Genomic DNA, 72,089 nt, shown 5'->3' with positions numbered 1-72,089 from the left:
GATCATTTTGAAGTGGTTTGGCCAAAGGTTGGATGATTAAAGCTCAACAGTCAAGTTGAAATTCATCTGAAACCCTAGGAAGTCAACCAAAGTCAACTGTCAATGCAATCATGGATTTGAAGGTGGGAGATGGTTAGAGAGGTCTCGTTCATGTCCATACAAGTCTCATTTGACATTTCAAACATCAACAATGAAGAATTTGAGGTCAGATGAAAAGTTTCCAAAAATAGTAAGTGACCTGTAATTTGAAATTGCCAAAAATGGAAAGGTTTTCTCCTCAAGATTACATGACCAAGCAAGATTCAAATGAAATTTTGTCCAACATGAAAGTTGAAGATCTTGCTCTCACCTTTCCAAAAAGTCCAAGAACATGAATTTCACATGCATGGTTGAAAAGATATGGATCAATCATGGTCAAAGGAATTTGAACTTCAAGAAGGCATAACTTTCACACCATAAGGCCAATTGGAGTGGTTCTTTTTGTAACATTTCTCTCTTGACATGCATTATCCAAAACATGCATCATAGGCCATGCATTTCCATCACAAAAATATGTGCATTTTCATTTGAATTTTGGAGGGAACTTTTAAATTCAAAAATTATGCATTGTCCATACTTCTAACACATGCATTTGGCTCCAAATTGGGTTTTTAAGTGCATTTCCAAGCAAATTCGAGCACTGTTGCATTGCTTTACATACATGAGGGTGAATTGGACAATTTGCATAAACACTTGGTTTTAGCTTAATCCACTTGCATCTTGTTCCTCATCATGTCTAGTATTTTATGACTATTTTATCAGAAATTGTGCACGCATGAAAAATGTTTTGGCTTAGGGTTTGTGTATGCATGTGTTTTCTTGACCTACCTTGCCAAATGCTTTGTGAAATGATGAATTTTAATCCAATGCCTTTGAAACTTTGCATGCTTAAACTAGGCATCCTTAGGAACCTTTTGATGTTGAGTTTGCATTTTTAGCATTTCTGGTTGTTGAGATATGGTCTGGTTAATGTAGGTGTGACAATGTGTGTCACACCATTGCTTGTTCAACTTGTTGATTTTCTTTGCCATGCCAAATAAATGCCAAATGATATGATTTTTTGCATGATGCTTCTTCTGGATGTTAGGATTGATCATGAATATTTGTGGAAATTTGGATTCATTTCTGATTTGTTTGGGATTTTTCTTGCTGGATGACCATTTGTGGACTTTTGAATAGTCATGAACTCCAATGATTTGTGAAATGCTTATGCTTTATCATATGAACTTGAAATTTTGCACATTGTTTCTAGACACTTTGAAGTTTATTGTGGCTTTGGTTTGAGACATTTATCATTTGTCAATTCTGTTTTAGGCTTGTGTGAAGTTGATGTAGCATTTTGTGCCCTAATTGAGCTTGTTTGTGCTTACCTTGCCTTATGGAATTTGATTGCCATGCTTAAAATTGTCCAAATGCCTTGATTTTTGGTTTGTTTATCATGTTATATGTGCTGTTTAACCATGATTTTTCTTGAGATTTATTGAATCATTTTTCAATTAATGTGGATTTGTTCATTCTGTTGCTTCAATGAGCTTCCAACTTGCATGCTTTGCCTTATTTGGCTTGTGAAATGATTTTGGTGCATGATATGGATGTGGAACTTTTTGGATGATGTTCTTATTAGATTGAAGTTGATTCATGTCAATTTTCATGTTCTGTTTTGAATTATTTATCCCTCTTTGACCCTAGGCCTTGTCCTAGTGGTTGGTGCTTATGTTTGAGCTTTGTTTTCAGGATAAGAAGCATATGGCCATGAGGATTGATTCACATTGCTTGAGTTGGATTATTTGAGCTTTGTTGACTAATCTTGACTCGTTTTGTAGGTTGCTTTAGCTCATTTGAGTTGAGCTTGTGCTTTGCACATTGTTGCCTTGCTTGTTTGACTATGTACAGTTAACTGTTGAATATTAACTGTCTGTTTGACTTTGTGAGTTGTGTACTGATTGAGTTAGATTGTTTTCAGGTACATTAGTTGCTTAAGTTCTTTGAACTTGCTTTTGCTGTTTCCTGGTTGCTTAACCATTTGAGGTATAACCCACTGACTTCATGTAGTCTGGAAGACCTGTCCTGTTACTTGGGCAGGCACCTGTCTGAAGCCCTCCTTAAGAGGCAATGCTTGTGTTTGTTTATCTTTGTGCCAAGCAGGAAAAGACCTCTATGAGGCAATTGGCAGATAAAAGAGATGTGTAATCCATCTCCTGCTATTCAGTTGAGTCATCCCTTTATTCATACACCTTGTGTTGATGCATTGTGGATATTAACCCAAGATCTTTGTTGAGTCAGTCATATGTGGAGAAGAGTTCCTACTTTCTGAACTCCCACTTTCATTTGTCTGAAGCTCTCCCAGGCCAGGGATAAGAGCTGTGAAGTCTTATCTTCACTTCCCATTTCATCTGCTTCACCCTAACTCTCAATGCTAGGGTTAAGAGCTAACATCACCCGATTCCAGTTGGCTTGTGTTTCACAGCCTAACCTTGTGTGAGCCCGCTTTGTTTGTATATAGTGTGTGCTATTTGTGTGATTGATTGCTTTGCCTGTGCTGTTTAGGATAGCTTGCTCCCTGTGCAAGTTAGATAGCAACCTTAACTTAGGGATGATATGCATGACAACATCTAGGCTCGAGTCGTAGTCTCCCTAGTAGTTTGTGTCTCCCTTTGTATCTGGTTAGGCTAGTCCTTTGTCCCTGCGTAGGGGAACTACGTCGTCCTGATCCTCTTACCAGATGAGGTACGTAGGCAGGAGATGAGCAGATCTCTCTGGGCGCCCTTTTCTTTTTCAACCTCTTTGTGTGTGTTTGGAGTCCGATTTAAGTCCAGCGATTGGTATTTGGTTTCCAGGGTGGGTTTGCTTGGTTCGGAGTCTGATGTAAGTCCAGCGATTGGCATTCGGTTTCCATGTTTGCCTGTTTGTGTGGAGTCTGACATAAGTCCAGCGATTGGCAGTCGGTTTCCTGTGTGGTTTTGTTTGGCGTGCGTTAGCCGAGCTACGAGTGCTCTGATTCTTCTTTAGTCCGAGAAGATATGTATGCATAGGATGCGACATCCTAGCGAGCACGTTTCCCCTGTCCCGAACTACGTCGACTCTGATGTCTGTGCCTGACAGACTACGTAGGCCCAGGATGCGATATCCTGCCGAGTTAGTTTCTCTTGTCTTTCTGTGTCTCCTTTCAGCCTGTGTGTGCAGTTTATTTGTGAGCAGTTTCTAGCAACCTTATCCTTCCTTTTGTGCGTGGATCCCGTCGAGTACGACGGATGCTTAGGGGTGCTAATACCTTCCCTTTGCATAACCGACTCCCGATCCCATCTCTCTTTGGTCGCGAGACCATGTCTTTTCCAGGTTTACTTCGAGCGTTTCCTTTCCCTCTTTTGGGATAAATAACGCACGGTGGTGGCTCTGTTGTGTCTTTCTCCCGCCGGTTTTTCGCATAATGCGACAGCTGGCGACTCTGCTAGGGACTATAGAGAAGTTGACCTCTTGCTGGTCCATCTTCCCTAAGCGAGTCTCTCCTAGCGCTCTCTAGGTTAGGGTTTGGTTGCTTTTGCTGTTTCATTTATTGCATTCATTTATTTATTGTTTGCATTTATGTTTGCCTTTATGTTTGCATTCATTCATATTCATCTGTTCATCTGGCTGTGCTGTGTTGTCTCTCTGTTGGGGTGGGAGTTACATGAGGTAAAAGGCCCAATACCCAGGCTATGAGTGAAATCTAGGAAACCTAGGAATAGAGTGATTCATGGGAAGCGGGTGGTATGGCGCCACTTAGCGGAACATTGATATCACGAGCAGTTCAGACTCTGATGGGGTATTATCGGTGCATACATCGGGTGTGCACAGGATGATATTCTTGAAAGGGTTGTTTATCCTGCGTTTCTCTCGACCTTACCTTGGCCTAGATGACACCCGTGAGTGGGGAGGGAATGATCATTATTGCAGGTATAGTTGGTGACTTGTCGGTGACTTGTTGGTGACTTGTGGTCCTGTTGGTGACTCTTGGTTCTTCAGATGACTGTTGATTCCATGAGGGATCTTAGGGACAAAATTGGGGTCTTACGGATGCCCCTATTTAAGGTCATTCTAGCCGGAGAAGTGAAGTTTAGAAATCTTCCTCTCGACGCGGTAGAATGGGCTTAAATAACAGTAATGAGACAAATTTTGGTCCCTAAGAGACCTCATGATACAAATGTATGCATGCAAAAGAAACAAAACTCTGTGGGGGATATGGGTCCACAAAGAAGGAAAGACGATCCATCGGAGTAATACACTCACCAGGAACAGAGATTCTAACAAGACTCTCATGGGGATAAGAAAAGAGAAAAGGAATGTGTGAGCAGGACACGACTCTGAATTAGGGGACAAACTGACACAGCGCGAACAGGACACGACTGGACTGGAGACATCACTGGGGAGTGAAGGACTCAAACAGGGAAAAGAAGAATTCCAAAGGAGGACACATCCATTGGAAAGACTCAAGCTGACTCAATTTATCCACAAAGGATACTTCAGATAAAAATACGGACTCGGACTGGGGAAAAGATTCACAAAGAACCTCCCTGCCGGGGAAAAATTGCATATATTGGGGAACGCCAATACAGCAAAAAGGGCAAAATCACAACGGAAACTCCACTGGAGAAGGTCTAACAAAAAGACTCTCTTGGGGAAGCAACAAAGAAATGAGGTGTTACCGGTATAAGTGTAACAGGCTCAGGAAGAAAGAATATCTAAGACCGGTATAAGGGTGAGAGATATCAATCAACCAAACATCTGAGAAAGACCTGAAAAAGGTACATCAACTCAGGGAAATCTGACTCCACAGGGGACCAAGGTCATAATAGGGAGTAGAAAGGAAGGAACACCAGGGATACCGGTTACTGGGTATATAATAGGTGACCGACCAAAGCGTGAATTGGTATATATGCCAAAACACTCATCATCCGAAAGGAGGGCTTGAAAAAGCAAATCGACTTACAGGATGGACATTCAACTCTGCAACGGGAAAACGAATCTTACTCAGCTAGGGAAACAAACCCAAAGAGTGCATGAGATATAATATCCATTACCATCAGAACGTGGATAGTATACTCATGAGATATATTATCTATTACAGTCAGAACGTAGATAATACACTCGCATGGAAGGAAACACCAGGGATACCAGTTACTGGGTATATAATAGGTGACCTACCGAAAACGTGAATTGGTTTATATGCCAAAACACTCATCATTCTGAAGGAGCAAAACGCAAACTTATCAAAGGATGGATATTCGATTCTGCAAAGAATACGAATCTTACTCCGCTGGGGAAAATCAACAAAGGATTCCAACCAAAGAGTGAAAGAGATATATTGTTCATTACCGTCAGAACATGAATAATATACTCGAAAAGGAAGGAGACACCAGAGATACCGTTTATTGGGTATATAATAGGTGACCAACCAAAAGAGAGACGATCATTACCACAACAACAGGGTAAACGAAAGACAACTCACAGGGGATAAATTGCAAGCATCCGGCAATTATCCAAGAAACAAAGAATATTCGATTCCGCAAAATGGAACACGAATCTTACTCGACTGGGGAAACACAACAGGCTTCGACTGAAGAGTGCATGAGATATATTATCCATTACCGTCAGAACGTGGATATTTTACTCGCATGGAAGATTATCCACAACCGGTTACTGGGTTAATAAAGGATAAATCAACCGAAAAGAAAGGCATCGGGATACCAAAACTAGGTATATAAAGATGACCGATCAAAGGGAGCAACAATCATTACCAAGAAAAAGGGTAAATGAAAGAAGACTCACAAGGGATGCATTGATAAACATCAATGATCCGGGGAACAAATCACTGGCAAATGGTGAAAGAACCCACTGAGGATAAAATTGCTAGCATCCGGCAATTATCCACAAAAAGACTTGCTGGAAACATAATTGCTAGCATACGGAAATTATCCAGAAGCAAGGAGGGAATATCAACATCGAGTATTGAATGAAGATAAACACAACGAGTAACCATCATCGGTTAGGATGAACAGCAAGGTTAACTCTGCAAAGGGGAGAAATTAGGGTTTACAACTACCGAATACGGGGTAGAAGACCACAAACTCTGGCTGAGGATAAAATTGCTAGCAAACGGCAATTATCCACAAAAAAGCACAGACTCTGTTGGGAATAAAACCACAACAACGTAGGATTTACAACTACCGAATACGGGGTAGAAGACCACAAAATCCACCATCAACCAGAATGAACCACAAAGGTTACCTCTACTAGGGGAAAAGAGATAGGACTTACAACTACCGAATACTGAGTAGTAGCCAACAAACTTTGATGAGGATACAAAGATAGGGTTTATATCTACCGAATACGGGGTAGAAAACCAAAACGTCCGCGTGGGAATGAAAGAATCACAATTCCGCACGGGAAATAACATAGGGTTTATAACAAACCACCAACTGCTGAGGAGCAAGCAAAAACTAGGATTTACGACTACCGACTACTGGGTAGAAAACCAACGACTCTTGTCGAGGAATAAAGGGTATATAACCACAAATTCCGCCAAGAGGCAAGGGGAAATAGGACTTATAACTACCGGTATAAGGGTAGAGGCCCAAAAGATTCCGCTGGGGATAAAAGAATTGTTTTGCCGGTTACTGGGCAATTCATTCATTTATTCCACAGGGAAGCACAAGAGACAGTTGAAAAATGCCAATTCAGGATCAAACCAAAAAGGCAAACTGAAACAAGACTCATCCTATGAGGATATAACTCAATAGGAAAATCCATCCCAATATATGTGTTGGGAGGAAACGGAAAAAACCGTCATCCACGAGGATATATCTCAGTGGGGAATTGCAGAAGGAAAGACAGACACTTTCTGCTTATGGGGCTGACTCTATATTGAGAGATTAGACACCCGACATCTGCTTGGGAAGATCTATTGGAGAGATCTATATCACCCATAGCAAGGAACAACAAACAAGAGATATATGGCAAAAATGCAATCATGAATATCTGAATGTTGAAAGTATGCATGAATATGCGTGATTTATGTTTGATGAATGCTGACAAAACAGACATTTCTAACACAAACAGGCCCAGGAATCAAACGCCCGGTACTACACTTCCAGAGGGAAAAACGAACCGGAGAGCCAATCTGCTGGAGATCTACATGCTGAAAAGCAAAGATCTGCGGGGAGGCAAGAGGTCAGAGATATCAAAGAAATCACAAAATCTCTGAGTGATGGATCATCAATCAACCCAACTGGGGAACAAAAGTTCACAACAGGCAGGAACTGCCACAAAAGCAAATCTGTTGGGGAAATGGAGAAATCCCGAGATTTCTGCAGGGGGATCCTCAGTATCAACTGGGAACAAGAGTTCATTGCACACGCAAGAACTGCTGAAGAGAATAGAACACACAAGTAGAATCTAACCGCACAAGCAACTCTACTGGGAATACTGTCAGTCGCTCCATTGGGGAATAAACCCACTGAGGAAAGATAGATCACACAAAAGTAGATTCTGCAACAAGCCACTCTACTAGGGATCAAAAGAATCAGGGACTCCACCAAATCTATGGATGATAGATCACCAACCGACCCTACTGGGGAAACAGATATTTTCAACAGGCAAAAACTGCCATAAAAGCAACTCTGTTGAGGGTACCTGTAACACCCTTCTAAAATACCCCAATAATTAATTAAAATAACAAAATATAAATCAGAGTAGATATGCAATTAAGGGTGTCACACTTGACACTTCACACATTTCACCAAAATAGTTTGTCATGCTCATTCATTAATCAGAATAAAATATTGCACAATTCGCAGCGGATGTAAATCTAACAACATGCAAATCCATGTAACACATTACATGTAAACTTGTTCAACAACCAACAATGAAAACAAGTAAAACATCCCGTCCCGATGTTACATATACCAGAGCATGACCCACTAAGGAACTACACTAGACTCCAAGCACTAGCTTCTACTCAATCACTGCTCGTTACCTGAAACATAGTTGTAAGGGTGAGTTCCTCAATCGATATAATAAGCATTATAAAATATCATGTAATGCTAAGTAAATTAACACATTTCATCACCCTAGTCAGATCACACATTCAGTAACGGCAACACCAACTCATAATCACAATCATACTCAACACAAACACAAAACACACGTATAATATTGGAATACATCCATTCATATTATACGCCATACATACATTATGCAATGAGACTCCATGCATGCGGTACCGACTATTCGTGAACACATAGTTCAACCTCACCGATCAAACCCAGATACGGCTACCAAGCTCACTAGTCCCACTCATTTGAGACCTAGTGACTCACTCACTAATTCCCCACCATGGGAATTAGCTACCGCCCTAAAGGCTATGCTATGCACGCTAAATCACCTAGCATGCAAACATCAACAACAATCCACAATGGACATATGCTCACACTCTAAGCCATAAACAGTCCATCATAAGTCATACATACATAACACTCCAATCCACAATAGATATATTCACAGCATTATGCATACCATCATACATCATCAGCATATTTATCACAGAAGCATATCATGTCATGCCAATTAATAAATCACAGTATTAGCACACTCTACTACTAATACCTATACTGCTCAAAACAACGGGAAATGATCCCTACTATATCATACACCAATATAGGCCAATCCTCAATTGTACACAATAATTAAATATCACTTTTTCACTTTTCAAACAGTGTTAACCGGTTAATGCCCTGGGTTAACCGGTTAACGCAACACAGAACACGCTTCCTGGCACATTTTAACAGTGTTAACCAGTTAACGCCCTGGGTTAACTGGTTAACGCAAGACAGACAGCAATTTTCATAATTCATAACAGTGTTAACCGGTTAACACCCTGGGTTAACCGGTTAACGCAAGACAGAAAGCTGTTCCTGCGCTAACACGAACAGAATGCAGAATTCTCCGCATTTTTCACCGTTGGAGGACTTCCGGACCTCCGATTCCAATTCCGTAAAAAGCTACACGTTCGGAAAATCACAAGTCACCCAAATATAGATTCAATTACAGCTCTAACATAACTTATTCATCACAATTTTTCAGCACTCATCATCCCAATTAGGGTCAATTCAATGGCTTATTACTACCCATTACATGTTAACCCATAATACCCATTAAACGACGATAAACCCCCTTACCTGAGTTAATCCGGCAATTGATTCTTTGACCTTCAACAATCGTGAATTCTCCTCTTGAGCCCTAGCCTCTTCTTCTCCCTTTCTCAGTTTCTTCTCTTTTCTCCCAATTGTTACGTGTTCTCTGCTTTCACGTGTAAACAACCTTTTTACCAAATGGGACTTTTTACTGATTCCAACTTTATATTCCAATAATATTCCAATTATTTAATTAAATTAATAAATATACTATTAACTTAAATTAAATAATTATCATATTTTATCGGGGTGTTATAGTACCAACTCTGGCGGGGATTCTGTAAGGAAACATCACAGATACAGTCCATCAAACCACAAGTTTACTGGCGGTTCCACTGTGGATGAGGAGGAGAGCTGGGGATCAACCACCAAATGCTGAACCATCCAAGAAGAAATCAACAACCGCTGAGGAGGAAAATAATCACTGCTCTGCTGAAGGAATAAGAGGTAAAAACCTCAACAAACGCTCTGATGGGGAGACATAGCACAAATGAAGCGTATCGTATCAACAAATCTGCTAACGACTGTGCTGAGGAAAGTGATGAAGTATCGGGATGTCAACCCACCAATCACTGAATCTTCCAAAGGAAAGCAACCATGCTGAGGAGAGAATACTGTTAGAGAGGACTGTGAAGTCCTAACAAACACTCTGCTTAGGGAACAACCCCAACAAAAGCTCTGCTTGGGGAACAACCCCAACCAACAAAACTGGAGAAAGAGGATACAACCATGCCAGGAATATGAACGAATGTCTTACCCTGTTGGAAATCATGCCACCCTTGGGAGAGCACTGAGAAATTCTTGAGTATCCTTTCATCATTGTGAATGTTCATTTTGTTTAAAACAACAATTTAAAAGATTTATTTGTTTAAACAATGACATTTTATCAATTAAAACATGCAAAACATTTGTTGAATTGAAACAAATAAGAGTGCAAAGAATTGGATAAAAGCTCAAATTGATTTGATGGAATGGTAGTCTGCAAATGGCAAGACTCCATAGATCTGTACAAATTTGAAATCAATGATATATATTGGAAGAGGGCTACATTGAACATAATGATCCTTTCTCTACCAATTTGAATCTCGATGTATTCGAAGCTTCAGTCGACGACGAATCGAGAATCTCTGACAAACAGACAGCTGTGGAACAGAAAGTCTTGTCAGGATGCAGTTACTTGCCATATCCCTAATTTTTGCCTAGATTGCCCCAGGGTGAGATACTCAATCTAGCGGGATGCAAATATTCTTTTTTCATGTCTCTAATTTTTGCCTGGATTGCCCTTGCGGGTTCTCCACCGAGACGCTCATTTTTTCCTAAGCCGCCCTTTCGGGTTTTCAACTTAGCGAACTATTCTGTTTTTCTTTATATACTCTTTCTTTTTAGGCAAAGTATTTCTTGACTGCATCTGAATTCACAGGACGAGTGAAATCCTCCCCATCCATTGTTGTAAGTATCAAAGCACCGCCTGAAAAGGCTCTCTTAACAACATATGGACCCTCATAGTTTGGAGTCCACTTGCCCCTGGAATCGGGCGCGAAAGACAATACTTTCTTGAGAACGAGGTCACCTTCTCGGAACACACGAGGCTTGACCTTCTTATCGAATGCTTTCTTCATTCTCTGCTGATATAACTGACCATGGCACATGGCAGTCAATCGCTTTTCTTCAATCAAATTCAGCTGGTCATAACGACTCTGAATTCATTCAGCTTCAGTCAACTTGGCTTCCATCAAGACTCTCATTGATGGGATCTCCACCTCTACTGGGAGAACAGCCTCCATGCCGTAAACAAGAGAGAAAGGGGTTGCCCCTATTGAAGTGCAGACAGATGTACGATAACCATGCAAAGCAAATGGCAGCATCTCATGCCAATCTTTGTACGTAACTGTCATCTTCTAGATAATCTTTTTGATATTCTTGTTAGCAGCTTCAACAGCCCCATTCATCTTTGGTCTGTAGGGAGAGGAATTATGGTGTGCAATCTTGAACTCAGCGCATAACTCTTCCATCATCTTATTATTCAGATTAGATCCATTATCAGTAATGATCTTATCTGGCACACCATAACGGCAAATCAGCTGGTTCTTGATAAACTTCACAACCACCTGCCTGGTCACATTCGCATACGATGCGGCTTCAACCCATTTGGTGAAGTAGTCAATTGCTACGAGAATAAACCTGTGTCCGTTGGACGCCTTCGGTTCAATCATGTCGATCATGTCGATTCCCCACATAGAGAAAGGCCATGGTGATGAAATCACATTCAGAAGTGTCGGAGGAATATGAATCTTATCCGCATAAATCTGACACTTGTGGCATTTCTTCACATACTTGCAGCAGTCAAACTCCATTGTCAGCCAATAGTAGCCTGCTCTCAATATCTTTCTAGCCATGGCATGTCCATTGGAATGAGTACCAAATGAACCCTCATGGACCTCAGTCATTAACATGTTTGCTTCGTGTCTATCCACGCATCTGAGCAAAACCATGTCAAAATTTCTCTTATACAGCATTTCACCACTGAGGTAAAAACTTCCTGACAACCTTCTCAAAGTTTTCCTATCTTTCACAGATGCCCCAGGCGGGTAGACCTGGTTCTGAAGGAAATTCTTGATATCAAAATACCAAGGCTTATCATCATGTACTTCTTCCACTGCAAACACGTGAGCTGGTCTATCCAAGCGCATCACGGTAATATTGGGGACTTCATTCCAATACCTCACCACAATCATCGAAGCAAGCGTAGCAAGCGCATCTGCCATCCGATTATCCTTCGAGGAATATGATGAAAGTCAACTTCTGTGAAGGACGTTGAAATCCTCCTCGCATAATCTCTATACGGAATGAGACCTGGATGATTCGTCTCCCATTCACCCTTGATCTGATTGACAACTAGGGCTGAATCACCATACACATCAAGATGTTTGATTCTCAAATCAATACATTCTTCCAGTCCCATAATACAGGCCTCATACTCAGCCATATTATTCGTGCATTTGAAAGTTAGCCTTGCTGTAAACGGAATATGCGTGCCATGAGGAGTAATGATTACTGCCCCAATTCCATTTCCATATTGATTTACAGTGCCATCAAACACCATCGTCCATCTGGAACCAGGTTCCGGACCTTCATCAAGTGTAGGCTCATCACAATCTTTCATTTTCAAATACAGAATCTCTTCGTCTGGGAAGTCGTACTGAACAGACTGATGATCTTCAATCGGCTGGTGCGCTAAATGGTAAGCCAAGATACTACCTTTGATAGCTTTCTGAGCTCGATACTCGATATCATACTCAGATAACAACATCTGCCAACGGGCAATCCTCCCAGTTAAAGCAGGCTTCTCGAAAATATACTTGATTGGATCCATTCTGGATATCAACCAAGTTGTATGATTTATCATGTACTGGCGCAAACGCTTAGCAGCCCAAGCCAAAGCACAGCACGTCTTCTCAAGCATTGAGTATCGAGACTCACAATCAGTAAACTTCTTACTGAGGTAGTAGATAGCAGATTCTTTCTTCCCTGATTCGTCTTGTTGACCGAGTACACAACCCATCGAGTCTTCAAGAACAGTCAAATACATGATCAGAGGTCTTCCTTCTACAGGCGGAGACAAGATCGGAGGTTCAGACAGATATTCTTTGATACTGTCGAAAGCTTTCTGGCAATCCTCGGTTCAATCATAGGATTGATCTTTCCGGAGGAGCTTGAATATCGGCGCACATGTGGCAGTCATGTGGGATATAAATCTGGAAATATAGTTCAAGCGACCAAGAAAACCTCGGACTTGCTTCTCAGTTTTGGGTGCAGGCATCTCTTGTATTGCTTTGACCTTTGCAGGATCAACCTCAATACCTCTCTCGCTGACAACAAAACCCAATAACTTGCCAGAACGGACTCCAAATGTACATTTGTTCGGATTCAGACGAAGCCTGAACTTCCTCAGACGCTGAAAAAGCTTCAACAAATGCTCAACATGTTCAACTTCCGTTCGGGACTTAGCAATCATATCATCAACATAGACCTCTATCTCCTTGTGCATCATATCATGAAACAAGGTAGTCATAGCACGTTGATATGTGGCTCCGGCGTTCTTCAGACCGAAGGGCATCACTCGATAACAGAATGTTCCCCAAGGTGTGATGAATGTTGTCTTCTCCATATCTTCGGGTGCCATTTTGATTTGGTTATAACCGGAAAATCCGTCCATAAACGAAAAGACTTTGAATTTAGCTGTATTGTCTACCAACATATCAATGTGTGGTAGAGGAAAATCATCTTTAGGACTAGCCTTATTCAAACCTCTGTAATCAACACACATACGGACTTTTCCGTCTTTCTTAGGCACAGGCACAATATTAGCCACCCATTGAGGATATGTGGAAGTCACCAGAAACCCCGCATCAATTTGCTTCTGAACTTCCTCTTTGATCTTCACTGCCATATCTGGATGAGTTCTTCTGAGCTTCTGCTTCACAGGCACGCACTCAGGCTTCAAAGGCAGGAAATGTTGCACAATATCTGTATCTAGACCCGGCATGTCTTCATACGACCAAGCAAAGATATCTGAATATTCTCGTAGCAAACTGATCAACCCCTTCTTGACAGACTCTTTAAGAAGTGCCCCAATCTTCACCATACGAACACAAACTTCAGACCCCAAGTTGACTGTTTCCAGATCTTCAAGGTGCGGCTGAATGATCTTCTTCTCGTGCTCAAGGAGACGGGTAATCTCATCAGGAATCCCTTCAACATCATCTTCCTCTGCCTCGAATATAGGGAATTCAAAATTGGGAGATGGCGTTGGATCATTATGTTCAATGGGTTTTAGAATCAACCTGCATAATGATTTTGGTTAATAAAAACTTTAGAATTTAAACAAGCAAATCATTATGCAGATGAAAAAGATTGCTTTTATTCTTGTTTTTTAGGGTTTTTTGTGATCACTGATTTCATGCAAAAGCAAAAAGTGAAAACAAATGGAAAAACAAATGTTTAACAATGCATTAATTGAATGAAATATCATTGTATAAATGCTGCCAACAATGTCATCACTTCTCCTTTTGGCATGGGAGAAGGGTTTTGAACAAAGTGAACAAATTACGCTGACTTATGAATGACCGTAGGAACATCCACAGCGACCCAATTATGGCAGACACCACCAGGGATAACAAAGTTGCTCAAATCCTCTGCATCCTCTTCCAGAATAGCAGCAGCTTCCTCAGCTTGATCAGCATGGATGAAACCTCCACTCTTGAATAGCCCTTGCTTGTTGAACGCCTCAGAAGAATAGTCAATGCCAGCCCGGGATTTGTTGTCTTCAAGCTCAATCATCTTCCCCAAACCAGCAACTGCACCACATTCAATGGCCAGTTTCGCATCACGATAGGAAGCAAATGAAGGAGACTTCTTCTCAATCGGCTCAGCAATAGACAAAGCTTGGAAAGGAGTTCCAACTTCATCCTCAACATAAATATATGAGAAAGAAGACAAGTGGCTAACCAGGAGAGCCTTTTCTCCCCCTACCACAACCAGTTTCTTATTCTTGACGAATTTCAGCTTCTGGTGTAGGGTGGATGTCACGGCGCCAGCCTCGTGAATCCATGGTCTACCAAGGAGACAGCTATAAGATGGGTGGATATCCATAACTTGGAAGGTAACTTGGAAATCACTCGGTCCAATCTTGATTGGGAGATCAACTTCCCCAATCACGGTCTTGCGCGACCCATCGAAAGCTTTCACAACAACACCATTCTGCCTCATGGGAGGCCCCTGATATGACAATCTCGAAAGAGTGGTCTTTGGCAGTACATTTAGAGATGACCCAGTGTCCACCAACACGTTGGACATGGCATTAGTCTTTCAGTTCATGGAAATATGTAAAGCCCTATTGTGGTCTCTTCCCTCCTCGGGGAGATCAGCGTCACAGAAACTCAAAGTGTTGCAAGCAGTAATGTTTGCAACAATACTGTCAAACTGTTCAATTGTGACATCATGATCGACATAAGCCAGGTCCAAAACTTTCTGCAGAGCCTCCCTATGGGGTTCTGAATTCAGAAGCAAAGATAGTACGGAGATCTTGGACGGCGTTTGTAGAAGCTGGTCTACAACATTGTACTCACTCTTCTTGATGAGCTTCAGTATCTCATCACATTCTTCATTCACAATGCCACTCGGGCCAACAGAAGAAGTAGGAGTCTTTTGTACAGAGGAGGGTTTGGCAACAGCAAGTGCCGGATTCTGAACGTTCACTGCAGTTCCAACCGGACGCTCAGCAGAATCAGAAGCAACATGAGGCTTCTGGGGTGCAGAAAACACACGACCACTACGGGTCAACCCGCTCACATCAGCAATATTAACAACGGAAGTTGAAGGCAACGGCACCTCTTTCCCATCTTCCACAGCAACGGGATTGTATCGGAAGGGAATCGCTTTGTCCGAAGAATAAGGCACAGGGCCTGCAGGCTTGCTACCATCATAACGGATGACAACAGGCTCAGGAAGCTTGAACACCGGAGAAATCACATTCACTTCTGGTTCATCTTCATCAACATTTCTGTTCTGCAGAATCTCAATGGTACCCTCATCCAACAGCTCTTGCAGCTCTCTTCGCACCTGGCGACTACCCAATCTATTGACGGAGCATATACGGCATCTGTCATGGTCGTGCTCCATATGACTGTACTGGCACAGCAGACGATGCAACTCGACCAATGACTGTCGAATATGGCTTACATATTTGACTTTATATTTGCCAGGGCACCCCTGGACCATGTTCACTGACTTCCCATGCTCGGGCAATGGGTTCTTCGTAACATTGGGGCCTGAGTCCTCAAAGCTCAGAATGCCGCATCGCATAAGGTCTTGAACCTTAGTCTTCAATGGATAGCAGTTTTCAATATTGTGACCCGGAGCACCGGAATGATAAACACAATGTTGATCTGGCTTGTACCACCACTGCGGGTTAGCAGGTACAGCCGGAGGCTCTCTGGGAGTAACCAGTTTCCGCTCTATTAAAGAGGGATACAGCTCAGCATATGACATAGGAATGGGATCAAAAGTGATCTTCTTCCGATCATAATTCAAATTAGCCTGATTACTGGTGCTGCCACGAGGCTGGTAAGCCTGTTGCTGTGGACGATGTTGCTGTTGATACTGAGGTTGTTGCTGATGCTGGTTGTTGTCTCTGAAGACAGGTGCTATATGAGCCACTTGATGCTGACTGCTGACGTGACGCACAGGCTTCCTCTTGGCAGAGGGTCTTCTAGGTTTAGCATGGGATTGCACAGCATGTGCCTCCCCATCTTTCTTCTTAAACGCCCCATATCGTTTAGAAGAGCTTTCATCCTTAGACAACCGTCCCTCACGGACTCCTTCCTCCAAACGCATCCCCATGTTCACCATCTCGGTGAAATTAGAGGGAGCACTCGTAACCATCCGCTCATAATAAAATGAACTAAGAGTCTTCAAAAAGATCTTAGTCATCTCCTTCTCTTCCAGCGGAGGAGTAATCTGAGCTGCTAACTCTCGCCACCTCTGGGCGTATTCCTTGAATGTCTCTTTATCCTTCTGAGACATGGCCCTGAGTTGATCACGGCCAGGAGCCATATCAACATTATACTTGTATTGCTTGATGAAGGCTTCGCCAAGATCGTTAAAGGATCGGATGTTTGCGCTATCAAGGCTCATATACCAACGAAGAGCTGCACCGGATAAACTATCCTGAAAATAATGAATCAGCAATTGATCATTATCTGTCTGAGTAGACATTTTCCTGGCGTACATGACCAGGTGAGCGAGAGGGCAGGTATTCCCCTTATATTTCTCAAAGTCAGGGACTTTGAATTTGACCGGAATTTTCACACCGGGAACCAGGCATAACTCGGCAGCAGACTTGCCGAACAAATCCTTCCCTCGGAGGGTCTTCAATTCCTTATGGAGCTCGAGGAATTGGTCATTCATAGCTTCCATCTTCTCATTAACATCTGGGCCCTCAGACGACTCAGAATGATAGATGGTGTCGTCTACCCTAGGAATGGTATGCACGACAGGAGGAGGCATAGCAAGGACCGGGCTAGATGCCGGCATAGAAGCAAAAGTAGGAGCTGGAATATCAGGCATAAAACCTGAAGGCATACCCCACGGAAACCCGGCTGGCATGGCATGCGGCATGAAGTAGGCACTGGCAGCTGGCACAGTCGAAGACACAACCTCTGATATAACGGTCCTCTGGGGAGGAGTTGCAGGAGGTGGAGATGGTTGATTCTGAGCAGCCAAGAATTGCTCCATCAGAGCGCTCAATCTGGCGACCTCTTCCTTCAGCTCTCTGTTCTCTTGTTCAAGTTGATCCATCACTCTTGCAGAATTGGCTCTGGTATAGTACCGGTGAGTCAGCTTGTCTTCAAAATAAATGAAGAGCAAAGAGTTAGGCCACAGACAAGAAGCCAGAACAACACCTGCTTATGCAAAATGATGCATGCAATGCTCGTGCATATGCTTTGTTTTTATTTCAAGGAACTTTTAGGGTTCTATTTGCAAATTTTGAAATTTAAAACATTTAATAGCATATGGAAAATATCTCATCAAATATATTCGAGACAAAGAAGTACAGCATTGTTGATTATTATAAGGGATAAGGAAAATAAACATCCTATGGATCCCTAGAAGCTCGAGATGCTGGAAGACGAGAAACACAAAGCTTCTTGATCTCTCTCTCATAGGCCGCTTCCATGTCCGCTTTTTCCTTAGCAAGTCGATCATACTTCCTCTTCCAGAATTTGGAAGATTGAGGAAGCAGAGAAGTCCAGGTATCGTTCGGATCATCTATCACCTGATGCTCGAGAAATTCGATCAGGGCATCCTTCTCCTTGATTTGCTGAAGCAACTCTTCTCTTTCACGGATCCAGGCACGTGAAAGGTCTTCGTCTCTCAACTCCTCTACGCCTTGATTAGGGAGGGTTGAAGGCCCAGCCACAACCAACGGTGTAGGTCTCGGATAATCATATGGCATAAGATACTCAGAAGCTCTCTGTCTGACCCAAGAAGTATACGGCTCCAAAGCAATGCAGTTCTTCGGACCCAACTCGTTTCTACCCTTCTTGTATATCTTGCGCCAAGCGCGGACCATCCTGGCTTTCAGGCCTTGGGGATCTTTACCCTCCTGAAAGAATACACCTTCTAATAGAATGTTATGAGGTTTATCCTTTAGGGGGAACCCAAGCTGACGACGTGCTAAAATAGGGTTGTAGCTAATCCCACCACATGTACCAAGAAGAGGCACATTAGGGAATTCACCACAATAGTCAATAATCTGAACTGTATCATACACGCGATCATGCCAAGAGATATCATCATTAGTGAGAGACATAAGTCTCGTAGACCACCGTAGACATCCCTTGTTCTCCTTAAAAGCGACCGTCTGCGGTAAATGAGAAATAAACCACTTATACAACAGAGGCAAACAGCACACAATAACTCCTCCACCCTTTGCATTCCTCAGATGCAAAGAGAAATAGCCATCACCCAACAGAGTCGGAACGGGATTAAGAACTGAAAAGATCCTAATGGCGTTCACGTCCACAAATTTGTCGATGTTGGGGAACAATATCAAACCATAGATGAGCAGCACAAATAAAGCCTCAAAGGTATCCTCACTCATGGCCTTCCCATAAACGGTAGCTTGAGCGATGAGGAAGTCAGAAGGAAGACCCTGAATTCCACCTTTGGTGGTCATATGCGCCTCAATAAGGGATTCATCTATGTGCAACAAGTCTGCGATCTCTCGAGAAGTCGGAATACTCTCCAAGCCACTGAACGGCACCTGATCCAGAATAGGAATACCCACAAAATGAGCATACTCCTCCAAGGTAGGCAACAGCTGGAAGTCCGGAAAAGAGAAGCAGTGATACAGAGGATCATAAAACTGCGCCAGAGTACTCATCAACCCTTCATCAACCTGAGTAGTCAACAGAGGCAGAAGCTTCCCATAACGAGCTTTGAAACCCAAGGGATCTAATACATAAGATGTCAGATTCCTTAACTCTTTCACATCGGGCTGTCGAAAGCTGTACTTCTTTGTATGCCTTTTTGGTCTTTCCATGTCTGAAAATTTTGCAAATAAACCCTTTAAGTTCCTTGAAAATTTTCTGATTTTTTCTGATGACATGAATGCAGATGAATGCATGAATACATGAATGCAGCAATCACACTCAAGGATCAAGCAAATCACACCAGACAAAGGTCATGGGAAAGCTCATAGTATCCTTAATATCAATCATCCATTTTGGTGGATTACGGTTTTCACCTTATCGACACCCAAGTTCCATTGATATTAACAATACATGAACCGGCTCAATCATCCTTAATATCAATCATCCATTTTGGTGGATTATGGTTTACACCTTATCGACACCCAGGTTCCATTGATATTAAGGATATCTGAACGACTCAACCATGAATCACGGGTTTGTTGAGAGTCACGAGCATGGAGCCTCGGTTAAGAACCACCCAAAGGGAGTGTACTAGGGTTTGAACCTGCCGAACATGTTCTACAAGAGGTTCCCATAGTCATCATCCCATCTTTCGAATATTATCGGAGGAACGAATACTCGTATTCCAAAAATATTCTCAAGAGAGACTCTTATGAGTGTAGTATCGCGTAACAATCGCATCAGATCTTACATCTGAACGACCTCCGCACTACGTCCTAAAAATAGGCCAAGATGGGCTTGGTAAACTAAGGTCCTTGGCTTCTAAGGCACATGATTGAAAGAATAATGCCTAACCACAAATAACTTGTGTGACATTATTAATCCAACATGACCTCCACCAAGTGAATGGACTCGCAAGTCAACTTGTTAAGGAATACTCCACACAAGTCGACAAGACTATGCCATTCTCCTATCCTAAGGTGCACTCGAGTTCGGGTATAGAACTCATCTCACAGAGATCACCAAGCACACAGCAATGGTATATCAAGCAATTCAAACATTACAATCAATACAGTTATCCCAAATTGTACAAAAATATGTCACATAACAAATAACAATATCACACAACAAGGGTGAAAAGTAGGCAATACCACCAAGGAATTTCTCCCCAGCAGAGTCGCCACTTTTCTGTAGCGGTGTATTCATCACTTTATGATTTATTGATTAAACCAAAAGCAAAGTATACAAAGAACCGAGTCGCCACCGCACTTTTATTTATCCAAAGGAATGGCTAAAAAGCGAACAAAAGCCTAAGAAGTTTTACACATAGAAAACTAATGAAAAGATCAGAGATCTGGGTAAGGGGTTAATTACGCAATGGGAAGGTGTTAGGCACCCAAAACGTCCTAGGTACTCCTAGGGAGCCCTTTTCACACTTGTTGTACGAAATGTTATTTGTTTATGAAATATTTATTGTGCAAACATGGATTGAAAGGATGAGAAAAGAATGTACAATTTTATTATTTTTGTGTTTGAACGGATGAACCCGTTGCCTACGTACCTTTCCATGGAAGGTAAGGATCAAAACGTCGTAGTCCGGCTAAAAGATTTCCAAAATATGGGTGAATTCATTTTAAAACAAAAGCCCTAAGGTCTTTCATTATCCACGGGAGAAAACTCAACCTTATACAAACAACAAGTCCACCATGTGAGAAAAGCTTCAACTTGCTAGTGAGGGGTTAACCCTATAATAAGCAAGGAAGTCTTACAATTCAATCACTAAGGACAAAAGGTGAGATTAACATCAACCACTAAGATAATTGAGATCTATGGCTAATGTATGAAAACTTATCAAGAATGGACAAAGCCACAAAACAATTGAATGAGTGAAATTAACCAATTAGGATTATTCACAAAAAAATGGTCAAAGTATGATTAGAATTCAATTCAAAAGAAGTATTATGAAAATGAAGTTTGAAAATCAAAGGCTTAAGGCCTAGGTTTCTAATTTGAAATCATGTCAAAATGTTTGCACAAAGTTTTCTGGTTTGGGCTAACATGCAAAGATGGAGGTTTAAAGAAACAAAAGGTGGAAGGTGAGGGATGTGAAACTTCTTAGATGTTCACCTCTTGAGATCATATGTAGATGATTCAAGTGATTCCTTTGGAATAGGCAACAATGCAAACAACAGATGAACAAAGTAAATGGATACCGGATGCCAATCAATGGACTTATACCAATCTCCTGAAATAAAACATGGATACCAGATGCCAATCTATGGATTTATACCAATCTCCTAAACAAAACATGGATACCAGATGCCAATCAATGGACTTATACTAGTCTCCTAAAACAAGAACAACAGATGGATACCGGAGGCCAATCTATGGACTTACTCCAATCTCCCAAAACAAACATGGATACCGGATGCCAATCAATGGTCTTACTCCAATCTCCAAAGAATGATCATGGGAAACAACTGCCAATAAATGGACTTACCATTGACTCCTCACATACAACAAGCAAAACAAGTGCAATAAGCAAGAGGAAACAAGTTGCCAATAAATGGTCTTACACTCGACTCCAAGGAAATAGGATGCCAATAAATGGTCTTAGTCCCAACTTCTTCCAGATCATAGGAAACAACTGCCAATAAATGGACTTGCAATTGACTCCTCAATGGACAAACAAAGATGTCACAAAGATATGAACAATGATCATGAAATGATGTACAATTAATGATGATAAATGCACAAAGGCACACATAAGCAGATATGCACAGATGAATCAAGCAAGTCAATTAGCACACACTATATACAATCAATTAGGCTCAAACAAGGTTAGGCTTTACAGCCAACTGGAATGGGGTGATTTGTGCTCTTAACCCTAACATTGAGAGTTAGGGTGAAGCAGATGAAATGGAGATGAGGGGTGTACCTCATAGCTCTTATCCCTGGCCTGGGAGAGCTTTAAACAATAGAATGTGTGGGAGTTCAGAAAGTTGGAACTCTTCTCCACAAATGATTGACTCTATAAGATCTTGGGTTAGTATTCACAATGCATCAACACATGGTGTGAGCAAAGTGAATGACACACTGAATAGCAGGAGATGGATTACACATCTCTTTTATCTGCCAATTGCCTCATAAGAGGACTTTTCCTGCTTGGCACAAAGATAAACAATCACAAGCATTGCCTCTTAAGGAGGACTTCAGACAGGTGCCTGCCCACATAACAGGACAGGTCTTCCAGACTACATGAAGAAGAGAGGTTATACCTAAGTGGTTAAGCAACCAAGCAAATCAAAGTTCAAAATGAACTTAAAGCAACTTATGTACTTGTGGAAACATCAAACAAATCAGTACAATACTCAGACAATTCAAACCACAGTCAATAAGCAACAAACAATCCCAATGTACAAAATGTGTAAGCCAAAGGTCAAACTCAAATGAGTCAACATCAACCTACAAAACACACAAAGATTAGTAATCAAAGGTAAACATCAATGCTCAAGTGATGGAGCATCAACAACTATGGAACTTGGATGTTCAACCTGAAATCAAAGCTCAAATGTGAGAGGCAAACCACTAGGTCAAAGCCTAGGGTCAAAGGTGGAGAAAAAATTTAAAACAGAAGCTGAAATTTGACATGAATCAACTTCAATCACATCTTGAAACATTCCAAAAGGTCTCACATCAATATCATTAACCAAAAGCATTTCATGATCAAATGAAGTTCAAGGCAATTTTAAAGCTCAAATGTGATCAACCAGAATGAAAAATCTCAATTAAATCAGAAATGATTCAAATAATTCCAACAAAATTCATGCTCATTCACAACATCCATAACATGCATCACACAAAAGATCAGGGCAATTGGAGATCATTTGCATGGCAAACACATCACATAAGTTGAACATCAAAAGGTGTGACACAAATTGTCACACCAACTTAGAACAATCATAAAACAGAAATGATAAATGGTAAAAATACAAAATCAAAACCAAAATGTCAAGCAATGAGTCTAGTTTCATCATGCAAAATTTCACATTCATTAGATAAGAAACAAGCATGTCACAAAGGTATAAGCATGGCAAGGTCAAATAAGCATACATGTTCAAACATTCTAGCACAAAAATTATCCAGCCAAGCACAACTTGTGGAAATATGATCAAAAAATAATAGACAAGATAAGGATCATGATGCAAAAAATTGGGATGAATTTGGATTAATTTTCAAATTATTATGAATTTTGCAAGATGAGAAAAAAAAATCATGAAGAGCATGGCATGGAAATATATGGAGGGAAAGTAGAAAATAAGTGAAGCATTTGAAAAATGGTTGCAACGGGGAATCAAACTCGGAGCCAATTTGAAATGAAAGAAGCGCGCTGAATGAAACACGGTCGTTTCATTAATTGACCTGGCCGGTCAATGCTCGCGTGTGCATGGTCAAATGCATCTGAGCCAATCATTTTGCCAAACGCGCGCCTACGTGGACCAATGCATGAATAACCCTAGACTAACACATGCAGCAACAGATAAGCGTGGCCTAATGGATCAAAAGCGTTGCCAAAGCTTAACATCATCTTCTTCATCGCGCATGCATGAACAGTGACAAATCATCAAGAACACCAAGAACAAATGTTCCAGAATTTAAAATTAAAGACATCATTGTGTAGATCCTTCAACATAGATCAAAGATTCATGCATAGCTAAGCTTAACTCAGAGTAACAAGATCAAATCGAAGCAATCATCATTCATACATGAAACTTTAAATCATCATAACTCATTCAATAGTGCATGGAACTTCATGATTCAAAGCTCAGGATAACCAGCATAACAAGATCTACAACATCATCATAATAATTTTGAGAAATAAAGAGATCGATTTGGAACCTCTTGAAGAGCAGAACTGTTGAATCGTGTTATCCAGGCCTTGTGATGCTCAACAGCTTCTTTATGACACTTGCATGGATGATTGGAGGAAGAATTAGAGCTTAATTATGCACGAATCCAACAGAATTTGACATCACCATTAATGCTTCAAGCTTTGTGGATGCTTAAATCTTGCATGAATTCTCTTGGTTCCACGTGCAAAGTTGCTCAATAATACCTCAGGATCAAGAATCAAGCAATGGAAATGGCTTTGATGTGAAGAAATTTGAAGAAAATTTGAGAGAAAAAATTTTGAGAGTTTGGATCTAGATCTGAAAAAATGAGTTCCCCCGAAAAACAGTTAGGGTTTATGCTTATATAGGTCATGCTAATCACTCTTTAATCATGCTTAAACCAAATGCAAATGGAATTAGCAAAAATGAGGTGTAAGTGCAAATTGGCTTTTTCACTCTATGCATGAAGTGCATGCCTGAACAGTGCACGAAATCTGATTTATTTTCACTTAAAAATCCATTTTGGAGCCAATGGTAATGGTCAAATGTTTAAACAATGCACCAAATTTGAATTTCATGTTTTCCCTCCAAAAGCCAATGAATTAGAAAGTGCTCATGTGATGATGATTTGTGCAATGCAATGCATGGTTTGGAAACTAGAGGTCAAAAGAAGAGCAATTCAAAAGGAGCCATCCATTTTGGAGCTTTGGTTGAGAAGTTATGTCCATTTGAAGTTCCATACATAGTGTGCCATGGTTTGATCATATCTCCTTAACCACACATGAGAAATTGATGATCTTGGACTCTTTGGAAATGGGAGAGAAATATCTACAACTTTCATGTTCAACAAAATTCCATTTGAAGCTTTCTTGATGATGTAATATGAAGTTGAAGTTAGGCTAAAACCTTTCCATTTTTGGCAATTTTGAATTATAGGTCACTTTCTATTTTTGGAAAGTTTTGACCTGACTTTAAATTCTTCAATGTTAATGTTTGAAATGTCAAATGAGACTTGTTTGAACATGAATGAAGTATTTCTAGTCACTTCCCACCTCCAAATCCATAGTTGACTTTGCAGTTGACTTTCTAGGCCTTCAGTTGACTGGAGAATGTTCTGATGAAATTCAAGCCTCTACCACTTGGGATTTTGCTTCAAAATAACATCATAGCTCATGTGAACTCTTGATAATGATTATGGGGTCCAAATTCTCAAGAATGGCCACCATCTATTGCTCAATCACTGCCTTTGATTGCTTTGACCTGTGATTGCTTCATCTGCAAGTCAAAGGTTAGATGACATATTTTTGTACTTTTGGTTAGTGATTAAAAGAAAAAACAATGATATACAAATGCAAAGAATCCTTGGTGATCAAGAATCACTCTAAAAAAGATAACTTACCCACAGGGAGGGAGGTAAGGTGCACAATGATCCTTGAGGCAATGTAATATTATGATATGATGCCATGAGGGATCTTAGGGACAAAATTGGGGTCTTACAGATATCTAATATTCTTTTTTCACCTGCGGTAGTGTAATTAAGATTAAGGGTCTTAACGGCCCAATATGATTTATGTTCTAATTCTACCGGCAAATGACATGATTTTCCATAAACTAGCTTGAAAGGTGTGGTTCCTATTAGGGTCTTATAAGTTGTCATATATGCCCACAAGGCTTCGTGTAATTTTGAGGACCAATCTTTCCTAGAGGTGGCAACCGTCTTTTCTAAGATTTGTTTGATTTTTCGGTTCGAGACCTCTACTTGCCCACTCGTTTGTGGGTGATAGGGTGTTGCTACTTTGTGCCAGACTCCATATTTCAGTAATAGCTTTTCAAAAATCTGAGAAATGAAATGGGAACCACCACCACTGATGACAAGTCTCAGCACGCCGAATATAGGTCAGATTATACGCTTAAAGAGTCTAATTACCACTCGTGTGTCATTTGTTAGAGAGGTTATAGCCTCGGTCCATTTTGATACGTAATCGACCGCAACGAGGATGGACTTGTTACCAAAAGAAGATGGGAATGGTCCCATAAAATCAATTCCCCAAACATCGAAGACTTCTACTTCTAGAGTTCCTTTAAGTGGCATTTCGTCGCGTCTAGATATGTTGCCAGTGCGTTGACACCGGTCATAATTGATGATCGCGATGTGGATATCTTTCCACAGAGTGGGCCAAAAGAGGCCATCTTGCAAGATCTTAGCGCAAGTCTTCGAGGTGCTTGCATGTCCTCCATAGGGAGCAGAATGACAGTGGGAGATTATGTTTTCTACCTCATCTTCGGGGACACATCGGCGGAAGATACCGTCGGTGCCTCTCTTGAAAAACCGAGGCTCATCCCAATAGTAATGTTTAAGATTGTGGAAGAATTTTTTCTTTTGTTGGTAAGTCAAGTCTGGTGGAAGCACCTCAGCTGCTAAATAGTTAACGAAGTCAGCGTACCTTGGCAGCATGGTTTTAGTGTAAATTGCTTCCACTACCTCGTTTGTTTCAGTATCCTTATAGGTTAATGCACATTCAGATGTATTGCCTTCCAGTTGGGCTATGAGTCGTTCGTAAGGGAAATCATCGTTTATAGGCACTCGTTCAGGTTCAATACCTTCCATTCTTGACAAGTGATCAGCCACGACATTTTCAGTGCCCCTTTTATCCTTGATTTCTAGGTCAAACTCTTGTAGTAGTAAAATCCACCTTAGGAGTCTTGGTTTGACGTCCTTTTTATTTAACAGGTACCTAATTGCAGCATGGTCGATATAGATAATTATCTTTGCTCCTACTAGGTAGGAACGGAATTTATCCAGAGCAAACACTACGGATAAAAGTTCCTTTTCTGTGGTGGCGTAGTTCATCTGTGCAGGGTCTAGGGTTTTACTTGCGTAGTATATTGCATGAAGTTTCTTATCCTTTCTTTGTCCTAAGACTGCGCCTACAGCATAGTCACTAGTGTCACACATGATTTCAAAAGGTAATCTCCAATCGAGCGGTTGCATGATAGGTGCGGTGATAAGGGATGTTTTCAGTTATTCAAATGCCGCTAGACATTTCTCATCAAAGATGAATTCGACGTCTTTCATCAATAAGCCAATCAGTGGTTTGGTGATTTTTTAGAAATCTTTAATGAATCGCCGGTAGAAACCGTCGTGTCCTAAGAAGCTTCGTATTTCTCTTACGCTTTTAAGAGGTTGAAGGTTTTCTATAACTTCTATTTTAGCCTTGTCGAATTCAATCCCCTTATCGGATACTATGTGTCAGAGTACGATCCCTTGTCGGACCATGAAATGGCATTTTCCCAGTTTAGCACGAGGTTCACTTTTACGCATCTTTTAAGTACCATTTCAAGATTCGATAAACATCCTTCAAAGCTCTGTCCACATACATAGAAATCGTTCAGAAGACTTCCACGATGTCATCTATAAAATCAGCAAAAATTGATATCATGCATCTTTGGATGTTGCAGGAGCGTTACACAGTCCAACGGAATTCGTCGGTAGGCGAATGTACCATAGGGACATGTGAAGGTTGTTTTCTCTTGGTCGTCAGGATGAATAGGAATTTGGAAAAATCTCGAATAACCGTCTAAGTAGCAGAAGTGAGAATGCTTTGCCAATTGTTCAAGCATTTGATCGATAAACGGTAAAGGAAAATGATCATTCTGAGTGGCTTTGTTTAATTTTCTATAATCAATGCACATTCTACTTCCTGTAATCACTCTTTGTGCTATAGATTCGCCTTTTTCATTATTAACAACTGTGACGCCTCCCTTCTTCGGTACACATGTACTGGGTTGACCCTTTGACTATCGGATATTGGGTAGATAATACCTGCTTCTAATAGCTTTTGCACTTCTTTCTTTACTACATCACTCAAAATGGGATTTATCCTTCTTTGATGTTCTCTAGAGGTCTTACTGTATTCCTCTAGCATTACGCGATGCATGCATATGGAAGGGCTTATTCCTTTTAGATCTGAGATATTGTAGCCTAAAGCAGTTGGATATTTTCTTAAAATATGTAGAAGCTTTTCGGTCTCTATCTGCCCTAAGTCTGCATTGACTATTATATGTCGCTCGAGTCCAGTGTCTAGGAATTCGTACCTTAGATTTTTGGGTAGCGTCTTAAGTTCTAGCGTTGGTTTCTTTGGGCAAGGCATATAATCGGACGTTAGTGCTAGGCATTCACTTAGGTTACCATCTTGGTATTCCTCACTCCAATTTTCATCTTCAAAAGTAGGAGGCCTTGGAATTTTCAGTATTTCGGAGTATGATGTTTGTTCATTCTCCATTTCTCTTATACATTCATTGATGACATCTGGTAGACAACAGGTACCGTCTATAGTTGGTGCCTTTAAGAATTGCGTCAAAATGAATTCGACTTTTTCCTCACCAACTTCAAAGGTTAGCTTGCCTCTCTTAACATCTACAATAGCTCCAGCAGTGGCTAAGAATGGTCTTCCTAATATGATAGGGATGTTTAAATCCTCCTTTATATCCATGATTATGAAATCGGTAGGAATATAGAATTGACCTATGTGTACCGGAATGTTTTCTAACATACCTATGGGAAATTTAACAGAATGATCTGTAAGTTGTACGGACATCCTAGTAGATCTTAGTTCTCCCATTTTAAGCCTTTCACATATGGACAAGGGCATTAAGTTAATACTGGCTCCTAAGTCGCATAGTGCTTTGTCTATGACAAACTTTCCGATTAAGTAGGGTATGGAGAAACTCCATGGGTCTTTCAGCTTAGGAGGCATATTGTTTTGTATTATGGCGCTACACTCAGCAGTAAGTGTAACGATTTCATTTCCTCTATCTTCTTCTTGTTAGATAAGATTTCCTTGAGAAACTTAGCATATGAGGGCATTTGAGTGATGGATTTCGTAAAGGATATCGTGATATTCAATTGTTTTAGAAGCTCTACAAATTTTTTAAATTACCCTACACTTTTAGATTTAACCAGTCTTTAAGGATAAGGGATTGGAGGTTTATACGGTGGTGGAGGCACATAAGGTTCTTCTTTCTCTACGGCCTCTTCATTTTTATCTTCCTCTTGTTCGTCTTCCTTCTCAGTTACCTTACCAGGGTCTTGGTGCATGGCTGGGTTTTGAATTCTAGGGTCGGTCCATCTAGTTCTGTCCCACTTCATAGTATAATAGCATTTGCATGACCGTTCAGGTTTGGTTGCAGTTGTCCAGAAAATGTGCCTGCAGGGGCAGTAGTAGATGCTTGTTGTTGAGCCACTTGCAAGATTTGTGTTTTCAACATTTTGTTATGGGTGGCTAAAGCGTATACCTTGTTTGCTAACTGCTTGATTTTCTCACTAGTGTGTATGTTTTGATTTAGGAAATCCTTATTTGTTTAGGCTTGGGTAGCTATGAAGTTTTCCATCATTATTTCTAGGTTTGACTTCCTAGGAGCATTTTGAGTATTTGTGGCAGCTTTATGATATCCTGGTGGTACAGTAGGTGCTTTGTTAGGCGCATACAATACATTATTATTTTTGTACGTAACGTTAGGATGGTTCTTCCAACCTGGGTTATAGGTGTTTGAGTAAGGGTTTCCTTGAGCATAGTTCACCTGGTCTGTGGAGACTCCTGTCAAAAGTTGACATTCAGGGGAAGCATGCCCAGGAACTCCGCATATCTCACAGTTTGGTGCTACAGAAGCCACGGTGGCTGCAGGTATTATGGTCAAGTTGTCTATAACTTGAGTGAGAGCGTCTACCTTAGCATTGACATGGTCAAGACTACTTAATTCGTACATACCGCCTTTCGTTGGAGGTTTCTCTATGGAGGTTCTTTCGCTTCCCCACTGGTAATGATTATGGTCCATACTCTCGATAAGTTGATAGGCCTCATTGTAGGGTTTATCCATCAGTGTGCCACCTGCGGCGGTGTCTATTGTCAATCTTGTGTTGTACAAGAGACCATTGTAAAAGGTATGGATGATCGACCGCTCTTCTAGACTGTGATGTGGACAAAGCCTTATCATGTCTTTGTATCTCTCCCAAGCTTCAAAAAGTGATTTGTTATCTTTTTGTTTAAACCCGTTTATTTGGGCTCTTAGCATTGTCGTCTTACTAGGTGGGAAATATCGTGTTAAGAAAACTTTCTTCAACTCGTTCCACATAGTGACAGAGTTGGATGGTAGAGACTGGAGCCAAGCTCTAGCTCTATCTCTTAATGAGAATGGGAAAAGACGTAGTCTTATAGATTTGGGGTTGACACCATTTGCTTTCACTGTGTCTGCATATTGCAAAAACACTGACAGATGTAGGTTCGGGTCCTCCGTGGGACTACCTGAAAATTGGTTTTGTTGTACGACTGACAATAATGAAGGTTTCATCTTAAAATTATTGGCCTCGATGGCAGGGGCAGCGATGCTGTAATGTGGTTCATCCTGTGAAGGGATTGCATAGTACTTAAGAGGAAGGTTCTGCGGTCCTTCGGCCATCTCTGGTTGTATAACTGGTCCAGGAATAGGGATATTAGGATCGAGAAGATTTAGCTTGATACAATGTTCTTGTATAAGGTCTCATATCCGACATTTTAATCTTAGATAACACTCAGGTTCATCGAACGGTAGCTTTAATTTCTCTCCTTGAGAGTGAGTACTTGGCATACACTCGACAAATTAGAAAGGGAAATAGAATTGTTTGCCTTAGTCTATACTGGGCAACACTGGAGTTACGATATCGACTAAATTAGTCCCCGACAGCAGCGCCAAAAACTTGATCGCGACTTAGTAAGTCTATGGAAATCGTGACTGCAAGCGAACAGTCGTATCGCGTAGTTTTAAAGATTATCGAACCTAAAGGACTAATAATCGAACGTATTGTTAACTAATGTTACTATGTAAATCTAAGGCTGAGGATCTTTCTAAGAGTGGAGGGATGAAGAGAAATAACTATAACGTAAATAGAATATTAATAAAGATATTTAATAAAGGGATATCGGTATGTAACGCATCAAACTACGGGGATTCGATAGATAGTTGTTGTAATCTTAAAGATCAAAATGCTTGGCTCTTAAAGATAAAAAGGACTTTATCTCACACTCTCGTTTTTATTGACTCTGACCATACTCTTAAACCAGAATCCTTGGCTCTCGCGGTCTCATTATGAATTTAAAAGTAATTTTTGAATATGAATAAAGTCTAATTAATCCTAAAGCGCTCTCGCTGTGTTCAGGATTAATGCCTAGTTTCAGCTATCCGGTTAAAATCTTAAACTCTTTTTCTTATTTACCGTAACCTTTGTTTGCTTTGTACTCTCGTACGAAAAACAGTTTTGAATCAAACAAGAAACTAAAACTGGAAAATAATATTTTATAAAAGCCAACACCAATTATTTCTGAATCCCTTCATTTCGACGGTCTTTGCATACTAATACCTAGAGGTTTAATCGGACATGCATCTGGTAACAGACATGGTATTCAGATAAATAAGCATACAATAAGGCATAAGTAATTAAAATGGCAATTAAAATAAAACCTGGAATATAAATCGAGAACTTGGAATGAATCCCGATTCTTCAAATTAAACAATGTCGGCAAGCTTTGGCAATCGAGTACACCATTACAATCAAATTCAGATGCTTAAACAATAAATTGCAATAGTCCCCGATGTGGAGAATCTATTGCTTTTACAAAGTAAGAAACTGCCTAAGAAAATCTAACCAAAAGAATCTGACTGAAAAAATGCATCCTTGGTGAGAAAACCGACCCTCCTTTATATACTTCCACTCTCCCTAACTATAGCATTCGTTGGTTGAAAAAGTAAATGGAAGTCATGCCTAAAAATGTGGAGGTCGTGGCTAAAAAGGTGGAGAGAAATAAGGGAGACCGGGTTGATGGCGGCTGCCACAACCCTAATATGGTCTCCATGACGGGCGCCATCTTTTGTGGGATGGGCGTCACCACTTCATAGCTTTATGGCGGGCACCACCACTCCCTTTAGGTCATGTGGCGGGCGCCACACATCCAAGTGGTGGGCGTCACACGTCCATTTGGTGTGGTGAGCGCCATGCTTTCTATTTTTCTCCATTTTCTTTTCTTTTTCTTTCCTTTTTGCTATTTTCCACTTTGCTTGCCTATACTTCTCTTATTCGATAAATGCCTAAAATAAACATAAAATAATGCGTAATAATAAGTGTTAATAAAGTAAAAAGCAATGCATATGAAGCCAAATATACGATACGTTTTCGCGTTATCATGGTCGTAGGTTTGGGTGTTTGGCATGTTATGGTCGTAGATTTGGGTGTTTGTGGATCGAAAATTTTGATGAATAGGGGGTTGTGAGTAACCGGTCTGACAATGTTGTTGGGGTTAGATGTTGAACCTTCTTGTGTGTAAGTTGCCTGGCGTGGGTCGTATAGGTACATATCATCGGCGATGAACTCAAATCCAACTGATATGTACCAAGCCATATAATTACGACTTGGTTTTTCTTCGGTTGGCATCACAACGTCAGTTAAGACATTGACTTGGCGGTGCTTCCATTTTCGACCCTCAGATCTAGCAAAGCTTTTCCAAGGGTTAAAGTTCCATTGGTCATTAACTTTTCGTAGATGTCATTCTCTGAGGTTTGTCAGGGGAACTAGGATGTGTTGAAGCATACTGAACTGTAATTTAACACGATCACTATTGTGCATCTCCATAGTGGTGAATCTTATGATCGGTGTGCATGCAGTCCAAACGGCTGCGTCTTGTTCGTTGATTTCATGGTCATGATCCAAGTTTAGATATGGACGCCAAATGAACTGAAATGTGAACATATATTAGATTATAAATTTATTAGAAGAAATTAGCAAATTATTATTAATTAATTAGGTTAATGGCAATACATATGTTGGTCGAAGGTGATCCAAGAGATTGCGATGCTGGGTAATATAGTGTCTATGACATCTGTTGTAACTCATACCACGTGTCGACCATCTGCACCATAAAAGTAAACATATTATTTAGAGATAATAATTGGTAAATTAAGTCAATATAGTCCATTTTTAAGAACTTACTTTTGTGCGTATGGGAATGTGAACGGGTTATGGTTGATGGGCGCTAGGGACGGTAGTCTGGACCAACCCCATGCTTGGAGCAAAACAGCACATCCAAAAAATCTAGATGTGTCTTTGTGTACATTTTTACACAAAGAGATATAAAGATAAGTCAAACAAGCAAACCCCCAACTGTAACTTCTTATTCTATCTACATGTCTTAGTAAAGGTAAATACATAACATGCATACTAAAACCACTACCTTCGGGAAATAAAAACACACCAATTAAAAGTATAATATAACACATAGCTTTTATTATTCAAGTGTCTTCGATATAATTTTCATCTAACTGTAAGTTGTTGTAATATGTCTTAAGGCGTGTAAGGAGTATACCTTAACCTCTCGAGTTATCATCTACCAAGTCAGCATCCAAGAGGTACATGCAAATTGAATTCGCATAGTTGGTTTTACCATTTACCCTCTTACCTTCAATAGGCAGTCCCAACAACATGTAGATATCTTCTAACGTCATGGTATATTCACCGGTTGGAAACTAGAATGTGTGTGTCTCGGGATGCCATCTTTCACATAATGCAAGAATAAATTTTGTATCAACCGACCAAGACATTATTTTGCTTACATGTCCAAAACAAGCGAGTTCAAAATTAGGTTCAATCATCGCGTCCATGTGAACAAATTCGTGGACACGAGTTTGAAACCTAGAAACATCCTAAAAATTAAACAACAAAATGAGTTACTTTATAAAAAAAATGTGTTAGAAAAATAATACAAGAAGTAAACGCTTACATAAGTTTCAATCTTTGCAACTTTGCCTCTATGCGATTCACCCATAGTGAGCAGAGACATCATGTCGTAGTGTTGCAGATGAAAGAGTGGTTGTTGCAGATGGAAGAGTGATTATTACAGGTGTAGAAGTGATTGATGTTGATGAAGAAGTGATTATTGTATGGCTATTTATAATGAGAGACATGCAAAAGTTTGCATGCATGGAAAAATGGGCATGCAAGCTACCGCCAAATGGTTTGGCGTGCACATGCAAATGCTCAAAGCTAGCGCCATATGGACTGGCGCCTCCTAGGTCGTGGTAGGTTGCATGCATGGTCTTCTCCCTAGTCTGCATGGCTATTTGCATGCAATGCAGAATCTCGATGTCTGTACATACAAGGCGACATATGGATTGGCGCCCATGTTCAAAAAATGCATGCATACGCCAAATGGAATGGCGCTAGCTCTTGCATGCATGTCATGTCACATTCCATTTAATTGTCTTTCCATGTCATCCTCAAACCAACACAAATTCATCTGCACCCAAATATTACTATTCATCTGCACTCAAATATTACTATGTCATCTACACCCAGATATATTATCAATGCTCACTACAATGGTGAGACATATGAGTGTGATGTATACGGGTTTTATTTTCGAAACACCGATACTATCTGACTTACGCTCAAGAGAAATTAAAATTTCTTGCATTTAAAAAACGACTAGAGTCATGCATAGGATTTGGTCATGTGTCACAAATCACGTACCAATATCCAATTTATTTCAAGAACAGTCAATGTAAATTTTACCCGCTAAAAGTACGGGACGATGAAGATGTTGAATATATGTTTGTTAGTCACAAACATTCTGGTTGTAACTCTATTGAGTTATATAATACTCTTCAATAGAGTATACCATCTCAACAATCTCAGATAACTAATCAAGCTGAATCTGATGAATTTGATTCAGAAGATTCAAATGAAGCCAACCTAGAAGCAGAAGCAGAAGTCAATGTCGTTGATGAAGAAGAACAAGAAACTGAGACACATGTCGATCATATGTTGAACAACAACATTGAATATGGCGATTATCCAGTGTCATTACCTCTAAGTCATGTATATAATCCACCTCTACATATGACAAACATGGATTTTCATGACGATGAAACATCCAACAATGTTTTTTATAACTCGTATCCTCGATCAGAGGGTGAGTTGAAAGTGGGAGACACATTCCGCACTAAAGAAGAATGTGTGTGAGCTATCAAAAAAATTCACATGAATAACTCTACTGATTTCACCGTGAAATGCACTGATTCGAGAAGGTATGCCATTGAATATTGTAACACTCGTTGCAAGTTTTGGTTGGCTACGTCTCACAAAAAGAGAAGTGATTCTTGGGAGATAGCTTCTATGGACCCACCTCACAGTTGCATTGCCACTAATATTATACAAGATCATCGTAAATTAAGCACTGAATTGATATGTCAAGACATTTTACCGCTTGTTGACAAAGACCCGTCAGTGAAGGTGAGTATAATAATATCTCATATCGTCACAAGATATAATTATACTCCATCTTACAAGAAAGCATGGATTTCAAGGACAAAGGATATTGAACAGGTATTCAGTAACTGGGAGGATTCATACAAAGAATTGCCACGGTTTTTATGGGAACTTAAAAATATGCACCATGAACTATTGCAATTATGGAGACATTGCCAGCATTTACGCCAGGCGGAACTTGTGTTGCTGGAAATAGAATTTTTCACCGCCTCTTTTGGGCGTTTCAACCATGCATCAAAGGTTTTGCATTCTGCAAACCTATTATTCAAATTGATGGAACATGGTTATACGGAAAATACAAGGGCACTTTGCTTATGGTTGTTGTACAAGACGGAAGCAATAATGTCTTTCCCATTGCCTTTGCTCTGGTTTAAGGTGAAACCGCTGGTGGTTGGGGTTTCTTCCTTCATCATCTTGCAACACATGTCACTCCGCAAGCCAATCTCTATTTGATTTCAGATAGACATGCTTCCATTGAGAGTGCTTACAATAACCATGATAACGGATGGCATGATCCTCCTTCTACCCATGTCTATTGCATTAGACATATCTGTTTACCGTGAAAATTGGTAAACAACTGTTGATCTTCAAAATTACTAAATTTGGTTACTTACAGGATCGATCAGATTGATCATAGGATATGTGCTAATTATTTGTTAAAGTGAACTCTAGTGAACATAAACACTTCGACAGTGTTCGCAACAATAGTGATTCGTGAAAATACTTAAAAAGTAAATGGCCAACACAAAATAAAGAGAACGTTGTAAGAATGAAGATAAGTGGCAACAAAGATAAATCCTTTAAATAAAGATGAATTGAATTACTTCAAAGTAAATGACAATGGTGTAAATCGAACATACATTTCTCAATTTACTGTTTCTCTACACGCGGATACTTGGTAAATTTTACAGACTTTGTACACGCTTTGAACACCCACGATCCTAGCACTAAGACCTTTTATTCATACTAATCGAAATAACCACTTCTAACGGCCTTTCTATCACATCGATACAAATGGCGTTTTGCATGGATGCAACTATCCATTATGCTCCACGTGTATCTTCAGCAACTCAGATAAGAACAAAATTTCCCTCCTGTATTTGAATTTGAATCTCCCGTCAAAAACGCCTTCAAACACTAAAAATTATTTCTAAGTCCCTGCAACATCTTGATCCTCTCATCAAGTCATCTTCGATTAGAGCTCCCAATATCAGATCCAGTCGAAACATCTTCACAGGGAACTCCATTTCTTAATTCTAAAACGGGCGTCGAAATTAGGAGCCAACAAATTGCCCCCCTAACATTTTCGACACATAGAAGAAAAAGGCATTTTTTTAGAACACACTTCAACGCTTTGGACAATTTTGGCATGTCACCTCCTAATGTTACAAAAACTTTTCGGTTTCTCCCAACTGTCTTGTGATGTCAGAGTCATCATTACCTTTTTCCTAACAACGTCTTTTCAGCCTACACCTGAATCTTTTTAATCATCATGTTTCCTAGACCCTAGGAGATCGTGGGTTTAGGCATTAATTACCACCTCTTCATCATACAATCCAGGAAAGACACGTGTCCCACTAACTTGTCACCCATTAATGTTGATTTGAACCGCTTTTTCTTCCAAACACGCCTATAAAAGCCACAAACTCATTATTTACGCTTTCTAAAATCTCAAACACTCTAACTTTTCATCTTCGAACAATCTTCAAACAAACCCAGACTTCAGAACTACCTCCTTTCGCTACATTACCTGGTCCGGTAATGGTGGGCAATCAACAATACATCCCAGAACCAAAAATTGAAGAACAATGTAGGATTTACGCCTCTCGGGTACTTATTCCCATTTCTCTTTCTAGTAAAACCCATGCGTTATCTGGACCTCTAGCTGATTTAGATACTGATTTTAGCAAGCTTAAGGAATACTTCCCTTATTATCATAAACATAAACCCATAGGGCAAGCGAAGAAACCTAGGGTTGAACTAACCACTACTGAAGAACCAAAAACAAACGAAAGCATAAATTTGAGATTTATGAACAACGGCTTTAGGGTTTTTCGTGTCACTCCCTCATTAAAAGACCCAACGGATTATATAGAATTGCTAAATAAAATAGAAAAAACCAAAGCCCAATATTGGAAAGATATGGGGATTTATGACCTGATAATGTTGTCGAAATTAGGCTTATAGTATAGCTCATCTATGTTAGTCTCTTTGCTGTACTTTTGGGATAGCACACATTACACCTTCCACCTTCCATGTGGTATTATCACACCAATTGTTTTCGACCTAGCCGATATCACAGGGCTAAAACCCATTGGACACGCATATGACCCCGATATTGATTCTGAGGACAATATAGCATTTTCCACCTCCAGAGCAGCATATTCGACTCATATCGCACACTACCATGACAAGGATACTGACACCGTTTTTAATGTGGAACACATAGCCTTATTAGCTGTGTGTTTATCCCATTCCGTGTTCTGCTCGAAGTCCCTACAAGTCGCCAAGAAGTACCTTACACTGGCGAACCAACTGCATGTTGGACATGATGTTTGCTTAAGTGAAATGATCCTAGCAATTCTTTATGAATCACTGAGTGATGGAGTCACTCAACTAAAGAACTTGGGAGAAAAATGAAACCTCCTTCTCTCTGGCCTCTTATGGCTACTATAACTCTGGCTCAATGCCACTTTCGAGGCAAATCTCCCCAATAAAGGCCTCGTTGATGAAGAAGCTGAAGAAGTGAAAAATAGAGGAGTCGAAGGAATTCAATTGACCTAGTTAACCCCCAACGACGAAGGACAAGCTCTTCGACCAACTTTCATGAGCTATATCATGATGTTCTCCAAACTCCACGTATTCACGTCGAGCATGGCCCCCTTCTCTGCCAGGAAGTATGGTCCAAAATGGTTGACAAGACCCTTCCCATCTCCCTCCAAAAAACAAGAGACGGAATCTCTGCTGATTTGGGAAGCCTTTTTTAATACCAAAGTCTTAACCCTTCGACTAAACCCCTCAAAGATCCAGGTCACTTTAATTACCTATCAACCCAATCTTATGGCTTGACAGTTTGGGTTAACTCAGGCTCTCCCAAAGTGCATGTAAGACAAAAAGGGCAGCCTTCTCCTCTACAACGCAGTTCATACTGAAGCTACCACTCTCAAACAGATAGCTAGATATACTGGCAAGACACAACTTACCCCTGTCAACTTCGAGACTAGCTTTCTCTGTACTCGAGAATTTGGGAGATGGTGGAACGCATACTATACTAAAGAGTTTTATGATGTTCCCTCTTTTCTCCAACACATTGATCAAGCTTTTCTTCTTGTGCAAGAAAGAACCAAAAAGGTACTTACACGCTCATCAAAGAAATTTAAGCGTTCCAAAATTACTTTGAAACTGCCTATAGGCCTGATGATCTTAGTCGAACCATCCACGAAGTAGTTGTCACACTAAAGGAAAAAATTTCAAAGAAAATGGAAACCTTAAAAATCCCTTTGTACGTTCCTCCTAAGAAACACTATGAAATGGCTTTCGAGTTGTTTCCTCCAAAATTTCCTCGACTGCCAAATGCTGACCTTGGAGTGGCCCTTGCCCCTCCATTTCCAGACTGGTTTATCTGTGGGGACTCCATTAAAATCCTTTAACGGCAGTTACAGAAAAAAAACTAGGGTGGTTATGAATAAGCATACTCTAGACAATTTCAAAGGGCATCTTCATATAGGGATCGAAGATGTTTGCATTAAATCGAACATATATGAAGGTGTGACATGGGAGGTTTCTTCGAATCATACTCCTCTATTAGGATATTCACCCTTAGCTTATACTAACTGCTATGTATTGTTTTTCTTTTAGCCACCAGGGTTCCACCAAGAAGCCAACAATCAAAAGACCAGTCGAAACGAAGACTGAGGGAGGCAGCAAGCCCACAAAGGTATACCTCTATCTTACCCCTTACTCTTTATTATGTCTAATGGTATTAATACTTCAGTATTTCCATTCAGGCTGCTCGAAAAGCTCCTGTTATAATAGACTATGACGAAGAAGACATGTCACCTATTCTCGACCTTACTTCCAGGAAAAGAAAACAACAACCAAAAATCACTGAAGCTTTGAGCCAACCTCAAACAAAAATTTCCAAGAAAAGGCCTATTGCACTAACTATTCAAGAGCCTACTCCTGAGGCTATGGCAAAGATAGCAACGGCTCAGAGCGAAAGTGATAACTCCATCCCTGGGGTCGAAGGGGACAAGGTACCTCACTTTGTCTTTATTAGTTGATTTATTATCTTCTACCACGTATCTTTCGATTGTTTTGGTTCCAGGATGGAGCAGGTACTACCGTGCGAACAATAGCTACAACTTCCTCCATGCCAATTTCCATAGCATATGTCCTCAACAGCGGTGGCGAACCTACCTATCGACCATCATCCGAGAAAAGCTCCATGAGTGAAATCAATCAACCCATTCTTGGTGAGCTTGAGACTTCACCACCAAAAACCACTACCCAACATTCACATACCAGCGGTTCTGATCACGAAGCTAATTCAGGCTAAGAGGACCAAGTTGGAGTGAACAAGGATACTATGGTGATGGATGAAGAGGTTCAGGCTGGAGACAACCCTGAATATGGTTCTCCTAACGTCGAAGGCACAGTCGATACCAACTAAGAGGGTAACGATGGCGAAGATGCGGTAATGGAGGAGGAAGACGAAGGCAACCAGACCCCACTCAAGGTTGGACATGAGAGAAGTTATGGTGATGATGATGGAGGCTCTGAAGAAGAGGACAACAATGGTGAGGGGAACCAGGACACAGTCGAAGGACAGACTCAGAGTCAAACACTTGTCACTCTAACAATTGTAGTTATTCCATAAGACAGAGTTTCAACAGGAAGCACTAGGGATTTTTCTTCAAAAGAACTAGCAAGTTTGAAACGAAACCAACCACTTGAATACATGAGATCTATGCTAAGCAGCAGGGAAAGCTCCTCTGAGAAAAGCCTTAGCACTACTACGACATCTGATGATCAACCTTCGAGTACACCTGCGGATGAAGTGCTCTCGAAAATCAACGAAAAGGTTTTCAAGGGTGATTTGTTCCTGCTCCTACTGGATGATCCTTCTGCCCCTCTAACATTGAAGGCTCTACTCAACCAAGTAAATCTATTATAAGCTTCTCCTAAAGTTGCCAACATCATCCTGGAGTTAGGCATTATGATTGACCAAGTTGTCGAAGATCATAAGCTACTACCCATATAACCAGGGAGATCGGATAAAAGGATGATTCTGAAGCAGCTGCTTGGGATGCCGCCACTGAGTCTACCAACAAGGCAATGGAACTAGAACAGACTAAACAGAAGAACAAAGAAGAGATCGAAGGCCACGACCGTGACATTGCTTCATGGAGAAAATAGATAAAGGAACTACAAACCAAAATCTATGAAGTCGAAAAGCACAAAAGCGAACTTCTGGAGTTTGATGATGTTGTGATGGCTAAAGAGCTAGAGTTTGGCATGGAGTTCGTAGAAAAAGCACGCAAACTTGAATCAAGGCTCATACTTCTCCGATCGAAACAGTCTTTATGTGAAAAACGCCTGGAACTTCTCAAGACAAAGTACCTCCACATAAAGGCTAATCTTCCTTTTTAGTTTTATTCTCCTTTTCCATTTTCTCATTTGATAAGTTTTAGTTGTAATGAATATTAGCCTTTTGGGCCTTTAAAGCGAATTTAAACCATTTTGGCACCCTTTACCATATTGGCTTTGTTTAACTTGGATGTAGTTACCCGTTCCTTATTTTTATTTCTTGGAGTGTTGGCTTATATTTTTTCAAATATTTTCCATTTACTCTCAAGATTCTTTTATATTCGCCAAGTTCCTCAATCTTATGGGCACCGTTAGAGAATACTTTCAAAATTTGAAAAGAGCCTTCCCACTTGAGAGACCACTTCCCTAAGGCCCTATCCTTTTGATCCATTGGAAGGACAACTTTCCAGACTAAGTCTTCAGGAGAAAATGTTTTAGTTTTAACCTTCTTATTATAAGAGTTCTCTACTCTCTTCTTCTTCCTTTTTAGTAATTCCAAGGCATTTAGTCTCTCTTCATCTAGATCGACTAGCTCATCCAGCATCATGTTCCAATATGATTCTGATGGAATTTCATGATGCCTATGAATTCTTGTGGATTGTAGATAAATTTCTACTGGTAAAACTGCATCATGACCAAAGGTCATTTGAAAAGTGGTCGAATTAGTGGCTTCATTGGGAGAGGCCCGACATGCCCAAAAATTTGATCTAAAGTTTTGTGCCAATTTCTAGGTTTCTTCCCCACATGCTTCTTAATCAAACCAATAATCACCTTATTAGATGCTTCAACTTGACCATTAGCCTGAGCATAATATGGCGTAGACGTTAACAATTTGAAACCCATTTCCTTAGCAAATTCTTGCATCTTTCGACCAGTAAACATTGATCCTTGATCTGTTCTGACAGTCTTTGGGATCCCAAATCTATAAATGATGTGTTTCTGGTATAGCTTCGATCCATTTTGTAAAATAATCAATTCCAACTAAGATATACCTCTGATTCTTAGATGATGATGGTCGAATTTCCCAAATCAAATCCAACGCCCAACCTCTAAAGGGCCAAGGTTTGACTATAGAGTGCAATTCACTCGCATGCACATGTTATATGCCTGTATGTACCTAACATTATTGGCATCCTTTGGCAAATTCGATGCAGTCTTTCAGCATGGTGGGCCAATACATCCCTTGGCGAAATAGAAGCCATTTCATCTTATGGACAACTTGATGTGCCCCACATGCCCCACTATGGATAGTCGAAAGGGATAATATGCCTCTGACTCACTAAGACATTTAAGCAAAACTCCCTCAAGAGTCTTTTTGAACAATTCCATCCCCAAAAGAAATTAACTTAGAGCTCGATACCTGGTTTTTCGATCGGCAAACGCCCTCGGGTCCTATAAATATTCCACTATTGGTTTCCTCCAATCTCCGTTTGTCAGGTTATCTATTGCCAATATTTCGAAGTTTTCTTTATCAGTGTATCCCACCTTTGTCTTTTCCGAGCCTGATGGGGCTAATCTAGTTGACACAACTCTTCCTCGGGCTTCAATGACTTTTTGCAATTTTTCTTTTGAAATTTTATACCCGGATGCAATTTGATCCGAGTCATTAGCCACTTGATTTTCCAATCGAGGTATGTGTTGAATACTAGCCATCTCGGACCTTTTTAGCAACCGACTGGCTATTATGAAGTACATGATGAGATTCTCTTTAACACACCTATACTCTTTTGTAATCTGTTTTATAAATAACTCCGAGTCACCCATTATTTCGACTCGAGTTGCCCCGGATTCCAACAATATCTCAAGTCCGACTATGAGAGCTTCATATTCAACCTCATTATTCGAGCAGAGGCCCTCCATTTTATACTTGAGCTTTGTTGGAATTTTATTCTGAGAAATAATTAAAACTCCTATGCTTGTTCCATCTTTGTGACTAGACCCATCGAAGTACAACTTCCAGGATTCTAATTCGAGATAGTCCAGTGCATTCTCAGCTATGGAATGGTCGACTATAAAATCTGCTACCACTTGTCCCTTAACATCTTTAAATGGCATATACGTTAAGGAATATTCAGTTAGAGCTAGTGCCCATTTTCCAATTCGACTGTGCAAAATTGGTTTAGACAACATATGCTTAATGACATTTAAGTGAGATGAAACATAAACATCAACAAGTTTTATATAATGCTTCAACTTCGTATAAGAAAAATACAAGCATAAACACAATTTTTCAATTATGATATACCCAGTTTCTGCATCGTTTAAGACCCTACTGAGGTAGTAAGTGGCTCTTTCAATGCCACTATCATCCTCTTGAGCCAACATGCTCCCTAAAATCTTGTCAGATGCAGATATGTACAATCTCATACTCCTATTCCTACAAGGCAGCTCCAGAATTGGTGGATGACTCGGGTATTCTTTAAATTTATCGACCGCTTCTTGCTGAGCCTTGCCCAATAGTGACTGCAATCCCTTCTTCGTTGATGGCACTTTCGCCTCCATTATGGCCTTGGTCTTATTCTGGTTTATTTCAATTCCCTTTTTGTGGACCACAAAGCCTAAGAAATCCCTTGCCTGCACACAAAAAGCGCATTTGAGAGGGTTCATTTTTAGACCATGCCTTATCATCCTTTCGAAGGACAGTCGAAGATGGTCTATATGGCTCTTCCCTGAAACAGACTTAACAACAATATCATCTATGTAAATTTGCATAAAAGTCTCTATGAAATCATGGAAGATCGAATTCATTGCTCTTTGGTATGTCGCCCTAGCATTCTTCAAACCAAAAGGCATCACCATCCATTCATAGGTGCCTAAGGCTCCAGGACATCAAAATGCCGTTTTTGGGACTTCCTCTTCCGCAATGAATATCTGATTATATCCAGAATATCCATCGAGCATGCTAAGATACTCATGGCCTGCGGAAGAATCGACTAGCATTTCCGCCACAGGAATTGAATATTCATCCTTTGGGGTTGTAGTATTTAAGTCTCTAAAATCTACGCACACCCTCAAAGTACCGTTCTTCTTAAAAACAGGTACAATATTAGTTAACCATTCGACATACTTGGCTGTACGGATGAAGTTACAGCGAAGAAGCCTTTCGACCTCCTCTTTAATCTTCGAGAGAATTTCAGGTGCAAATTGCCTTGGGTTCTGCTTGATAGGATTTTTTCTAGGCTTGATTAGCAACTTCAATTCGGCCAGATCTCTGCTCAAATCAGGCATCTCATCATAATCCCACACGAAATAGTCCTTGAATTCCTTCAGCAACTGGATCACTTCGACTTTGAGTTGGGGGCTGATATTGGCACTAATGTAAGTTGGCCTTTTTGTCAATCCTTCTCCCAAGTCTATTTCCTCAAGTGGATCTTGAGCCAGCATCTTAATATTTGTTGCCAGCGGATCCTTCTCGAATCCCAAAGGCTCTTCATCATAGATGGCGTCGAGCCTCTGGCCTTGATCTTCCTCCTGAACCTTACTAGGTGGCTCTGGATCGAAGTCCTTTCCAGGACCTATTTGATGGAACTCCTTGCTGGCTTCGACAGACATATTTTTGACTTCAGCCTCCAAGGTTGATTGCTGTTTGTTTTCGGCTATGTAAGCCGAAATCCTTTTTAGAGCTTCGAACTCAGTCATCGACATTGAATTCGCTTCCCCAACCTATGGGGTTAACTCCTGACGCTCCTAGATATCCAAAGTCGTCTTCGCCTACCACCTTTATATCCTAGTGAAAGCCATTGTTGGGGTGAAAATATAGGGAGCAATAGGCATTGTCGGCTGGAGTAAACGTAAAATTGGCCAGATCACACGGAGCGATATTGACCAAGTGTTTGTCGAACTGGCGTTTGACGACATGGTTGATAGGAGTCTTGAAGTAACCTTGGTCTACTTCTATATTCTCCACAATACCATCTGGACGCCATAATACCAAGTGTTTGTCGACATGGTTGATATTATGATCCATCGACTGGCTTCACCCATTTTCCATTTGAAGCCTCGGCATTGGGTTTGAAGGAGATGGGTCTGGCCGTAGGACCCATTCGTTTTTTTCATCAAGCTTCACCATAGGCCTCCTTGGATCATAATATCTTCTTGGGTCGAAAGCCCTTATGGGCTGGAAAGCTTGTGATCTTTGGGGGCTCCCTGGCACCCTTGGTTTTTAGCCTTCCTTACCCCCTCGAGGTTTTGGGCCGCTTTCTTGTGGAATACGGCTGCATCGGGGGCACAACATAACCTCTCATTATTTCTTCTAACACCTTTAGAGTAAATAAGTCAGAGTTTCGTCTTCTTTAGGGAAGGCTACTTTATTGTACTCTTCTTGTCGACACTCGTTGTCAACTTCCATGGAGGTATCTTGGGAGATTTCGACCATATTAACCTCCATATTGACATCTTCAGTGATGTCTAAATTCTGGAATTTCATTCGAAGGCCCTCAGTAGCCTTATCTATTTGCACGAAACCATCAACAGTTTCTTTGGTTACTATCATTAGGTTGGAATCTTCAATGATTCTGGTGTCGAAACCATCAGTGATTCCATTGGTGGAATCTCTAACGACTTTCTGAACGAAGCTCTTGAAAAATCCTTGATCAAGATGCTCAGAGACCCTAACCATGACAGGTTTGTTGGCGAAGTCCTCAGTAACTTCGATCATGTCGAAATCATCAGTGACCTCGACCATGTTTACTTCCTCTGGTTCTGTATAGTGAGCATCAGCCATTTGCAGAGGATTAGAGTCGATCTTCTTCTGGCTCCTACGTTTGTCTCCAAACTTGAGTCTCCCTTCTTGGATAGTATTCTGAACAAGATCCCTGAAAAGAAAACATTGAGATGTTTTATGACCCAGAAAACTATGGTACTTGCAAAACCCTTTTTTCTTTCTTTGTTCTAAAGGAGGCACTTTAGCACCAGGAGACACTATCATTTGACCATCCTTAACTAACAAATTAAAGATTTTGTCACATTTTGTAAAGTCGAAAGTGTAAGTTTTCTTAGGAAATTTATCATTCTTCTATGGTTCAATAGGGTTTTTCCCATTCGACGGGGCCAAGACCTTACAAGCGTAAGGTGGCCCTTGTTTCAACTCAGCAAGGTCGATCTCATTTTCATCGAAGCCGAAAGGCTCATTATAGGACCCTTCGTCATCATTATTGAATTCGACGTAGGCTACTCTTTTGTCCTTATTTACTCTAGCCTTTTCTTCCTTCAAGCGTTCTAATTGTCGAATCCTATCAGCCAGTTGGGCCATATCTCTCAAATACTGGGTGTCTAACTTTTTCCTGATAGAATAGTCAAGGCCCCTAGCGGCCATTTCGACCAATTCATGCTCTGGTACTTGTGTAAAACACCTAGCTTTGAGTAATCGAAATCTATTTATATAGACATCAATTGGATCAGTGAACTTTTGTTTAGTACTGGCCAATTCCTTCAGGCTTGTCTTTGTTTGCCCCATGTAAAACTGCTCATGGAACATTCTCTCTAACTGATTCCAAGCATGGATCGAAATTTGTGGCAAGGTGGTGAACTACGTGAAGGCATTCTTTGTGAGAGAACTTGGGAAATATTCTATCCTAAGGTTTTCGTTGTTCGAAATGTCTCCTGCCTCTATTAAATATCTAGTCACATGTCCGACAGTGGATTCAGTAGTATCCCCAGAAAACTTAGTGAATTTGGGGATTTTTGTTTTAGGGGGTGTTTCTGTCTGTAGGATATATTCCGCCAAAGGTGGCATATAATTTGGCCTTTGAAGGCCTAAGTTTACCCCATTTCGAACTATAATCCTTTCGACCATGGATGCCAGATTGTTATCTGCTGCCATCTCATCATGCCGAATATGTTGTATGACATTATCAGCATTTTGGTTTCTATTTACCATTACTATCCTTGGCTCTCTCTCCCTGGGGATTTGTGGTTCAGCCCTAGGGGGTTCGACTCCTACTCCCTGATTTACCATCTCTGGTGGCAGTTGATTTTGTGGAATTTGGTTAATATTAGGGTCTTCTTCGAAGGTTACTCCCTGGTTTTCCCTTATCCAATCCCTCGGAGGGTGTCGATGAGGTTATGGTACACCCAAGAAGTCAGACATTTGCGCCATTTGGACCATATCATAATTCTTTTCATCCATCTGTTGTCTTCGCACTACTGCGGAATTATTGGTAAGGCTGGGTATTTGTGTTTGGTATCCCAAGCCTAAAGATTGGTTATTTCGACCCATGTTAACCCCATACCCTGACCATTGTAATGGGGAGGTTATGTTAACCACTGGTTCTGAGAATGTCAAAGCAGCGTTATACAAACTTGCCATCATTGAAGTTGGCATTCCATATGGTTGTTCTCAACCACCAAAGGGTATAGAGAAACCAGGGGGTATTAAAGGCTTGTTTAGAACATTTCCAATTTGTGGGGGGTGTTAGGAGGTCTCTTAAGCCCAATGTAAGTCAAAATAGGTTCAGTATGGGAAATCGAATGCGTAGGCATCGAACTTGCCATAGATGGTACCGGTTCAGACACATGCATTGTGGTCATGTTCGTCCCTATCGAAGAATAAGGGGGTGGTACATTGCTAGTTGATGGATTTTAAGAGTTTTGGTTATTTGGCACATTTTTTAAATTCGTCATTCTCCTAGTGGATCTTCTCCTTGGTTTGTGTTCGTTGGTTGTGGCTACTTTTGCCACTTCTTAATAACATACAACGAATCCTTTCAAAAGGGAGAAGATGACTGAATAACCAGAATTAAAAATGAGGAAAATTTCACTTTTCAAAATTGTTAGCATTGTCCCACTGGGCATGCCAATATGTTTACCGTGAAAATTGGTAAACAACCGCTGATCTTCAAAATTACTAAATTTGGTTACTTACAGGATCGATCAGATTGATCTTAGGACATGTGTTAATTATTTGTTAAAGTGAACTCTAGTGAACATAAACACTTCGACAGTGTTCGCAACAATAGTGATTCGTGAAAATACTTAAAAAGTAAATGACTAACACAAAATAAAGAGAACGTTGTAAGAACGAAGATAAATGGCAACAAAGATAAATCCTTTAACTAAAGAAATATTTCTAGAAAATAAAGATGAATTGAATTACTTCAAAGTAAATGACAATGGTGTAAATCGAACGTACATTTCTCAATTTACTATTTCTCTACACGCGGATACTTGGTAAATTTTATAGACTTTGTACACACTTTGAACACCCACGATCCTAGCACTAAGACCTTTTATTTATACTAATCAAAATAACCGCTTCTAACGGCCTTTCTATCACATCGAGACAAATGGCGCTTTGCATGGATGCAACTATCCACTATACTCTACGTGTATCTTCAGCAACTCAGATAAGAACAAAAGTTCCCTCCTTTATTTGAATTTGAATCTCCCGTCGAAAACGTCTTCAAACACTACAAATTATTTCGAAGTCCCTGAAACATCTTGATCCTCTCATCAAGGCATCTTCGACTAGAGCTCCCAATATCAGATCTAGTCGAATCATCTTCACAGGGAACTCCATTTCTTAATTCTAAAATGGGCGTCGAAATTAGGAGCCAACAATATCGCACAAAACTTCATGCGTGCAATCCAAGACAAGAACCTTTGCGAAAAAGTGGTGAATGCAGGTTATGCTTTAACTCAGCCGTCATTTCAACATTACCGTGACGAAATTAGATTATCTAACGCAGATGCAGGGAGGTGGGTGGATAACATACCATTAGAGCAGTGGACAAGGGAATTTGGTAGAGGCTATCTATGGGGCCACATGACAATAAACATTGTGGAATGTATGAATGGCGTATTCAAAGGCATTAGAAATCTACCAATAACTTCATTGGTCAGAACAACCTATTTTAGGTTGGCATCTACCTTCGCAATCAGATATGAAAGATGAAGTGCAGTGTTAATGTCAGGTCAATTATTCAGTGAATGTTGTATGAAAGTGATGAAAGAGGAAACTATCAAAAGCTAGCACACACGCGGTTATAGTTTTTGACCGTCATAGGCAAAATTTCAGTGTACAAGAAACCATGGACCACAATGAGGGGAGGCCAAATTTATCATATGATGTCAAACTAAACAAAAGTTGGTGTGACTATGAAAAGTTCTAGGCCTTCCGTATTCCTTGCTCCTATGTCATTGCAGCATGCACACATACTCGTCAGGACGCTTACAGTCATCTATCTGATGTTTACAAGGCCATTGCCGTCATGAATGTGTGTAATAAAAGCTTCTCAGTGCTAGCAATGGAGGAATATTGGTCTCCATGTGAATGGGATATAGTTTGGCACAATGATGAGATGCGAAGAAAGAAAAAAGGACGGTCAAACAGCACGTGTATTAGAATAGAAATGGATACGACTGATAAAATGATAAGATTATGTAGTATATGTCATCAACCTAGACACAATGAGAACAAATGTCCAAATCTAGGAGCAACCTCTGCATCATAATTTAGTATCTTCTTTCAATTTTTGTAACCTTGGTTTTTTATATATTAATAACATTTTGTTACAACAAGGTTAACAACAAACATCACTCCAACATAAGCACACTTAAAACCGAACAAGTCTAAATAAACAACACAAACAACAAATAGCGAATACATATGAAAATACTTAACCACAATATTTAAAAACAACATTTCTAACTAATTACAAGAATCAAATTGATGTCATATGGTCCAAACATCATTTTCCTAGCATCCTTATCAGTTTTTACTCACACCCAACCAAATATACTATTGAGTCTCTAATTTTTTTTCCCTTCTAGTATTTTTCCATCTAACCAACGAACCAGCTCCCTCTTTAGTTGATCGAAACGACAAATATTCTAGAAGAGCATCACCATAGGAGGTTGTCTCTCAAATAAATCATTTTTTCATAGCGGCGACGAACATTAAACATGTTTGCAATATGATGAAAAGATATGTGGAAAAATGAAACACACAACAGCTTTATTTACACACAAAAAAATGCATATTACATTGAGGCGCCAGACCAATTGGCACCTCCTCCCATTCAGTGTACATGGACGTCAATTGGATTGGTAGCACCATGTGTTGTCATCAATCCAATTGACACCCCCTTTTAAAAATTAAGGACATGCGCCAATTGGTCTGGTGCCTATGCCTAACTATTTTTTTTAAACTGTATTATTTTGGAGAAAAAAAATTAAAAGTCTAGGATATATGAGTAAAAAATTCGCATTTCCAATATCATATTCCCAAAAATATTATTTTATAACTTAAAACAATGTCACTCTTATTGTTATTGTCTAGAAGTTCACTCATTTTGATATATGAATAAACCATAATTAAAATTAAAAGGAAAAATAAAGGAATTGGGATTTTGAGTGGAAAAATGGGATGCATCTGACAAAAATAAGAATGGACTATGGGAGATTAAGGTGGGACACACGCCATCTCGCTTGTCATTAAAGGATGAGTCGAAGAAACTAATTCTAAGGTATATATATTTTTTGGTGAGGAGCAAAGATTGTAGGAGTATTCAATAATCATGCTCAAAATCATTTTATTAGCTTTCGGCGCACTCAATCCAACTTCTCCATACCAGAAGATTGACTGGTTTTGAGGCTGAGAAAGAAAACCATAGCAAGGGACATGCATTGCAGGCGTGTAAGCTGGGCCATTCTGTGTCAGATGCCATTTTTCGGTGACAGTGAACCGTGAGCATCACTTCACAAAAATCAGACACAGTGCATTTTTACTAAATGTCACAACAGTTGTTTTGTGACAAAAAGGAAAAGCTGAAACAGAGAATGTGAAAAATTATTTGCCTGTGTGATTGCGGGATTCCCCTCGCTACCAGAAATCTGCATCCTCAAAATATAAGTAGAAAGAGCTGAAATAAACAGACTAGTGGCACACTGGCATGCTGAAAGAGTGCCCATATCACATATGGCCATTCTAATACTATCTATAAACCACATTGTATGGTATAAGAATAAGTTCCTTAAACAGAGTCACGGGCTCAAAGCCACTTGTATAAGAATAATTCAAGCTGTATTGCACCGCGAGTTTATCACAACAGAAAATGCAGTGATCTGTTGTATGCATGTAACTATTAGCATACTCCACAAAACATCAAGGACAAGCAAAACACCTGCAATGAGTTAAATCAACTGGTTTTTAAAAGAAATTGCATTCCTACAAACAATATAGGAAAGCAATGTAAACTATGGAATTACGAGATTATATTTTCGACAGCTCAGGAATAAGAACTTTGAGCAATATTTATCAAACAAAACAAAACAATAGAAGTGAGTGGTGACATGTACATCTGTTCCTTACATACACATGGCTTCATTGGCTTGTATCCATACATATAAATATACTTTTGCTTGAGAATGCACAGGTTTCATTTATCTTAAAAGGCCATGTACATGATTGTATGCTGATTGCAGGAAAATATATATAACAATGGAAATGATAGAAAGGCCAAAAGAATCCATTTGACAACATATATCTTAAAAGGTTATGATAGAAATGCACAAGTTTCATATATCTTAAGAGGTTATGTACATGATTGTATGCTAATTGTAAAAAATAAAGTAACAGTGGAAATGATAGAAAGGGCGAAATGATGCATTTGACAACATCGTCCAAAGTTTTAATCTCCCCGGATGAAATAAACTTCTGCTTTAGTAGAAGCTCTTCGAAACTTCATCAATTCAACCAACATTTTCAATTGACATTCCAAATCATACATAGAAGGAATGATACTCATTGTCTCCAACACAGGTGAACAGCCAAGCAAAAATTTGATAAATTCGACCTCATGTGGCACACCACTCATTTCTGTCAACTTCACAAGTTTAAGCTGACTAAGTATAGAATCTGAAGGACATTCTTTTTCCCAAAATTCCATACCAGCAGCATATGTGCCAGCTGATATGTTTGATGAACCCTGCCAGAGCCAATTAAATAAAACATGCAATAATAAACCTTTAAATGTTGATTATAGTAACGATATATAAAAATAATAACCGAACTACGCAACGTGTAAGGAATGACTTACCGAAATGTGAAGTTCCTTTAGATTAGGAGAGCTTGTAATCAAGCGAAGGACGACAAGTATCTCTTTCATATCCTCAAAACTTACTTGGTACATTTCAATAGTTTCCAAATTGTTGTACATTATAGCAGGATGCTCGTTTCCTATGCTCAAATACTTCAAGAACATGCAAAATTGTATAAGAGGTTAGCTAAACATCACAAAAGAACACCTTTCTTTTGTTGATCACAGTGATAGTTAAACTATATCCAAAAGGAGGGTTAACCAACTAACCTAAATAAATAGATACTACTCCTGACTCAATTATGAGCAAAAAATATATAAATTTGTTGGACTCAAACATAAGCAATTGCCAACTAATATATCCATATTTAATATTATTATTAAAAAATATACTTACATGAACTTTTTAATGTTGTGAGGAGATGACCAAATCATTAGGGGTAGTTCCCAAATGTATTTTCTTTTTTATATGAAATCAATAAAACTAAATGCACATATAGCTATCATTCTTGATAAGTGAGAAAGTGGGTGTTTTTGCTTGTGAATGAGTCCAGAGGGAGTAACAACAAAATGTTACCTTTGTGAAGTCAATTAGACCAACAAGTCTCTCAAGATTAGGCACACCTCCAAGAAACTTGACAAAATTGCAAGTTGAGCTTTGCTCCATGTGCTCGGCAACATCGTCAGTCATATACATAGCAACGGATAATTCAACCAAGAGAGGAGTATCTACAAGACAAATTTCGGTGAATTCACCTTCAAGACACAAGTACTTGAGGTTAGGAGCGCAGACAGTTAGAGCTAAGCAATCAAAGTACGAGAGTGATAAACTCTCCAAGAGAGGGCAACTTGAAATAAGGCTCTCAATTGCTTCAGGGGATATCAAAACCTGATGAAGATTGAGGCTCTTCAAACACAAAAAACCCTTAAAACTAGCAGGCGGATACAACTCACAGCGCGAGAGCTCCAATCGAGTCAATTTCTCACAACCGAAAAAACAGGAAGGCATCCTAAAGAATTCTCCTTCTCCTAACTCAAGATTCAAATCCTTAATATCATTTCTGGAAAGAAAAAGAATCCACTGATTTATCGCAGGGCAGCTCTGCAAGCTTGTATTGACAATTTGAAACTTATGAATAGGCCCTTGATGAAGAAACAACAATCTGGTGATAAACTCAACAACACTTTTCTGAACAAGCTCCCGATCGTGACAAGTAGGGTAACATTTTTCATCAAACACGAGCTGAGTAATGGTAGACCATTTGTACCTCCATTTTCTTGACAAAATGCTAGTTCTGACAGCATCTCTTATCGGAAGTTGTATGAGAATTGTCTCTATAATGCTTTGAGGAAGGTCACTGATCAAATCAGGATCCAAAACATCATCCATTTTTATGCTTCAGCTAAAACAGCCAACAAAAGGGAAAATCAATTCAATTTGTTAACAATTCTACCAAACAAATCATATAATATAGCAAAACCTAGGATCTATAAAAAAAAAAGCATAATTTAACAGAATCCAACAAAAATTAAAGAGTCGAGAAGTAATTAGGGTAGCATTAAGAAAAAAGAATGAACAAACCAGATAAGAAAAGCAGATCTCGGCAATGGAGAAAAGAGGAATAAAATTATGATCTTGTTAATAAGATGACGGTGGAATGGGGGAAAAGACAGAGTAGCGTAAAAGTAAAACCCTACCGCCGGTGAAATAAAACTGTAACAACTCACTGCTTTCACTATACGGGTCGGGTTCGAAAATGGATTAGAGTTACAGGAGCGGAACATCCATGTTATATTTTTTTTTATTGAAACTATTTAAAAAGTCGATCACTATAGTTCCAACACTTCTAGTATAAAATTTATGGAATTAATTTAACCGTCAATGGATCACAACCTTCCAATATTAAATTATAGAGTACTATTTATTAGCTTTCTATGGCGTTCTTGAAAATGAAATAAATTTTATTTTAATTGTATTTGTAATTGAGAATCAGTGTAAAAAATTTTACACTGTCATTGAAATACTGATCAGTGCATTTTGATGCACGTTCTTCCATGTTTGTACTTAAGCATTTCTTCGGTTTGCTTTGATTATTTTTATATTTTAATGTGTTTTCATAATTTATTTTATTTTTGCACTTATTTAATTTTCGTATTTAGTTTTTAATATTAGCAGTTTTCGCGAGAAAAATCATATCTTGAGCTAGGAGTATCGGATTGAGACGTGCTACCAGTCGATGAAAAGCTAAGAAAAAGATCTATAACTTTTGTTCAGAAGTCGAGAGTTGAATCAGACTGTAGCAGGGCCAGAAATTTCGTTGAAGCTGCTGCATTATTTTTATATTTTGTTTGGGTTAGTTGTATTGGGTCTGGATCGTACATTTGACCCGGTTGAGTTGTGAAACGGGTTTGGGTGTTTTTCCCTAGGTTAGGCAGCTAAAAACAGGGTGACGTTTTTCTGTTCATGTACGATTTTTTGAGAGCTAGCAAGATGACTATGAAGAACTAATCCCTTTTGAATCAACCTGCTGTAATTCAGAATCCGCTTTGAGGTTTTTATTAATTCCAATTTGTTTCCTTTGAATTCTTCTTATAATTCCATATATTTGCTTAATCTAATTGTTGCTATAGGATAGAATCCTTAAATTCGATTGATGAATGATGATCCTGAATCAATTTCGTGTTAACATAGCTTTTGATTTATCACGAACGATCAAGTTGCGTCTACTTAATTCGCAATAGTTTTTAATCCGTTTGCTTAATTCGGAATTTGGGAATATTACTCGCATAATTTCCTTTACGCTTGTTAATGGTAATTGTAATCGAATAGGAGCAGACCCGTTAGGGATTTGGAATTTTATAAGAATCAATGATAAGTCGGAAGATGATGCAGTAGGTTGGTTCGTGTCAGCTTATTTTATAATCACTTTTAAAAATCACTTTTTCGAATCTAAACCAACCAACCCCCCCCCCCTTTTGTTCTATCGGTAGATTAATTAAACAAGAATCCTTGAGAACGATATTTGAGTCAATTTGTCGTTAAACTACATTTTTGAAAAACTACTCGTTTTGATCCGCGTGCGACAGCGGATCAAATTGGCGCCGTTGCCGGGGATTCTTGTTTCTTTTAATCTTTTTTAGAGTCATATGTTTAGTGTCTAAGCGTACAGGTCCTAGTTTCCTCGCAGTTTCGTCCAACTCGCGTTTTAGAGTCCAAATCGTAAAAAAGTCGGTTTTTGAGAAATTATGTCTGTTTCGAAATCTGCTACGGGTATCTAAAGGGAAATAAATCCAAAATTCATCATTTTTCTATTTTTAAGCAATTAATTACTGTTTTCACCGTCTCGAAAAAAATCGAAAAAAAATCTCAAAATTATATTTTTAAGTCATTAGATTAATTTCGGTGTCAGTTTATTTTTTTGAATTATTTTTGATCGATTTCTTTCTTTGTGTTTGTTTTTTGACTTTTAGGACATTGTTGGAATTTTCACTATTGTTGATGTTGCTGCATTGTTGTTCCGTTAGTCCTGGCTACTAGGTCTCGTTGTTCTGAAATTGTTGCTTTTGATCCTGAAATAGAGAAAACTTTGCACACACAACGTAGAACAGTCCAGGCTACCAATAGTTCACCACCCACAATTGAGTCTGATTCTGAGTCTGACTATTTGCATAACTTGTTTGCTTCGGATTCTGAACTTGATTTTGCAATGGCTGATAATAGAACCTTAAGGTAGTTTGCTGCTCCTGATGTGAATTACAATGGCTTGTGTATTGAATATGATGATGCTGCTGTTCCTTTTGAATTAAAATCAGGTTTAATACACTTGTTGCCAAAGTTTAGTGGTCTTGCAGGTGAAGATCCACACAAGCATTTGAAAGAGTTCCAGGTGGTGTGTTCTACACCATTGAAGCCTGAAGGGATCACCGAAGATCACATCAAACTTCGAGCTTTTCCTTTTTCATTGCAGGGTGCAGCAAAGGATTGGATTTATTATCTCGAGCCAAACTCAATTGCAAGTTGGACAACCCTGAAAAAAGTGTTCTTGGAAAGATATTTTCCTGCCTCCAGAGCTGCCTCAATAAGAAAGGAGATTTGTGGTATTAGACAAGGCAATGAGTCGCTGACCGAGTATTGGGAGAGATTCAAGCACTTGGTATCTAGCTGCCCTCAACACCAGATCACTAAGCAACTCCTCATCCAATACTTTTATGAGGGGTTGTTACCGATGGACATGAACATTCTTGATGCTGCTAGTGGTGGAGCATTAGTCGATAAAACTCCAGCTGCTGCCAAAGCCCTTATTGAAAATATGTCTCTTAATTCTCAACAGTTCACCACTAGAGACAATTCTGTGTAAAGCAAAGGCTTGAGTCAAATTCAAGTTTCTTCCAACAAAGCTTTAGAGACCAGAATTGACAAACTCACTGCCTTAGTCAAACAGCTGGCAGTAGCAAAACCTCAAACAGCAACTTTGTGTGGCATTTGTACTTCTCCTGAGCACCCGACCGATACTTGTCCTATTCTGAGAGACGAGTCCATTACTGAGCTGCCACAAGCTTATGCAGCCAACCTTTACAATCAAAACAGGTACAACAACACTCCTGACCTGTCCACCAACAAATACCATCCCAATTGGAGGAACCATCCCAACCTTCGATATGGAAACCCGCAAACCAGCCAACAACAGAACTCACCTCAAGTGGCTTCCCCTGCACCTTCCGGACCATCCTTGGAGGATCTTGTTAAGCAAATGGTCGTGAACAACCTCCAGTTCCAACAAAGGACTGATGCCAGCATTCAGACCTTGAACACATAAATGGGACAACTTGCTACTCAAATAAATAACATGCAAGCTCAAGGTTCGAACCAACTTCCAGCCCAGACAGTTGTCAATCCGAATGGTCCTAATGCTAATGCGAGCGCAATTTCTTTGAGATCCGGAAAAGTTACAGAACCATCCCCTGAAAAAAATAAAAAAATCATTGAGGTAACTTCTGAACTTTCTCCTTCTGAGCCTCACCCAGCTGAACTTTCTTCTCCTTCTTCTGTTGTGGTCGAAACTGAAAAAATTAAAGAAAAGGAGTATGGGCCACCAGTCCCCTTCCCACATAGAGTTCTGAAAAATAAAAGAATTGAGGAGGGAGACAAAGAAAGAGAGATACTGGATGTTTTTCGAAAGGTTGCGGTAAACATTCCGCTGCTTGATATTATTAAGCAGGTTCCTAAGTATGCAAAGTTTCTGAAAGATTTGTGTACCAACAAGAGGAGGATTAAGGGAAGTGAAAGAGTAAACTTAGGACGAAATATTTCTGCCTTTATTCAGCCCAAACAATCATCCAAACAGATTGTAGGCGAGCAAAATGTTTCAGCCCTCACTACTCAGGTTCTGCCACAAAAGCAGAAGGATCCGGGAACATTTGCTATTCCTTGTACCATCGGGGATAGTAAATTTGAGAATTGCATGCTTGATTTGGGAGCGGGCATTAATGTTATGCCTACTTCTATTTATAATAACCTTTGTCTTGGTCCTTTGCAGCATACAGGTTTAATCATTCAATTGGCAAACAGGAGCAACGCTCGACCCGTCGGGGTAGTCAAAGATGTTCTTGTTCAAGTTAACGATTTGATTTTTCCTACAGATTTCTATATTCTAGACATGGAAGGAGAAACCAAGACAAGCAGAGCTCCCATCATTTTAGGCAGAACGTTCATGAAAACGACGAAGACAAAAATTGATGTTGACGATGGAACCATGTCCATGGAATTTGGTGACATTGTCGCAAAATTTAACATTTTTGATGCCATGAAACACCCTGTGGAGGAGCATTCCATTTTTCATATTGAGCTGATTTTTGAATTAGTTGATGACGCTAGTTCTGAACTATTTGCGCTTGATTTTCCATCTCTCTTTGGTTTTGATGATATTTATTCATGTTCTGATTGTACTGACACTAACGTTTGTGTTGTCTGTGTTGAGATTGATGTTGCCTTGTAGGCTAGTGTTTTTCCTACAGGTGCATCGAGATCACAGGTTCATAAACTCAAGAGTGATGCCAAATATTATGTTTGGGATGATCCATATCTATGGAAGTTTGGTAGGGATCAGGTAATCAGAAGATGTGTCCCCGACAATGGGATTGAATCTATTTTGAAATTTTCTCATGCATCTCAAGTCGACGGACACTTTGGTCCGCAAAGGACTGCGAGAAAAGTCCTTGATTCAGGTTTCTATTGGCCAACTGTTTTTAAGGATGCTTTTGAGACTTACCGCACTTGTAAAAAGTGCCAGATAGCAGGTACAAACATCACTCGCAAGAGTGAAATGCCTCAGCAGCCTATGCTTTTCTGTGAGGTATTTGATGTATGGGGAATCAATTTCATGGGTCCCTTTCCTGTATCATTTGGTTTTCTTTATATTTTGCTTGCTGTTGATTATGTTTCAAAGTGGGTGGAAGCTATCCCCACTAGGACTAATGATTCTAGAATTGTTGCAGACTTTGTCAAGTCTAATATTTTTTGCAGGTTTGGAATACCGCGAGCTATCATCAGTGACCAAGGCACTCATTTCTGTAACCGCACCATGGAAGCTTTACTCCGGAAGTATGGAGTTGTGCACAGAGTCTCTACTGCTTATCACCCACAAACTAATGGGCAAGCTGAGATCTCAAACAGGGAGATTAAACAGGTTTTAGAGAAAATGGTGCAGCCAAACAGGAAGGACTGGAGCCGTCGTCTAGAAGACGCACTTTGGGCTCAAAGAACTGCTTTCAAGACACCCATTGGGATGTCTCCTTATCGACTTGTTTTTGGTAAGGCATGTCATCTTCCTGTTGAGATAGAACACCGTGCTTATTGGGCGGTGAAAAGTTATAATTTGGAGATGCAACAAGCAGGTATTGAAAGAAAACTCCAATTACAACAGTTGGAAGAGCTTAGATTAGAGGCTTATGAAAGCTCTAGGATTTATAAAGAGAAAACTAAGCACTTCCATGATAAGATGATTTCTAGGAAGGAATTTTTTGTGGGCCAACAGGTTTTATTGTTTAACTCCCGCCTTAAGGTTATGGCTGGGAAACTTCGATCCAAATGGATTGGCCCCTTTGTTGTTACTAATGTTTTCCTTCATGGTGCAGTAGAAATAAAAAGTGCAGGTACTGACAAAGTCTTCAAGGTTAACGGGCAGCGTCTGAAGTTATTCCATGCAAGTTCGGTGCCTGAAGATGTCAGCATAGAGGAGCTTTCTTTGGAAGCGCCTGACTACACTACAACTTGATCAGGGAGTCTTTCTTTCCTCCTCTCTACTTTATTAGTAAAGTCCTTTCATTGAGGGCAATGCTTAGTTTAAGTATGGGGGAGGGAATCGTGTGTTTTATTTGTTGTTGTTAGTGTTTTGTTTGTTTTTAGTCATTAAAAAAATAAAAAAAATGCACCTTCTTTAAAGTTTTAGGCTATAGGTTACTTTGAGTCGAGTTTGCGGAGACTTGGGAAAAATTCACAAGATCGGTATTGTTTTAACACCGTAAGTCTCCTGCATATGGAAATTGAGTTGAATTTTTATTATGTTTTAGCCTTACATTCTCATCCTCTGACAGCTCTTGAGTAGTTTATTTCAGCAGTCAGCACCATCTCACACACACTCTACGCAGGGAAGCCGATGAATATAAGTGAGTGTTCCGGAAAAAAAAACAGAAAAAAATAAAGGAATGCACCTTCTAAGTTTGGTGACCCTCACCCGGTCACTTAACCCAACGGTTGTGGAACCTTAAAATAAAAGTTGGAAATAAGACTCTTTTGTAGTTGGTTCAGCGGGTTCTGGTGCTGAACTTGGTAGGGCAGATTACGGTCCGATCCCCCGCAACTACAATTGAGTAAGCAAAGGATTATGCCACTTAAGTACCAGAACCCCGTGCAGAAAAGGATCAGAGTCACTAACCGGTCTCCTTGCTATGAATGTGTGGAGATAACTGGCTTAATGTGATTGCGCCTGAATGAAAAAGAGCCAAAGAAGGATGAGTAAGTTAGGCTTTAATATAATAACATGATTCGAGTTGATTTGTGTATTCAGGAGGTTTATGTCTGCATAACTGTGGATTAGTGTTCTTACAATGTCCTTAGTGTGCAAGATTAGTACCTATCGAAGCAAACTTAACTGAAGATGACTTGTAGCCTAGAATGAGTAATTGTTGATGTGTCAGTGTTTTGTTTTGTTTTTCATTTTGCTCGGAGTGTAAAAGTTCAAGTGTGGGGGAATTTGATCAGTGCATTTTGATGCACGTTCTTCCATGTTTGTACTTAAGCATTTCTTCGGTTTGCTTTGATTATTTTTATGTTTTAATGTATTTTCATAATTTATTTTATTTTTGCACTTATTTAATTTTCGTATTTAATTTTCAGCATTAGCAGCTCTCGCGAGAAAAATCATATCTTGAGTTAGGAGTATCGGATTGAGACGTGTTACTAGTCGATGGAAAGCTAAGAAAAAGATCTACAACTTTTGTTCAGAAGTCGAGAGCTGAATCAGACTGTAGCAGGGCCAGAAATTTCGTTGAAGCTGCTGCATTATTTTTATATTTTGTTTGGGTTAGTTGTATTGGGTCTGGATCGTACATTTGACCCGGCTGAGTTGTGAAACGGGTTTGAGTGTTTTTACCTAGGTTAGGCAGCCAAAAACAGGGTGACGCTTTTCTGTTCATGTACGATTTTTTGAGAGCTAGCAAGATGACTATGGAGAACTAATCCCTTTTGAATCAACCTGCTGTAATTCTGAATCCGCTTTGAGGTTTTTATTAATTCCAATTTATTTCCTTTGAATTCTTTTTATAATTCCAATTATTTGCTTAATCTAATTGTTGTTATAGGATAGAATCCTTAAATTCTATTGATGAATGATGATCCCGAATCAATTTCGTGTTAACATAACTTTTATTTTATCACGAACGATCAAGTTGCGTCTACTTAATTCGCAATAGTTTTTAATCCGTTTGCTTAATTCAGAATTTGGGAATATTACTCGCATAATTTCCTTTACGCTTGTTAATGGTAATTGTAATCGAATAGGAGCAGACCCGTTAGGGATTTGGAATTTTATAAGAATCAATGATAAGTCGGAAGATGATACAATAGGTTGGTTCGTGTCAGCTTATTTTATAATCACTTTTAAAAATCACTTTTTCGAATCTAAACCAACCAACCCCCCCCCCCCTTTTTATTCTATCGGTAGATTAATTAAACAAGAATCCTTGAGAACGATATTTGAGTCAATTTGTCGTTAAACTACATTTTTGAAAAACTACTCGCTTTGATCCGCGTGCGACAGCGGATCAAATACATAACAATCATTCGTTTGTATTACTTTACATATGATTATAATAAAAGTCAAACTTCTCTAACAAATCAATGATTGTAATTAACTGACAATGTAAAATATATTTACATTGACAATGTATTTCAATTATATTCTTTGTAATTTGGTGATGAACATTTTTTTATTTGATGGTAAACTATCATCATGATCATCATTTTAAGAATGTAGTGTTTTAAGCCGCTTGCAAAGTCTAAAGAGGTGAAGGCCTAATAACAATGCAACAAAGTATTTGGCGTAGAACATGTGGACTATTTTCTCCCACCAAGCAAATAATCTCTCATACGAATGTTCTACCAACTGTCTAAATCAATCTGATGGTTAGCCGTATCTCACGCCTTACCACACGTGTTTAGCAGTTAACCACTTCTCCTATTTAAAGGGGAAAACGAGATTTCACATGTATTCAAATTATTTCTCATTCAAACATCACTTTTTCACTCTCATACTAACTTGAGCGTTGAAATGTTAACCTTGTAAGTCAACTCTCTCTTCACTGCATCAGAAGCTCGTAATCATTGTAACAAACTTTGAATCTACATGTTCTGATCAACTTTAGTTCCAACATGGAACAATGGTGTCGCTTGTGGGAATCGACTTATGATTTCTACATTTTCCACGATCAAACCTCTGTTGATTTTATTGAATCTCCTCCACTAGAAGTCTATATCTCTTTCAATCAAAGTATATATCTCCATTTCTTGGTCACTTCTATCATATTTTAAGTTCTTCTCCCTCATATTCTCCATTAGACTCATTGGCAGTATCAACTTTCAAAGCCACTCATTCTGTCGTCCAGCGACAACCTGTTGCTCTGAGGATGCCAAAAATCCTCCACCTCCTTCTCAAGGAATGAACGATCAAATCCTGACGACTTCTTCATTCGTCCCCTCGCCACGAGATCTCGTCTGACCTAGGGAAAATCAAGAAGAATTTCAACCTCTCACGTTCCTCGAATCTATAGCATAATTTCACTAGGGCGAACATTCATTCAGACCTCAATCACTGCCTATAATGCATAACAAGAAATGCTTGTTGATCTTTAATTGCTATCGGCTAACCTTGGCGTCCAAGGAGCCAATGACATGCTAAAACAATGTTTACTACATGATACAACAACATAACTCAGGTTATAACAGAAAGATTATTCTGAATTGAAGAAAGCTTACACTATGTTAATCAGAAGAATGTGAGTGCACTATCCTCTTATATATGTTTTGAATGATGTCAAAACTATGACACTTAATATTTGTGTATATTGGATCTTGTTGTCTATGTCTATATGTGCATTATCATATTAGGATATTTAAAATCATATTAGATAGGTCATTACAAGTCAAACTTATGATTTTTTTATGAAAAACATGTCAATGGATCGATACATTATGGTTATGTATCGATACATTATGAATGAGTTTTTAAAGAAAATAGTCCTGGCATAAATGTATCAATACATAAGGTGGATGGGTAGATACAAAGTGTGAATGAGCCGACTCATTCATATTTGGAGTTTACTCTAACTAAAAGTTTTTTTTAAAGAAAATGTGTTGGCTACAATGTATCGATACATTGATGTTGTGGGTCGATACAAAATAGGTATGAGTCGACTCTCCGGTGTTTGGAGTCGACTCTGTCATACCCCCAAAATTTTCCCTACTTTTTTTATTCAATTTACCTGGCTTATGATTTTGTTCATTTGCATATTTTTTTCTTTTTGATCATGCATTCATCGACATTTGCATATGATAACAAATTTAGGCCAAAGGATCAGTGATAATGAATTTAATCGGTTTAAGTGGATTTTCGAGGTGAATATTATTTGATAATTATTCAGTTTTATTTCCCGTATTACTTGTGGTGCAGATCATCTCTTTATTTGAGATTCATGGTTAGCTAGGGGATTACAATGATTGTTACTAAATTCAAAAGATTGCTTAGATTCAATGGAAATGGCAAAGTTAGAATAAAAATAAGATTTCATTCATTTATTGGAAAATAATGGATTATAAGAAGAACAAATAAAAAAAAAACTACACATTTTTGGCATAGTTGACTTTTTGGTCAAATCTTTCACTTTTTGGGTCAACTATTGACTTTAGATCAATTGTCGACCATTGACTCAGTTTTGACTTCTGAATTTTCCCAGACCTATTCTATAAGCATTTGATCAAGGGATTCATCATCAATCATCACAAATGACTTATGTCATGATTATGTCAAGTTCTAATTTCCAACAAATTCTACACTTGTTTTTCAACACTTTCCAACATTATTTCAAGTCCAAAAATTAAGAATTTGATTCAAGAGTGCTTATTTTCAACACAAAATCATTTCTCAAAAGCACTAAAATTCATGGATTATGTCACTAAAAATTTAAGGCAAAAGTGGTGAAAAAACAAAGGCAATGGCATTAAAATCCAACTTATTTAATAGTGATCATTTGCCTTACATCCTAACTTAGTATTTTTGTTAAACTCAAACACTAATGGTCTTTAACTACCTCATTCATCACAATCATTCAATTACCCAATTAACTCTTAACTACCATAACTTCCAAACAAACAATAAACTTCCAAACAAACACAAATCTCAACTTCCAATTTTTCCACTCAATCCTAGCCACTCTTAACAATTAATCCTATGGTTTAAATTGGTGATCCACAACTTAGGATTAAATTATTTTCTAACCATTGATAAATCCATTACTTGGATCACAATGGAAGGGTGATCATTCACCTACCAAGTCTATATAAACATATTATTTCCCACAATTTTGGAGGTTAACTAAAATAACTAATTAAACCATTTTTTCCCACTATTTTTTCTTAAATTCTCTCTCTCTTTATCTCAATTCATATTCTCCCCCACCATCACCAAATTTAATCTTCATCACCATTTAAAACTTCACAATGGAGTTCTAAAATGATGGAACTTAACTGCAGTCCAATTATGTCGAAACCACAAAAAATGCATAAAATAAAGCAGCTTTTTTTTGTAAATTTTATGGCTTTGTTTAGCATCGATTTTGTTTCTATTTGCATTCTTTATTAATATCATTTTGTTGTATGCCATGAGACATTTCCAACGTATATTTATTTGTCCATTTTTGTTAAGAAATTAGCGTTTTATGATGCTTCAAAGATGCTGGTTGGAAATGCAAAATGCAAAAAATGAATAAAGCAATTTTTTTTGTAAACTTTGTGGCTTTGTTTATCATTGATTTTGTTTATGTTTGCATTTTTTATTAATATCATTTTGTTGTATTCCATGATTCCTTTCCAACGCATATTTATTTGTCCTTTTTCGTTAAAAAATAAGCATTTTATGATGCTTTGAACATGGCCGGTTCGGAATGTAAAAATGAAGAAAATAAAAATGCAGAATTTCAATAGACATATGTTGTTTTGTTTCTAATTTTCTCTTTTAATCTCTCTTTTTTCTAATATTAAAAATACATATTTAATAGACAATTTTAATAGATAAATTTCATTTTAATTGGATTTGGTTTTGGTAGAGTTTAATTAATTAGGATTAGTTTTTAATTAAGTTTAATTGGTAATTTCTTTTTAATTACATTTCATGTTTACTTATACATTAGAATTGACATGATTAAATTTCAACTTCTAATACTTTATTTATTTTCCATAATTGCATGTGATTAATATGTGTTTGGCATGATCTTTGCCCCCTAGGTCTTAGAAAAATCATGGAAATTCATGCTACCTTAGATTAGGGATTTGGTTTAGATATAATTAATCAGTTTAATCAATTGTTTTACATGTGAATATTTGATGTTTGATTTCTTTGATTAATTTGATCCTAACCATTGCATGTGCCCTTAGCTTAGAATTTGTGAATCATCTAATTAACTGATTAACCTTTACACATATTGTACATAATTAACCATTAATTCAAACTCTTTGATTTAAGTTGATCAAAAGAAATTTTGATTAACTAAATCCTTTGATTCATGTATAATCCCACAGTCTATTCAAGTGATAAAAAGTCCATTGATCACTTGATAAGACTATTTCTGTAGGTTGTGGATCTCAAGACTTCAAGTTCAGACATTGAAGCAAGGTATCCCAGACAAATTAAGTAGTGGATTATACAAGGCATATAAAAGGTGTTTCTTCAAGAGCTTGTTAATCAAGATTAAAATTGTGTGGCACGAGCCTTAAGAAATATGGAATGAATGGGAGTGGAGAATTCCATTAACTCATTCTCAATATATTTGGGTACGGGATAAATGACCCAATTGCTCATAGTATTCACCTCTATTCATAGACTTTAGCATAATTCAAATAAAATGGTTGTCAAGTCTTCTTCTACAACAAACAATAGTGTATCATCAAGATCAATCATCAGGATATCCAATCAGCAACTTGTCAATTTTGATTCGAGTTGAACGCAATGAGCCTTAAGTAACAAAGAATGATGAGAGTGGAGAATCCCTATCCTTGTCTAGGGTATCCTTAGGTACGGGGCGAATGAACCAGTTGCTCAAGGTATTCGTCTTTGTTCATAGACTTAAGTGAAATTTGAATCATATAATTGACAAGTCTTCTTTAAGCAAGCATTAATCATTCAACACTTCAATGATGAAGCACCGTTGCTATCAGCACCTTGTGGTTGTATACCCTCTTCCAATCAATTCATTCCTTTTCCTGTTAGGTTTTGGACCTTGGCAACCTGTTCCTTCCTGTTAGGTTTTGGATCTTGGCAACCTGATCCTGCCTGTTAGGTTGTGGACCTTGGCAATCTTTCTTGCATGTTAGGTTTTAGACCTTAACAACATTTTCTTTCCTATGAGGAGATAGACCATGGCATTCCATTTGCCTTATTGGGTTACGGAGCCAGGCAATTCAATCTTTCTTGCCTTCAAGGTGGTAGACCTTGGCAATCTTTCTTTGCCCCCTGAGGTTGTGGACCTTGGGAAACCTTTTTTGTGCATATGGAGTTAGACTTTGGCACTTGGTTATAGACTTTGACAATCCCTTTGAGTAGGCTTGTAGAGTTGTGGACTCTTGGAAATCACTTTGCCTATCAGGTTATGGACCTTGGTAGTGCTTTCCTTTGACTTGAGAGTTATTTACTCTAACATCCTTTCTCTTTGCATTTTGAGGTGATAGACCTTGGCAGTTCAGTTCTTTGCCATGAGAGGTTATAGAGTCTGGTAGTGATATCTTTCCTAATAGGTTTTGAACCTTGGCACTCCTTTTTTTCCTTGAAGGGTTGTGTACACTGGCAATTAATATATCATATCTCTTGCCTCAGTCTCTTGATGTCAGCCCTAGTGGGCTAAACTACGAAAGCTCTGACTTTCTCATTGCATAGTGAGAATACGTATGCACGAGAATTCATATTCTCTGTGAGCTACCTTATTTATTAATCCTTCATTCTTCATCCATCAATAAATACCATCTTTTTGAGATCAAATATCATTTTTCCTTGGGTTCCATTCATATCCTTTTAGGACGACCAAATCAAAGTCCACCTTGTGAACCAAGAGCTATTTGGCTTATTGCCATACAGTTAATTCCTTTGATTTTTGGTTATTCCAATACAGTGACATCATGCCTTAGGCCCCTCACTTGTTGGTTTACCTTTACTCTTCGGTTAAGAGTTATGGATCCTAGATACTCTTCTTCTTTGATTTCAAATTGATTATTCCCCTATAATGATATATTATTCCTTATGCCAATCAATACTTCCCTTTGGGTTCCATACTCACCCTTTTAGGGCAATTGTCCACCTTTGTGAATCAAGAGTTGTTTGGCTTATTTCTAGACATTTAATCCTCTTTGTTTTCGGTCATTCCAATACAATGATACCATGCCTTAGATCCCTCACTTGTTGGTCTGTCTGTTTACTCTTTGGTTTAAAGTTTATTTGCCTTTAGGGTTTCCCATGCTACCATTGTCCTTTGGTACAAGTTGTTATTCATTACTTCAATCCTACCTTTTAGTTGTGTTTGTCTTGTCAGTCCTTGTTGCTTAAACAAACACTTCTTGGTTCCCCCTCTTTGTTTTCGTGGTTCCACGAACTACGAATGCTCTGACTTTCTCATTTCATAGTGAAAATACGTAGGTACAAGGATGTGAATCCTTGGCGAGCATAATCCTAATTATTCTTTCTTTTGCCTTAGGGCATCATCCATTCATCTCCATGGTACATTCATATTCTACCTTCATTCATATTCTACCTTCATTCACTCCATGTGATATACCCTATTCTTTAAGCCAAATACACTATCCCTTTGAGTTTTATCTTGTGTTACCTTATGAACCAAGAGTTGTTTGTGCTGTGAAACCAAACACTTAATTTCTTTGTTTTCGGTTATTCCAATACAATGATATCATGCCTTAGGCCCCTCACTTGTTGGTTCATACCAATTTTACTCTTGGGTTCAGTTTTCATCCGTTTTTGGAGTTTAAATCATATAATCATTTGGTTTAGATTACACCTTTATCACACTTCTTTTTCACCTCCCACCACTAGTTCGATGAACTACAGAGCTATGAATTCCTTATTGCACTATAAGGATACGTAGGCATGAGGGTCCCAATCCTCACCGAGCACTTTATCTATTCCATTCTTTTCCCTTATTCTTTTGCGAGTAATCCTTAGATATAACACCCATTCGAGCAAGAATGATCAAAATGGTTCCCATGGAGTACCATGGATGTTAGGGGTGTTAATACCTTCCCCTTGCATAACCTACTTCCTTACCCAGTTATCTCTTTCCCTAGGGTTTTATCGATATTTTCTCTTTCCTTCGGGAATAAATAAAGTTCGATGGCGAATCTGTTGTATGTTCGAGCGTGTGATGCGTTCGGGTATATTTCCGCTTGCTTTAGCTGGTGACTCTGCTGGGGATGTCCTACTACTTGGGATACTCCCTAGTCGCTAAAAAGAGTGAAGCCTAGTTTTGTTTGCTTCTCCATTTTTTTGGGTGTTTACCTTTATGATTTACTCGCTTTATTTATCGCATTATTTATTGCCTTAGATATTGTTTATACTGGATATTATTTGTGATACTCTCTGTTGGGTTAGGGGTTATGCTACATGAGAGAAGCTCTATACCCGAGTTGAGTACATACACAGGATATACTCGTGGATAGTCGTGTACACCCTTTTCGCACGTTGGGTTGTCACGAGAGCCACACTCAGACTAAATTCACTTGAAAGTACTTTTTTCCTGCGAGAATTCACTACGGTAGGGTATTTTTTCGTTTCGAGTCAATGACTCTGGGAGACCTTCTAGGAACTACCTTTTGAAGACTAGAACCTACCTGTGAGGGGGATATGGGTTTTTCTGCAGGAAACCATAGGCTCTACATACCTTTATTCTCATGGACGTCAAACCTTTGATCCTGCATCGGGCTGTATACGCAGATTATCCTGATTGATTTATATTGTTAACATACTCTATTGCATTTCATTATTGCATTGTTGTATGTAAATCAAAGTTTTGGACCTGAGTTATTACACCATCAATGCTTTGAATCTATGGATGTTGCATAATTATTTGCATTACATCCCTAACATGTGCGTTCATTCATTTGCATCTCATGCATGCCAACCAAAAAACTCACCTTATCCATTCCTCCATCAGAAAGACAACGATTCACCGACACCGATCATCAAAGAATCATGGAAAAGGGTAGGAGCATTGACAGAGATGATATGGTCTTAGGGCTATTCTTGGATAACATGACAATGTACTTCTCAAATTAAGTCGTAGTTGATGAATGAACTGAAGACAGTTTAAAGAAAGATAACATACAGAGGGTGGTTGCACGCATTCTACCACTTCCTCCTCAGGAACAGCGTCTCCTGCCATGTTAGAGGCCCACTCGAAGCAATCATAATTTGAAGCATAAATAAACCAGCAAAGGAATCTATGATCAAGAAAGGAGGCATCCTTGCAATGATCTAGTTCTTATGTCTTATGCACATTTGATGCCTATACTGATTAATGTTGGGGCAATGGTTCCTAAACAGATCGAGTCTGTCAGACCTCGCAGCATTAGACTGTTCAATCATTTGCATTTGTAATATTTTCCTCTTTGTTAAATTGTTGTTCATTTGTAAAACCTGTTTGTTTTCGAATGATAATAATAATGAAATAAACGTGCATGTTTTGATTAAATCCATTCGCGTTCACTCATATTTTATTTATTAGTATTAAATTATTGCTCAAGCAAAATCATAAGAGAGTGATGTCAATAAAATGCATGAGATTACTATCTGTATGCTTTTGAATAAGACCATGTTGATGTTGTAAGGCATTGTTCAATCCCTAAACATCAGAGATATACAGAAGATAATCCCTAATCAACCCTTTGGGCCTTGAAGTAGGAGTTTTCTTTCTTTAACACATAAAACCCTTATTTTTAACAAGGGGAAGGATAATCTTTAGTTTAGTTTGAACTCGCATTCAAATTTCAGAAGGAGAATATCCCATCAAGTGATCAATCATATCATATCCCTCTCAAGAGGATGGAATCATAAATTCATAATGGTTATTCCTTACCTACAAAATGAGTGAGACAGTCACAAAACTTGCAACAAATCAAGAACGCAAATGTCATAAGATTTATTCCAATTGGAAAAGAAAAGATAAAAAAATCAAAATCCCGTTAAGTCAAAAGCTTGAAAACAAGTGACTTAGGCAAAAGTTAGGGCATCCTGGTGGACTGCAATCCCAAAGGATCAGTTCAGAAAAAAAAAGGGAAAGCAAAACAAAAGAACAAGAGGATCAATACCAAATTCCTCAGCAAGAGCAAATCTGCGCGACTGCAAACAAAAGCAAAAGGTGAGTAGTTGTCGCTCCAAACTCTCATGGGTTCCATAACCATCATTGTTGATATTCCAAATCCTTTTCTGAAAAACGGGCGTTTGTTTTAAGCTAACTAACATAGGACTGGAGAATATTACGAAGAATGGGTGGGTTAGAATAGGTCTTGAGCCTTATATCCTTTCTTTCTGAAACCATGAACCAAACCATGTTATAAGCCTCAAAAGACCTAATTGAAGCAGGGTTTATTTCAAAAGCATATTATGGTAAGATTGCGTTAAAGCTGACTCCTAAAGATTTTCTTGTCACTTGTATTGACACTGATATGGAATTCTAATAAGTGATTCGTTCACTATATGTCATAATCTTAGCGAACATACTTGAGTTTCAAATTTGCATGAGCATGACGTTACCATTATCATTTTCAAAATGAGCATTTTTACTTGCGAACAGACACTTGACATCAAGAAAGCTTACACAATGGGAAGGTTGAACATTTTTCTTCTGATATCACATAGCTCATATCTCTTCAAGAGTCACTCAATCCGGGGAAATCGCGTTGAGATTTGACAAATCTCTCTGAATCAGCCAGACATGGGTAGCGTTACTTCAAGGCTCATATCGGGGTAGGAGACCTCAAGAGCACGAGAAGCCATTCACTCTCAGGAATGATTAATCAAGAGAATACAGTTTCAAGATGCTGGGGAAAGCTAGTTTGAGATCTTCATATGATGAGACTACTCCATAACTTGTAACTAGGGAAATATGCAAATACTCAGCAGATTGGGGTAGAGGAAGGCTACGCAGGTACAAGTTCCCTCCATGTTTCAGATTAAGTTCAGAGGTGTTTCAGTAGCTATTCATCTTGAAGTAGGTGTCCTAGGATCGCGTCTATATGACATTTGTCCTAGCCTAAAATTCCCACCGCCCATAACATGAGCATCTAGTGTAACTAGTACATAAATCATTATCATGCATCAATCACGTCGTTTCACTCATGCATGCCATTCATATAGCATAACATGAAGCCTTGCAATCAAAAAGTAAATTCCAATTTTCCCTGGCACTTCCAAAATCTAAATTATATTGGCCCATCCAAAGCCCAACCTTTGCTTGGCAAATCAGAAAGCTCAAATATACTTGCATCATGCATATAATAATCCTCATTGCATTAGCATTGTATCTCTAAAAATGTGTGATATATACATTAAGATGGAGCATTACATCATAAAAAAAATCCAAACATGCATACAAGGCATGAGCCAAATATGGTACCTCTCACAAAAGACCTTGTTGTTCAAACACATTTCGTTGCTGACATATTTTCCAAACAACTCGGTCGGACTGACGTAGTTTCCCTGACAAGTATTACACTAGAAACCCTATCCTTGTGAATATTACCCATATCGCTACATAAGCATTCATACATCATAAAATTAAAGCATACATTACATATAACATGTATATCATGTTCCTCCTTTGAGATTGATTTATTTCCACATATAATATTTCAATCAAACCCCAGCAGATGAACCTATAAAAGTTTACCTACCATTCCATATTCCATATACGCTTACTCGTATCACATTACAACCATTCTCCACATAATTTATTTTGGATATTCTTGTATTTAATCCTCTTCTACCTTGAATACCCGAAACATTATCGTAATTCGTGCATTCAGGTACAAGATGATTAAATAGGGGCAATTATCATACCCCCAAATTTTCCCTACTTTTTTTTAATTCAACTCGCATGGCTTATGGTTTTGTTCATTTGCATACTTTTTTATATTTGATCATGCATTCATCGACATTTGCACATGGTAACAAATTTAGGCCAAAGGATCGGTGATA

The 72,089-nt window shown here is 39.1% G+C and overlaps 2 protein-coding genes and 1 non-coding gene across 3 annotated transcripts; 1 reads left to right on the top strand and 2 right to left on the bottom strand.

The window, feature by feature from the left end:
- The first annotated feature begins 30,058 nt into the window (after positions 1-30,058).
- LOC127124430 (small nucleolar RNA R71) lies at positions 30,059-30,165 on the top strand. The gene has a single exon (XR_007803920.1). It is a non-coding gene; the product is annotated as a small nucleolar RNA R71 (small nucleolar RNA).
- An 11,063-nt stretch (positions 30,166-41,228) lies between these two features.
- On the bottom strand, positions 41,229-41,678 carry LOC127122854 (uncharacterized). The gene has a single exon (XM_051053130.1). It carries the CDS (start codon positions 41,676-41,678, stop codon positions 41,229-41,231), a length of 450 nt encoding a protein of 149 aa, XP_050909087.1.
- Positions 41,679-51,477: 9,799 nt separating this feature from the next.
- Positions 51,478-53,883, bottom strand: LOC127119122 (F-box/FBD/LRR-repeat protein At1g13570). The gene is made up of 4 exons (XM_051049317.1): positions 53,651-53,883; positions 52,646-53,471; positions 52,069-52,221; positions 51,478-51,957 (listed from the first exon to the last, which is right to left on the bottom strand). The coding sequence occupies exons 2-4, from the start codon at positions 53,456-53,458 to the stop codon at positions 51,661-51,663; spliced, it is 1,263 nt and encodes a 420-aa protein (XP_050905274.1). The 5' UTR covers positions 53,459-53,471; positions 53,651-53,883; the 3' UTR covers positions 51,478-51,660.
- Between the last annotated feature and the right edge of the window lie 18,206 nt (positions 53,884-72,089).

This window comes from Lathyrus oleraceus, chromosome 2 (assembly GCF_024323335.1).
Source record: "Lathyrus oleraceus cultivar Zhongwan6 chromosome 2, CAAS_Psat_ZW6_1.0, whole genome shotgun sequence".
In the NCBI taxonomy this organism is placed as follows: Eukaryota; Viridiplantae; Streptophyta; class Magnoliopsida; order Fabales; family Fabaceae; genus Lathyrus; species Lathyrus oleraceus.
Note: the sequence above shows the minus strand (reverse complement) of the source record. Positions and strands in the feature narration are given on the sequence as shown.

What these genes read in the sequence shown, in the direction of transcription:
- LOC127122854 (XM_051053130.1), bottom strand. Translation starts at nt 41,678, where the DNA reads ATGACCTTTGGTCATGATGCAGTTTTACCAGTAGAAATTTATCTACAA.
- LOC127119122 (XM_051049317.1), bottom strand. Translation starts at nt 53,458, where the DNA reads ATGGATGATGTTTTGGATCCTGATTTGATCAGTGACCTTCCTCAAAGC. An exon ending in GTCTAATTGACTTCACAAAG is followed by an intron (nt 52,222 to 52,645) that starts GTAACATTTTGT and finishes ATGTTCTTGAAG; the next exon opens with TATTTGAGCATAGGAAACGA. An exon ending in TAAAGGAACTTCACATTTCG is followed by an intron (nt 51,958 to 52,068) that starts GTAAGTCATTCC and finishes TGGCTCTGGCAG; the next exon opens with GGTTCATCAAACATATCAGC.